This window comes from Procambarus clarkii, chromosome 2 (assembly GCF_040958095.1).
Source record: "Procambarus clarkii isolate CNS0578487 chromosome 2, FALCON_Pclarkii_2.0, whole genome shotgun sequence".
In the NCBI taxonomy this organism is placed as follows: Eukaryota; Metazoa; Arthropoda; class Malacostraca; order Decapoda; family Cambaridae; genus Procambarus; species Procambarus clarkii.
This window is the reverse complement of record NC_091151.1, coordinates 52659996-52732084: the sequence shown is the minus strand read 5'-3', so window position 1 is coordinate 52732084 and position 72089 is coordinate 52659996. Positions and strand designations below refer to the sequence as shown.

The 72089-nt window shown below is 43.0% G+C and overlaps 1 protein-coding gene across 1 annotated transcript; it reads right to left on the bottom strand.

Annotated features, from left to right (window-relative positions):
* Positions 1-21791: 21791 nt before the first annotated feature.
* Positions 21792-23615, bottom strand: LOC138366631 (trichohyalin-like). Its single transcript, XM_069327805.1, has one exon. The coding sequence runs from the start codon at positions 23613-23615 to the stop codon at positions 21792-21794; it is 1824 nt and encodes a 607-aa protein (XP_069183906.1).
* Positions 23616-72089: the final 48474 nt, after the last annotated feature.

The following is a 72089-nucleotide window of genomic DNA, read 5'->3' as shown; positions in this document are numbered from 1 at the left end:
TATAGTTCAATGCCACACGTTTAGAATCACTTCTTCACTATCCTATTCACTATTTGTTATGATCTTCACTATCACATCTAGTTGTGTACACTCTGACCATGCAGTGGCCCACGTGCTTGTCCTGGCACTGATGTCGTACCTCTGATCTTGTCTAATATGCACAATCGGACACTATCCATAAGTTTTCTAGTTTCAAATTGGTGTGTTGCACTTTGTATTATCACTGAACACCGAATTTCCCGTGTATCCCTCTGATGTCCCGAGATATAAAGCCTTATTGACGAGCGCGGCGCAACGTGACCACCTCCCTTGACCCTTGACTCGAGACCCTTCACTCGGATCTCGAGACCCTGTGTGTGTGTGTGTGTGTGTGTGTGTGTGTACTCACCTAATTGTGCTTGCGGGGGTTGAGCTTTGGCTCTTTGGTCCCGCCTCTCAACTGTCAATCAACTGTGTGAAGTGTGTGTGTGTGTGTGTGTGTGTGTGTGTGTGTGTGTGTGTGTGTGTGTCTCCAGCTCTCTTTTTACAGCCACGAGCCGGAGACACTAGAGTTTGGACACTCGTGCAAATCAGTCCGTCCTCTCGAGTTGTGGCAACGGGTTGAAAATGGAGGACAAAATGTTTGAAGGTAACCGACGGCCCACACACGCTCAGAGAACGTGAATGTGTGCGAGTTGCTATGACTTGTAGTATATCATATATATTACATTGGAGAATTTACGTCAAAATGCTATGCATTACTCAAAACGACAGGTTGAGCAGACTAACATGTATGCTGCAAGTTTATAGACATAACAGAGGGAGATGGTTACCTTGAAGGCAGATAGGGCCCTGATCACCGAGTATTTGACATATCAACAAAAACTTTATTTTATTGCATTCTAATCAGAACATCATTGAGCCAGTCAGTTTCATTTTAGCGTTGAAGTTTAAATGGATTATTCCATACATGTTTATATTAATCATGGTTTATTAATTTATTAAAGATGGTTAGAAAATAAATCCCAAAATCTCTTTCATAAATAGGAACGTCAGCGAACACGCTTCGGAAACAATGGTGGGATTAAACCAATCATCGCCAAGCCCCATTATTTTTCTCTGCCTGTTATGACCAAAGCTGCCAATCAGCATCGACAAGTTTCTGGAATGGCTCTATGAACATTTTCAATAAAGATCTCCAGTGAGCCGTCAAACGAATCGGAGCGAGAGAAAGATTTGGTGGTGTATATAATGACTAAACCACACGTCAGAAAAGGAAGAAATGACGTTTTGGTCCTTCTGGACCATTATCAAGTCGGGTAATGGAAAGAGAGTGGAAGAAATGGACAATATAAAGGAACAGAGGGAGATGAAAGGTGTGAAGAATGAAAGAGTAAGAATTTTAAGAATAAGATGAAAGAAAACTAAGATGCAAGAAAAATATGCTGAAGGAGTAAGAATAAGGAAGAAAAGAAATAATACGATATAGGGTAAAAAAAAAGGGATAAAGAGAATCGAATAAAGAAAAGATTAAGATTTTCTATATAAAAATAAAGAAAAGGGTAGAAGTAAGGTAAGGAAAAAATAGAGATAAATTGGAAAACATTGCTATAAATAAGAAAAAGTTAGAAAATAGAAAGAAAAGCTACAAGAAACCAAAAGCGAAGGAAGAATCTAGTGACGAAGAGACAGACAGGAAAGAGAGCTTAGAGAGTGCAATGCTTAAGTCAGATCACGTTCTTTAAGAAGGCTGGCGCATTTAAGTAGGTACTTAAATTAATTTAAGTATGAAAGGGATGAGTCAACAGCAACAAAGCCAGGACTCAGGTTCATGTTGGGTAGGTTGTGTATCAGAGCCGAGTCGACATGATAACGTCTGTGAAGAAAAGAGGCAGGCAAGATTATTTTAGAAGACAATCAATAGGATAATTAGAAGACTTAACCGGTCGGGAGCCGGTCGGCCGAGCGGACAGCACGCTGGACTTGTGATCCTGTGGTCCTGGGTTCGATCCCAGGCGCCGGCGAGAAACAATGGGCAGAGTTTCTTTCACCCTATGCTCCTGTTACCTAGCAGTAAAATAGGTACCTGGGTGTTAGGCAGCTGTCACGGGCTGCTTCCTGGGGGAGGAGGCCTGGTCGAGGACAGGACCGCGGGAACACTAAAGCCCCGAAATCATCTCAAGATAACCTGAAGATAACCACACACCAGAAGATATGGAGACGACGACGTTTCGGTCAGTCGAGGACCATTATCAATTATTAAGATAGGGTGATTAGAGTCCCTAACATGACAGAAGAGAGCATTGTTTGTGTCTGCAGACTTACCACTATTTTTGTGCTTGTGGCTAGATACTAATGAAGACGTTATCATTGAACATTTTACCTATTTTATTCCCATTTCAAAAAGGATTATCCATATATATATATATATATATATATATATATATATATATATATATATATATATATATATATATATATATATATGTCGTACCTAGTAGCCAGAATGCACTTCTCAGCCTACTGTGCAAGGCCCGATTTGCCTAATAAGCCTAGTTTTCCTGAATTAATATATTTTCTCAATTTTTTTTCTTATAAAATGATAAAGCTACCCATTTCATTATGTATGAGGTCAATTTTATTTTATTGGAGTTAAAATTAACGTAGATATATGACCGAACCTAACCAACCCTACCTAACCTAACCTAACCTATCTTTATAGGTTAGGTTAGGTAGCCGAAAAAGTTAGGTTAGGTTAGGGTAGGTAGGTTAGGTAGTCGAAAAACCATTAATTCATGAAAACTTGGCTTATTAGGCAAATCGGGCCATGCATAGTAGGCTGAGAAGTGCGTTCTGGCTACTAGGTACGACATATATATATATATATATATATATATATATATATATATATATATATATATATGTCGTACCTAGTAGCCAGAACTCACTTTTTGGCCTACTATTCAAGGCCCGATTTGCCTAATAAGCCAAGTTTTCCTGAATTAATATATTTTTTCTAATTTTTTTCTTATGAAATGATAAAGCTACCCATTTCATTATGTATGAGGTCAATTTTTTTTATTGGTGTTAAAATAAACGTAGATATATGACCGAACCTAACCAACCCTACCTAACCTAACCTAACCTATCTTTATAGGTTAGGTTTGGTTAGGTAGCCGAAAAAGTTAGGTTAGGTTAGGTTAGGTAGGTTAGGTAGTCGAAAAACAATTAATTCATGAAAACTTGGCTTATTAGGCAAATCGGGCCTTGAATAGTAGGCCAAAAAGTGAGTTCTGGCTACTAGGTACGACATATATATATATATATATATATATATATATACATATATATATATATATATATATATGTCGTACCTAGTAGCCAGAACACACTTCTCGGCCTACTATGCAAGACCCAATTTGCCTAATAGGCCGAGTGATATTCTTTATTTGCAATAAATTGTTTCCTATTAGTGTAATTTAATTATTATTATTATATTTAGAACATAAATTATTGACTTAATTGTGTTAGTTTAGGTTAGGTTAAGATAGTTAGGTTAGGTAGGGTTGTTTAGATTCGGTCATATATCTACGTTAGTCTTAACTCAAATTTCTTAAAAATTAACTCATACATAATGAAATGAACAGCTTTATCATTTCATAAGAAAAAAACATTGACAAATATATTTATTCAGGATAACTTGGCTTATTAGGCAAATGGGGCCTTGGCCGAGTACGACGTTCTGGCTACTAGGTACAACATATATATATATATATATATATATATATATATATATATATATATATATATATATATATATATATATATATATATATTATTAAATATGACCGAAAAAGTAAGATTAATAATTCTAACACGAATTTTCTCAATCTTTCGTACATTACGCTTCACTGTTGGAGGTAAATCAAAAATCACTTCTCCAAAATTCATTTTTATTTCTAGTCTGACGCGACACGGGCGCGTTTCGTAAAACTTATTACATTTTCAAAGACTTCACAAATACACAACTGATTAGAACTTACGTCTCTCTGATATTATATCTACATTTGAGTGAGGTGGGAAGGATGATGTGGCATTAACACAAGACAGAACAGGGGATATTAATAGGGTATTAAAAGTATCAACACAAGACAGAACAGAAACAATGGGTATTGAATAGAAGTGTTTGTAGAAAGCCTATTGGTCCATATTTCTTGATGCTTCTATATTGGAGCGGAGTCTTGAGGTGGGTAGAATATAGTTGTGCAATAATTGGCTGTTGATTGCTGGTGTTGACTTCTTGATGTGTAGTGCCTCGCAAACGTCAAGCCGCCTGCTATCGCTGTATCTATCGATGATTTCTGTGTTGTTTACTAGGATTTCTCTGGCGATGGTTTGGTTATGGGAAGAGATTATATGTTCCTTAATGGAGCCCTGTTGCTTATGCATCGTTAAACGCCTAGAAAGAGATGTTGTTGTCTTGCCTATATACTGAGTTTTTTGGAGCTTACAGTCCCCAAGTGGGCATTTGAAGGCATAGACGACGTTAGTCTCTTTTAAAGCGTTCTGTTTTGTGTCTGGAGAGTTTCTCATGAGTAGGCTGGCCGTTTTTCTGGTTTTATAATAAATCGTCAGTTGTATCCTCTGATTTTTGTCTGTAGGGATAACGTTTCTATTAACAATATCTTTCAGGACCCTTTCCTCCGTTTTATGAGCTGTGGAAAAGAAGTTCCTGTAAAATAGTCTAATAGGGGGTATAGGTGTTGTGTTAGTTGTCTCTTCAGAGGTTGCATGGCTTTTCACTTTCCTTCTTATGATGTCTTCGATGAAACCATTGGAGAAGCCGTTATTGACTAGAACCTGCCTTACCCTACAGAGTTCTTCGTCGACTTGCTTCCATTCTGAGCTGTGGCTGAGAGCACGGTCGACGTATGCGTTAACAACACTCCTCTTGTACCTGTCGGGGCAGTCGCTGTTGGCATTTAGGCACATTCCTATGTTTGTTTCCTTAGTGTAGACTGCAGTGTGGAAACCTCCGCCCTTTTCCATGACTGTTACATCTAGAAAAGGCAGCTTCCCATCCTTTTCCGTCTCGTAAGTGAAACGCAGCACGGAACTCTGCTCAAATGCCTCCTTCAGCTCCTGCAGATGTCTGACATCAGGTACCTGTGTAAAAATGTCGTCAACATACCTGCAGTATATGGCCGGTTTCAAGTTCATGTCGACTAAGACTTTTTGCTCGATGGTACCCATGTAGAAGTTTGCAAACAGGACACCTAGGGGAGAACCCATGGCGACCCCATCTACTTGCTTATACATGTGCCCATCCGGGCTCAAGAAGGGTGCCTCTTTAGTACAAGCTTGGAGTAGTTTCCTCAGAATACTCGGACCAATAGGCTTTCTACAATCACTTCTATTCAATACCCATTGTTTCGTGTTCTGTCTTGTGTTGATGAAATTAATACCTTATTAAATACCACCTCACCCCATCCACCTCACTCAAATGTAGATATAAACAAATCGGAGATGTGTAAGTTCTATTCAGTTGTGTATGTTTAAACTAAAGTCTTTGAAAATGTAATAAGTTTTACCAAACGCGCTCAAGTGTCGTGTCAGACTAGAAATAAAAATTAATTTTGGAGAATTGATTTTTGAATTACCACCAACAGTGAAAAGAAATGTACGAAAGATTAAGAAAATTCGTGTTAGAATTATTAATATTACTTTTTCGGTCATATTTAATAATATATATATATATATATATATATATATATATATATATATATATATATATATATATATATATATATATATATATATATATTATATATATATTACATATAATATTGTTAAATATGACCGAAAAAGTAAGATTAATTATTCTAACACGAATTTCAATATTTCTTTTGTTTCTTTTTATTGTGGATGGGTAATTGAAAAATCAATTCTCCAAAATTCATTTTTATTTCTAGTCTGACGCGACGCTTGAGCGAGTTTCGTAATAACTTATTATATTTTCATAGACTTTACACACACACAACTGTAACCTGAAAACACTAAACAGGGTTTTACTTAATACTAACATTGAACAGCTTGTCTTATATACTCGCATTTGGGTGAGGTCATATGTTGCAACAGTTTTGAATGAGGTGAACAAACTTTTGACCAACACAAGACAGAACACGGTACAATGGGTATAAATTTGATAAATGAGAGGGAAGAATGGAAGTAACTGCTGTTATGGTGCCCTCTCCTATTTCTTTCGTTTGCCTGCTTTCAGAGTCATATCAGCTCTCCCTACTGATTCTCTGAGGTTCAGGGAGTCTATTGATATATGTGGCGACCAGACCGGCTGCCAGTTAAGGGAGAAAGTTACATTATAAGTTGTAAGTAAGGGGAAATTGGCGCCCTGATATAAAATGAAAGAGTATCCCCTACTGCAGATGTGACCTTTTGGAAGGGACACTAGCTGATCGCGGATTGGCCGACTTGGGTCGCGGGCAACCAATCAGGGCCCGCCGTGACGTCACCGAGTGCCCCGGGCGGCGCCAACGTTAGAGTTGACCTGACCGTGAAGGCGAGAGGATGTACCTCGGTCAGCTCTCAAGGATTTGAGGCTCTACAAGCCTTTCTTAGTGGATTAGAGCTGGCTATCGCAGCCCATCTTACGTATTGGAGACCCCGCGCTTCTGGGAAGCAAACAGGAACCAAGTTTATTGAGCAAAAGAGTGCCAAACTTGGAAAATATTCGGCGACGACGCAGGGCGGCGACACTGGACGTTGAGGGCCTGGAAAGGTGTGGCGGGCAAGCATAGCTGTGACCGGGTCACATCCACTGAGGGTTTTGGAAGGACGACACCGTTCCTAGGACAAGGAGCAACGCCTTGTGGACGGGGCGAGTGTGGGAAAATAGTGATTAGCTCAGTGCCAATCGATGAACCAGGATTGGGGTAGCTGAATCTCAGGGATTGGAACGGCGACGACGCGAAGGCTCCCCGACACTTGAGGACCTGTGGAACGTTCCTGGATCGTCAAGGATCGACTCAGGAAGCGTGGGACCCTCACACCATCGAGGGACAGGCGTCGTGAGCCAGGAATGTAAGGTAGATCATTTTCCCTCCCATTACCCCTTGTGTGAGTAGGCTAGTTAGGCCACAATATTTACTTATGTATGTGGCAATTGGACATTAGTACTTTAGTAGTAGAATAGGCTGCAAGGCAGCTTGTGTCCAAGACTGTCAGAGGGGACAGTGTGTATGGATGGCAGGACAGTGAAGAAGAGGGGCCGACGTGGTGAAGAGGCCCTCCAGTGAGAGAGTGTGGGACTCCTGTCTTTCTGCCCAGTTGAAGGAGTGTTGGAGGTCGTGGAAGAAGAGGCTGACGATCTCCAGACTTATTATCCTTATTTTCATATTCATGTATTACTTGTGATTGTACGTGTGTTCATGTAATTTGCGTCAGTAAATTCACACATTTTATTATTGTGTTTAAGTGTGCCTCCATTTATAATATTTCTCTATGAGCATACACGAAGGTTATCATAGTACCACCTAGGGAACACTACGTTCTCTATAGAGGTTATTATTGCCTGGAGAGTAGTAAAGACAGTACAGACTTATATAAAAGTGTACCCTTAGCCATCCGATCAGTATCAGTGCCTGAATGGTGGCAATTAGTAACGTAGTGGCTAGAGAGAGGTAAAGCCACACAGACCTTCCTGGGAGAGTACCCTGGGCCGACAGTCCAATAGCAGATGTATTGGAGTAGCAACCTTCTGGCAACAAACAATACATAATACACCCACTGAACTGCATTGCTGGAGTGCAGATATAATAACTCAGCAGGCGACCTTGTTAAGAAGAAGATAGAGAAGACAGGCGGGAAAGGAGTTCCTGCAACCTTTTTGTCTGGCAGGCAAGACTCAGGGAGGTTATGGTTATAAGGTAAGCCTGAGTCTTCCTTCACGGGTCTAAGCCGGAACTGTTAACAGTAGTTTCCCCGTGTTTGACTGAAGGGCTTCCATGGTGAATCAGTGGCACCCCCTTTTGTGGTGGAAGCAAAGACCTGCGGAGGTGGGCATTGTTGGTCCTCTCCTGTGTGACCAAGGAGACTCCGGTGAATCCCGGGAGTCAGAGGGGCTGAGTATTCGGCCTTTTGAGCCCTTAGCAGCTGAGTGCTAGCAGAGCCCCGGCCCCCCCCCCCCCCCCCGTGACACTGCAAAAGACCTATTGGCCCATATATCCTCTTGATGCTTCTATACTGGTACGGAGTCTTGAAATGGGTAGATTATAATTGTGCATTAATTGCCTGTTGATTGATGGTGATGACTTTTTGATGTATTTTGATGTACATCAAAATACAACACCAGCAATGAACAACTATAACCACACACAGAGATCACACTAACGTGATGCATCAAATGAACAAATCCACAAGGGCCGTGACGAGGATTCGAACCTGCGTCCGGGAGCATCCCAGACACTGCCTTAATCGACTGAGCTACGACAGGGTAAAAGGGTTGAAACCGAAGTTCTACTGAACTTATTGTTCAGTAGAATTTTTATTCTTTTGTACTTTTATACCTTTTACCCTGTCGTAGCTCAGTCGATTAAGGCAGTGTCTGGGATTCTCCCGGATGCAGGTTCGAATCCTCGTCACGGCCCTTGTGGATTTGTTCAAGCTATAACTATATACAATTAAGCTATACCTGTTTCTGGTTAATTCTTTCCCTAGAGATGGGTTGGTCAGGTCCAGGTGTTGGCCTGTACCCTTTCTCTCTCTTCTCTAGTCAGTTTGGTGTTGACAACGGCTTTAATCAGGCCGTAACGTTCACTTCCTTTCACATTTCTCTGTGGATTTTCCGCATAAAAATGATAAGTGTTTTGTGATCGTCAGTATATATATATATGTAATTACCTCACAAGGTATATATATATATATATTACCTCATAAATTACCTCACAAGATGCCTCACTCTCCCTAAGTTGACTTACTTTCTGAGGTGTTCTCCCTCCTACAACAGCCCTAAACTAATGGGTATGACATCCTTCTGAGGTCTATTCTGGTGAAAGTCCTGAACCTTCCATTGAACGACTCTCAATGGGAGTACGCAACCTTCCCTGTGAGACTCGGCGGCATTGATGTCTGCACAGCCTCCCAGATTGCTCTACCATCCTTCCTTTCCTAGTCCCATGCATTGTACGACATCGTAAGAGATATCCTACCTGAACCCCCTGAGTGATTCAGCAGGAATACAAGATCCTACTTTCACTAAATGTTCAAATCAGTGGGATGTTTTTGCAGCCCCAGTACCCTTCATAGATCCATATGGTTTATACTCTGGGTTTGTTACGGCCCTATTGGGTCGCAACCGGGTTCTTCACTGATGTTATTTGAGTTTGGGTATCCGGCTGTTATGATCTCAGCCTACAGGAGAAACGAGTCTCCCTCCTTGAGAGTTATTCAGCAAGCCTGACCTGATTAGAAGGTCTAGCAAATATTGAGGTGATAACCCATATGAAAAATAGTATGGTGGATTCAATGAACAGTTTAAGATTATGGGCAGTAAGTAAGGAAATAGATAAATGACTGGCTAGGAGATGTGGACATTTTGCTGGAGGCGTGAGGCTCGCTTCTGGAGGGGCTTTGACCTCACTTGAGTGCCAGACATCGCAGGAGAAAGCCGCGCTCCGTTGAGCTCCCGTCAGAAAGGAACCCCTAGTGATATATCTCCAAGAGAAGAGAAGTGTGCAGACGTGCCAGCTGTGGAATCGAGCTGAGAACGTTGTGGTCTCAAGTCTTGGACGGCGAGGAGAGTTTAATAAGCTGCTCAGAGGCATTTTCGTGGGCGGTGTGGAACGCCCTGACCAGACGCCGTCAGAGGGAGAGCGCCCTCGACCAGACGATCTGTGGTTTGTTCTTTGGGGAAGAAGTTGCTGAGAACTTCGACGCCAGCACAGATGAAGTAGTTGATGAGACTCCAAGGTAGTGGAGCAGAGGACCTCGAGCTGTGAGGAGAAGCAGTGAAGAGGAGTGTCACGTGCTTCTGTAGAGGTGGTGAAGCACCACAGTTGCTCAAGGAAACTTCATGATAGCAGCCTGGAGGAGCTGCAGAGGATCCTAGTAGTTAAGCCCGGAAGAACCTGAAGATATCAGGGTAGTGAACTTCCAGAGGTGGAAGGGAAGTTCTGGTGGATTACTTGTAGGGAGTTGATAGTGTTTGGTTGTCATTAGCGTGCGAGACGCAGTGAGAGGTGAGTGACTGTGCATTCTTATGTCAAGGAGTGTTTTATACTGAAGTTTAGTTACAGTCGTAGGCTGGATTACCTACAGATGTATGTGTTCTAGGACTGATAGAGTGATCGATTGATCATTGTTGCGTGTCAAGGAACATTTATACTGATATATGTTATTGCATTCACATGCTGATTTTCTTTGTACACATTTATAGATACATATATATATATTCTCTTGCTGATGGTGCAACAGTGTATGTAGACTTGATCAACTTGAGGAGGTTGATAGTATCAGGTGGTGAACCAGGAGATAGGATACCACTTGATAAGCTGATGATAGAGTTCCGGTGGTGTTGGAGTGCAACCTGATTGTAATATTATAGAGTATAGGATTCATTATTATTATATGTGTATATGTATCATGTATGTGTTTTGTCCAGTAAATGTATCCCAATTTGCTGGTGTTTGCCCTTGTCCTAGTGAGGCTTCCCAGGAGGTAGTAAAGAAGGAGAGAGAGAGAGAAAGAACTAAGAACCACTGCTGTGGACAGGGTAGAAGATAATACTAGTAAGTCATAGGGGATTGAGGAGATCACATCTGATAAGGAGAGAGTGGGGAGTCACAGCGGCTCGAGTGGGTGTGTGCACGTGACAACGAGGTTAAGTGTTGGAGCCGTATCCCCTAAACGTGTGATGTTGAGCCACTCTCCAAGAGCCAGAAGCGCCAAGGGTGATCTCCTAGTATAAGCACTCTACCGAGTTGTGGGTTGGGTTGTCCATAGAGAAGGATCAACGACGACAACACCAACCAACCCACAGACTATAATAAATTGGGGGCCTGTCCGGGAGAGTGAACTGACACACCCACACCCTGTCCAAGAGTGGATTTGTACACCCTTGCTGAAATAGATAAACTGTGTGACCGCAGGTGTATACTCTCTCTTGGGAAGACTCACAGGACAAGATGGAGAAGGTGCAAGCGTTTGTGGAGTCAGGCAAACCTGAGGACTTGGAAGGTTGCACGAGGGACCAATTAAAGCAAATAGCAGAAAAATGTGGCATTAGGTTGATAGCATCTAAAGTAGCTGGGATGAAGGATGAGATCCTGAGGCAGTTAAGAGCTAAAAATGAAGCGGCAGAGCAAGGAGCCCAGAAAGGAGCTGAAAGTGGAAAGGAGGATGATGGGCAGGATGAAGTGAGATCCCAGGGATCGAGTAGGAGCAGCAAGAGTAGCCACAGTAGCAGGAGTAGCCGAAATAGGAGCTTGGAGAGATTCCAGTTAGAGCTCCAGATGCAGCGTGAGGACAGGGAGAGACAGTTCCAGCTGGAAAAGATGAAACTAGAACTCCAGATGAAAAATGAAGCTGAGAAGGAAAAAGAAAAAACCAGACTGGAAGTAGAAAAAGAGAAAACCAGAGTAAGAGAACTGGAGTTGGAACAAGAGAAAGAAAAAGAGAAAGCAAGACTAGAGGTCGAAAAAGAAAAAGCCCAGGTCGAAAAAGAAAGAGAGAGAACAAAACAAATGCAGATAGAAGCGAACAGAACCTTGGCTGAGCAAAGGATTGAACATGGGTTGCCAGAGAGCACCACCCAGGTATCACACTCACCAGATGTTAGGGTTAGGGAGAAGGACATTCCCTTGTTTGTGCCCGAAGAGGCAGAGAGCTTCTTCGAGCATTTTGAAAAAGTAGCCAGTATCAAGGAGTGGCCACAGGAGGAATGGGCCCAGCTGGTCCAGTTAAGATTGACCGGTGCAGCCAGGGAGGCATACACCCAATTGTCACTGGAAGAGTGCCAGGATTATGCCACCGTAAAGAGCAGCATATTGCGCTCGTTTCAGTTAACCCCAGAAGCTTATAGGAAGCGCTTCAGAGAGATGACCAAAGTTGGAGTGTGTACTTTTGCTGAGACAGCAGGAGATCTGGAAAGACGATTCCAGAAGTGGATTGAGGCTGCTGGAGTGGGATCTTACGCTGACCTGAAGCAACTGATGGTCATGGAGAAGTTCTTGGAGATGATGCATCCCAAAACAAAGTTCAAGATCCAAGAAGCAAGGATAAAGGAGGTGAAAGATGCCGCAGATAGGGCGGATATGATTACCGAAGCGTACAAGAGCTTGAGGGAGAACAGAGTGAGAAGCGAGGCGAGACGCAGCAATGGCAGACCCAATGGAGTCTGGGGAGGAAGAAATTATGAGAGACCCAGAGGAGTCTGGGGTGAGAAGAATTTTGATAAATGGGCAGATAAAAGTAAGTACCCTAAAACTCAGACGAGTAGGTCGCGCACTTCGTCTGAAAGTGAGGATGGAGGAGCCAAACGAGAAACTAATCGTTATCCAGGGAATCAAGAGTCCAGGAAAGCTCCACAGAGTACGAGTAGTACGTCTGGCCCGAGGAACTCCAATACGAGTGGGCAGAGTCAGAGCTACTCTGGTACATATAGAAGAGACTTTTCCCAGGTGAGGTGTTACAATTGTAACTGATTAGGTCACGTGATGCGAGATTGTCGGCAGGGCAAGAGAGTTGTGACCCTGGCCATGTGTGACCCCCGAGGTAAATGTGCCAATGTGTTCCAAGACAAACCACAGAGACCAAACTTAGTGAACGAAAGGTATAGGCTGTTCATGAGCAAAGGTTGGGTCAGAATAGGAAGCCAACCTGAAGTAGAAGTTGGTATTTTAAGGGATACCGGAGCTAATCAGAGCTTGATGGCAAGAAGCCTGATTGGGAATGATCGATGATTAGCTGGCAGTGGTAAGATGAGAGTATGTGGGTTATTGTCTGAGAGTGACATGCCCGTTTGTACTGTCCAGCTAAGGTCGGAATATGTGTCGGCAGAGGTGATGTTGGGAGTTTGCCCCGACATACCTATCCCAGGAGTCCAAGTGATCCTGGGGAATGACTTGTGCGGGACAAAGGTGTTGCCAAGAATCATAGCGGAGACTGTGCCAGAGGAGTGCCCAGAAGGCCATGGCACGGGTGGGACACCTGAGAGTGTGAACCTGACTGACATCCGAGGAGATGAGTCAGGAGACCGCCAAGCCATTGAAAACCCTGTCTCGGTAGTGATGAAGGCAGAGGTGGCCGACAAGGAAGACGCTGGAGAAGATGAGACAGTGTCGATTAAACCAGTAGAGGATATCGACGTTGATATAGCGTGGTTATTTGATAAAGGTCCAGCCCAGGAAAATGAAGTCTCGGTGAGGTCAAAAGTGAAGATGGCCCAGCCGAAGAAGAATCATGTGAAGAGAGTCGACCTGAGTAGAGCCCAGACTGCTGAAATTAAGAGTCGGAAGGCGAATGCAACTGTGCTGAGTAGGAATGAGGAAAGATGTGGACAGACTGAGGACGGGAGTAGAGCGTCAAGTGGTCCACGAGCACTGAGGCATATGGATAGTGGAGTTAAGTTGTGGGAGATGTCAAGAGTTGACATGTTTCACAGACAACGTGGAGGAGAGATAGTGAAGAAGAGTAATTGCCGAGAAAATGGAAGGAGAAGAGACAGCATGTGTGGAGAGATGCTTACGAGCACTCTAGGAGAGGTAAAGCGACATGTACGGTCGAGTGCTGTTGAGTATAGTACAGTGCTCGAGGAAACTTTTAGGGAACGAAGAAGAGTTGAAGGAGAAGAAAGGGAATTGTATAAAGGTGAGAGATGTGGGAAGAGGATGATGATGCAAGCATGGATGAATAGTAGAAAGCCGAGGACTCAATGGAAGTCAAACAGGATGATGTCTCGGATAAATGAGGAGACGAAAGGGAGGATCGTCAGTGAAGACGAGGGAGTGAAGTATGATGACAGGAGACGGAAGTATAATGGCAGTAGATGGAAGTGTGAAGACGACAGAGGAGGTACAGACAGTAGATGTCTGACTCTGGACGTGAAGAGAAGAAGACGAGGAAACGGAGGGTGGAGACAGTAAGTAGAGTGGACCAATGGATTGCAGGCATCCAAGGAGGACAGCCTAGCCAAGAGGTGCCAGAGAAGTCAGATCGTTTGTGAGAAGATCATGTTTCTGGCGAGTTGTGAGCCAGATGTTGCAAGGTGCAACGAACTAATTGTAGACTCCTAAGGGAGTATATGAGGTGAAGAACGAGACAGTGTGGAGGCGGATGTATTATCCCGAGCTTTGCCACTGGAATAACTCTCAAAAATAAGGGGAGGGGAGTGTTATGATCTCAGCCTGCAGGAGAAACGAGTCTCCCTCCTTGAGAGTTATTCAGCAAGCCTGACCTGATTAGAAGGTCTAGCAAATATTGAGGTGATAACCCATATGAAAAATAGTATGGTGGATTCAATGAACAGTTTAAGATTATGGGCAGTAAGTAAGGAAATAGATAAATGACTGGCTAGGAGATGTGGACATTTTGCTGGAGGTGTGAGGCTCGCTTCTGGAGGGGCTTTGACCTCACTTGAGTGCCAGACATCGCAGGAGAAAGCCGCGCTCCGTTGAGCACCCGTCAGAAAGGAACCCCTAGTGATATATCTCCAAGAGAAGAGAAGTGTGCAGACGTGCCAGCTGTGGAATCGAGCTGAGAACGTTGTGGTCTCAAGTCTTGGACGGCGAGGACAGTTTAATAAGCTGCTCAGAGGCATTTTCGTGGGGAGTGTGGAACGCCCTGACCAGACGCCGTCAGAGGGAGAGTGCCCTCGACCAGACGATCTGTGGTTTGTTCTTTGGGGAAGAAGTTGCCGAGAACTTCGAAGCCAGCACAGATGAAGTAGTTGATGAGACTCCAAGGTAGTGGAGCAGAGGACCTCGAGCTGTGAGGAGAAACAGTGAAGAGGAGTGTCACGTGCTTCTGTAGAGGTGGTGAAGCACCACAGTTGCTCAAGGAAACTTCATGATAGCAGCCTGGAGGAGCTGCAGAGGATCCTGGTAGTTAAGCCCGGAAGAACCTGAAGATATCAGGGTAGTGAACTTCCAGAGGTGGAAGGGAAGTTCTGGTGGATTACTTGCAGGGAGTTGATAGTGTTTGGTTGTCATTAGCGTGCAAGACGCAGTGAGAGGTGAGTGACTGTACATTCTTATGTCAAGGAGTATTTTATACTGAAGTTTAGTTACAGTCGTAGGCTGGATTACCTACAGATGTATGTGTTCTAGGACTGATAGAGTGATCGATTGATCATTGTTGCGTATCAAGGAACATTTATACTGATATATGTTATTGCATTCACATGCTGATTTTCTTTGTACACATTTATAGATACATATATATATTCTCTTGCTGATGGTGCAACAGTGTATGTAGACTTGATCAACTTGAGGAGGTTGATAGTATCAGGTGGTGAACCAGGAGATAGGATACCACTTGATAAGCTGATGATAGAGTTCTGGTGGTGTTGGAGTGCAACCTGATTGTAATATTATAGAGTATAGGATTCATTATTATTATATGTGTGTATGTATCGTGTATGTGTTTTGTCCAGTAAATGTATCCCAATTTGCTAGTGTTTGCCCTTGTCCTAGTGAGGCTTCCCAGGAGGTAGTAAAGAAGGAGAGAGAGAGAGAAAGAACTAAGAACCACTGCTGTGGACAGGGTAGAAGATAATACTAGTAAGTCATAGGGGATTGAGGAGATCACATCTGATAAGGAGAGAGTGGGGAGTCACAGCGGCTCGAGTGGGTGTGTGCACGTGACAACGAGGTTAAGTGTTGGAGCCGTATCCCCTAAACGTGTGATGTTGAGCCACTCTCCAAGAGCCAGAAGCGCCAAGGGTGATCTAGTATAAGCACTCTACCGAGTTGTGGGTTGGGTTGTCCATAGAGAAGGATCAACGACGACAACACCAACCAACCCACAGACTATAATACCGGCCCCAAGTTAGTAGTGGCTTTCAAGGGGTGTGTTCCGTAACACAAGTTAAATCAAAGGGGAAGGGACACAAATGCACTGCTTTATATATATATTTCTACCACCAGCATAAATAAATATCTCACAGTCACACGCGGGGGCTATAACTACACTTATGTACAATAACTTGTCTTCCTCCGAAGACTCAGGATGTTCCACGGTGCTCACGATGAGTAGCCCTGGTTCTCTTCTTTGTGGCCCACGATGAACCTTCTGATTCTCTCGGCGAATCTACCCTGGCCACAGGCCAGCCAAATCACAGTCCCACTGGGTGCACCGTCGAGGAGGCCTTCAACCACAAATCCAGCCTGTAGGTGGCAGGTTCCGATCAGCTCCGCTGTGTAGGCCAATCCACGACCGATACTAGGGTTGCGAGCCCTAGGCAGGAGCCTCGTGTGATTACGCTGATCACTCTCCTCTCTCAGCACCACAGTCTCTTCCAGCAGCCAGCCCCGGATAGGACGATTCCTGGTACTGCCACGTCACAGGCAGGCTAACACTCTCAACAGTGTTCGTCCGGGGGTGACTCACAGCTTCTGCAGAGCAAACTCATGAAGAGACCTTGGCTCCCTTGGGTAGACTGCTCCATCGTCCAATACAGCAGTCCCAGGTCGACTCTGTAATCAGACACGTCATTAGTACTAGGGACACTCTAGGGCACCTCACTTACAGGCTTAGACACAAACGTCCACCTATCCACTCCATAGATGGCGTTGCTGTCTAAGTGCCACCTCACCAGAGGTCAGCAGCGGCTACGTTACAAGCTGATTAAGACAGGAATCCAGCCCCTGTGGCCGGTATATCCCGTCCTCGCTAGATGGCTTCATCCATTTGGAGGGGGTTTCGGGAACGGACTCACAGATGGCGTTGTCGTCACTGCTCCGTGCTACGACGCTGGACTCGGGTCCGTAACAGGGTTTATACTCGAACCCAAAGAGCACAGTTGTTCACATAACTGGCATAACTAGTACGCACTAACCGACTACACCACCTCAGACCCCTCAAAAGGAATGGAAATTTTGGAGTATTTCCCCAACATCTCCACTCCCCAAGGGCACCAGAGAGGTGTACGGTCACATTACGTTTTTCATAAAGCCACTGCTTTATCAGGGAGAACCCTGCAGGATGGTGTCCGAGTTGTGTGTGTGTGTGTGTGTGTGTGTGTGTACTCACCTAATTGTGCTTGCGGGGGTTGAGCTTTGGCTCTTTGGTCCCGCCTCGGAAAGTTTTCTTCCAAAGTTTTTAAGAGCCAATATTACTATTAATTATTTATTGTTGGAATTATTAAGTATAATTATCTTTATTGCATTTAGAGACAGAGTGAAAAGGAAAGAAATGGAGAGAGAGAATTTTTTTCTCAAAAATAGAGAAACCAAGGGAGAGATACAAAAGGAGATAGGAAAGAAACAAAGAGAGAGAGAGAGAGACAGAGGGAGAGAGATAGAAGGAGAGAAAAAGACAGAGAAGGAGGGAGAAAAAACACAAATACCGAGAGAAAAAGACACAAAAATGTGTGTGTGTGTGTGTGTATATGTGTATAATATATATATATATATATATATATATATATATATATATATATATATATATATATATATATATATATATAATATATATAATATTACATTTAATATGATTTTGTTTTATTTTATTTTGATTAAAAACTAGCGTTAAAATATGAGCAACCCTCTCCCAACTCAGTAATTCTAGTTTTTAATATAATATAATTAATATAATATATTAGAATGATTAAAAAAAATATTATAATGGTTAATATTAAATATTATAATGATTAATATTAAATCTTATACTATCACCACTCTCCCTGGTTGACATATATATATCATTTTGAGGCAATGAAGTGACTCAAACCTGCGTTCTGGTGAATCCTTGACACCTGTATTAACCGACTTGGCCATGATGGTAAAAAATCCAATCAGTCTCCCAGCAAACATTTTTTCGTTTTTCGTTTGTCGAGTTCCTCCAGCTCCTCAGATGGCGGGCAGGAACCCTGGATGCAGTGCGCATTTCCCCTCTGTATCGCCACACTGAGGCGCTAGAAAAGAAAGCTTGCAGCTCTTGGGTCCCTTGTTGTTTCAATGAGCCTAGAACCCAGTTCCTTCAAAAAACTGGTAGCACTTTTACCCCAGGCGCCGAGTGTCTCAGAAGCAATGGGGACAAAATTGTAGTGGTGATCCAGTTCTCTATACTTACGGGATTTGGGTGCTTCCCTGTGGGTGGCAGCGCCACCTGGTTGTGCAACACTGAGGTTAATGTAGGTGTTAGCCAGGGTTGATACGCACGTGTAGTCCCATACCAACTGCTTGCCATTCTTCCAGGGGTTCACTGTGATACCATCCGGGCGACCAATAAAAGCATCAGAGTTACGGGGCATTAGGTAACGGGGCTCTCTTTCAGCTGGGCATCCAGCTGTGGTGAGGCTCCTCTTGATGATGTCGTTAACTTCACTGTGCCTCGAGTGCCATCCCCCTGTGCTTTGACAGAGTAGGCCATGGTGGCCGTACCTGTCAGCCACCACCTCGCCGCCAATACACCTATATCTGGTGTGGATTGGGGCAGCAAGGCGGAGGGCCACAGCAATTCGGAGGGCGTGTGGTGTGAGACGCGTGCCAGTTGCCGACATTGGGGTTGCTAACAGGAAATCCCCTGCATGTGGTGCTGCTTCTGCTGTGAGGCGAGCAATGTCGTGTTGTGTTGTTGCAGCACCCAGGCACTCTGCAGCAACTTGGTCTACAATGGGGCCATCCCAGCTGGATTGCTTGTGGGCTTTTGGGGATGGTGGTTGAGGTGATTGGCCTGCACGAGAGGCCCACTCTGTGGCACAGCGTGTAAAATTGGGATCATGTACACCTGCCAGCTGGTGTAAGTGGGCAGGTAGAATTTCCTTCACAAGGTCGTCGGATGCTGATAAGGAGGACAGGAAGGCTGGAACAGCGATTTGCGTTGCTGTTCGAACTCCGAGGCCCCCAAGTCTTACGGGAAGAGAGGCTTGTTTCCACTGTAGGTCATCGAGAGAGAGGTTAAGGGCTTTTTCTAGCATTGATTTCAGTAACCGGGTATACTCACTTAGTTTTTGGCTACTGTAAGATGGTGAACACCTCAGAAAGTAGGTTAACCTGGGTATTGACAGACATCTGGTGATGAGGTAGAGTGCATCATGAGCATCAATATCCTCAATCCTCCCATCCATCCTCTTAAGGTCGGCGATTTTCTTATCAAGGACCTCATCGATGGCTTTCAACCCCAGGGGAGCGCCTAGGAGTGTGCTGTCTTCAGGTTTAGTTATATGGATATTTGGCAATAGATCCTCTATTCTCTCTACGATGCCCTGGTTGGAACATATTATTTCACATTTAGAAGGGTTCAGGGTGAGGCCTAAAACTGCACCTTGCTCCTGGATTTTTCTGATGTCCTCCAGGAGGGAGTCTTGGGAACCAGCTAGGATACCATCATCCAAGAACCAGATGTTAAGCTCGCTGGACAGGACCTCTGTGACTTGTTTGATGACTAAGCAGAAAAGGAGAGGAGCAAGGGGGTCACCCTGTTGGACGCCTTCTCGCGAGTCAATTTCATGTTCGCCAAAAAGTAGCTTAAGATCCATACTGTAGCATGAATGTACAAAAGGGTAGAGGGAAGGGAAATGACTATGAACCGCACGGAGTACAGCATCCCTCCGCACCAAATTGAAGGCATTTTTGAAATCTAGCTTGATAAGGGCCTTTTCGTCTGTGATGTTGGCGATGAAGGCTCGAGCTGCATGGGCTGCCGCCTCACACCCTTGTGGAATGCCAAACCCGAGCTGTTTTGGCTTCAGCATGTTGGCCGCTGCATCACTAACTGTTCTTGCAGCTGCCTTTGCGACGAGACGCCGGAGAGAATTGCCCACAGCTATTGGCCTGATCCCTCCATCCTTTTTCTTTAGAGCACAGAGAGATGCTCCAAAAAAGATAGGTCTTATGGACGCTGGTATGTTGCCAGCTAGACATGTGTTGGTGAATCTGGTTAGTTCCACCAAGAGGTTCTTTGCAATGTCACCCAGTGCAGGGTTGAGCATTTGCTTGAGGTGGTTAGGTTTTAGTCCTGTGAACCCACCTGCTGATCCTGTAGGGAAGGACATGGCTGCTTTATAAACCACAGATTCGGCCACCCAGAGAGGTTCTCTCTCTGTATATCTGTTCTCTGTATCTGTTCTCTCTCTTCTTCTCTCTCTCTCTCTCTCTCTCTCTCGCTCTCTCGCTCTCTCTCTCGCTCTCTCTCTCTCTCTCTCTCTCTCTCTCTCTCTCTCTCTCTCTCTCTCTCTCTCTCTCTCTCTCTCTCTCTCTCTATATATATATATATATATATATATATATATATATATATAACAATAATAATAATAAAAAAACTTTCCGAATTATTTCTATCAAGTGTTACAGAGTAAAGAATTTTCACATCAAATGAAATAGTTCCCAGTATTCAAAAGAATAGAGCCTCTCGTATTGTTATGTATATTTTGTTGCTACACGGCTCTTCATAAACTCTTTCTTCTTTATATTTGCATAATAGATTATGCCTTTTTCTATAATGATATGGTTACAGCATAACATATATATTTTCATTACAAGTAGCTTTAAAAGTTCTATAATTTTCAGCCCAGCTACATCACTAAATTTCTTGTTAGTAATATTACGCTCAAAAAATTATCTTGACCAAAAATTCCTCAACATTTCATGAATTAATTTTCATTACCTCTTCGAGTTTTAGGAAAATTCATTCCACGCTATAATTATAACTAATAGAGCAACTGTTCCATAGCATTTGCCTCTTCTTCTTTCTTCAATTCTATTTATCTAAATTATTCACGTTTTATGTTTGTTTGTTTTTACTTTACATCTGGAGATGATACAAAGTTTCTCCTTAAAGGCAACAAGCTTCTGGCTACAGCCTCCCCAAGTCTCTAGCTAGTTCTCATTCCTGGCTCCTCTCTGCCTCCTGGCTCCTCTCTGCCTCCTGGCTCCTCTCGGCCTTCTGGCTTCTCTCTGCCTCCTGGCTCCTCTCTGCCTCCTGGCTCCTCTCTGCCTCCTGGCTCCTCTCTGCCTTCTGGCTCCTCTCTGTCTCCTGGCTCATCTCTGCCTCCTGGCTTCTCTCTGCCTCCTGGCTTCTCTCTGCCTCCTGGCTTCTCTCTGCTTCCTGGCTTCTCTCTGTCTCCTGGCTCCTCTCTGCCTCCTGGCTCCTCTCTGCCTCCTGGCTCCTCTCTGCCTCCTGGCTCCTCTCTGCCTCCTGGCTCCTCTCTGCCTCCTGGCTCCTCTCTGCCTCCTGGCTCCTCTCTGCCTCCTGGCTCCTCTCTGCCTCCTGGCTCCTCTCTGCCTCCTGGCTCCTCTCTGCCCCCTGGCTCCTCTCTGCCCCCTGGCTCCTCTCTGCCTCCTGGCTCCTCTCTGCCTCCTGGCTCCTCTCTGCCTCCTGGCTCCTCTCTGCCTCCTGGCTCCTCTCTGCCTAATGGCTTCTCTCTGCCTCCTGGCTCTTCTCTGTCTCCTGGCTCCTCTCTGCCTCCTGGCTCCTCTCTACTTCCTGGCTCCTCTCTGCTTCCTGGCTCCTCTCTGCTTCCTGGCTCCTCTCTGCCTCCTGGCTCCTCTCTGCCTCCTGGCTCCTCTCTGCTTCCTGGCTCCTCTCTGCCTCCTGGCTCCTCTCTGCCTCCTGGCTCCTCTCTACTTCCTGGCTCCTCTCTACTTCTCTGTCTCCTGGCTCCTCTCTGCCTTCTGGCTTCTCTCTGCCTCCTGGCTCCTCTCTGCCTCCTGGCTCCTCTCTGCCTCCTGGCTCCTCTCTGCCTCCTGGCTCCTCTCTGCCTGCTTGCTCCTCTCTACTTCCTGGCTCCTCTCTGCCTCCTGGCTCCTCTCTACTTCCTGGCTCCTCTCTGCTTCCTGGCTCCTCTCTGCCTCCTGGCTCCTCTCTACTACCTGGCTCTTCTTTGCTTCCTGGCTCCTCTCTGCCTCCTGGCTCCTCTCTACTTCCTGGCTCATCTCTGCTTCCTGGCTCCTCTCTGCTTCCTGGCTCCTCTCTGCTTCCTGGCTCCTCTCTGCTTCCTGGCTCCTCTCTGCCTCCTGGCTCCTCTCTGCTTCCTGGCTCCTCTCTCCTTCCTGGCTCTTCTCTGCTTCCTGGCTCCTCTCTGCTTCCTGGCTCCTCTCTGCTTCCTGGCTCCTCTCTGCTTCCTGGCTCCTCTCTGCTTCCTGGCTCCTCTCTGCCTCCTGGCTCCTCTCTGCTTCCTGGCTCCTCTCTACTTCCTGGCTCTTCTCTGCTTCCTGGCTCCTCTCTGCTTCCTGGCTCCTCTCTGCTTCCTGGCTCCTCTCTGCTTCCTGGCTCCTCTCTGCCTTCTGGCTTCTCTCTGCCTCCTGGCTCCTCTCTGCCTCCTGGCTCCTCTCTGCTTCCTGGCTCCTCTCTTCTTCCTGGCTCTTCTCTGCGTCCTGGCTCCTCTCTGCTTCCTGGCTCCTCTCTGCTTCCTGGCTCCTCTCTGCTTCCTGGCTCCTCTCTGCTTCCTGGCTCCTCTCTGCTTCCTGGCTCCTCTCTGCCTCCTGGCTCCTCTCTGCCTCCTGGCTCCTCTCTGCCTCCTGGCTCCTCTCTGCCTCCTGGCTCCTCTCTGCCTCCAGGCTCCTCTCTGCCTCCTGGCTCCTCTCTGCTTCCTGGCTCCTCTCTGCCTCCTGGCTCCTCTCTGCCTCCTGGCTCCTCTCTGCCTCCTGGCTCCCCTCTGCCTCCTGGCTCCCCTCTGCCTCCTGGCTCCCCTCTGCCTCCTGGCTCCTCTCTGCCTCCTGGCTCCTCTCTGCCTCCTGGCTCCTCTCTGCCTCCTGGCTCCTCTCTGCTTCCTGGCTCCTCTCTGCCTCCTGGCTCCTCTCTGCCTCCTGGCTCCTCTCTGCCTCCTGGCTCCTCTCTGCCTCCTGGCTCCTCTCTGCCTCCTGGCTCCTCTCTGCCTCCTGGCTCCTCTCTGCCTCCTGGCTCCTCTCTGCCTCCTGGCTCCTCTCTGCCTCCTGGCTCCCCTCTGCCTCCTGGCTCCCCTCTGCCTCCTGCCTCCCCTCTGCCTCCTGCCTCCCCTCTGCCTCCTGGCTCCTCTCTGCCTCCTGGCTGCTCTCTGCCTCCTGGCTGCTCTCTGCCTCCTGGCTCCTCTCTGCCTCCTGGCTCCTCTCTGCATCCTGGCTCCTCTCTGCCTCCTGGCTCCTCTCTGCCTTCTGGCTCCCCTCTGCCTCCTGGCTCCTCTCTGCCTCCTGGCTCCTCTCTGCCTCCTGGCTCCTCTCTGCCTCCTGGCTCCTCTCTGCCTCCTGGCTCCTCTCTGCCTCCTGGCTCCTCTCTGCCTCCTGGCTCCTCTCTGCCTCCTGGCTCCTCTCTGCCTCCTGGCTCCTCTCTGCCTCCAGGCTCCTCTCTGCCTCCTGGCTCCTCTCTGCCTCCTGGCTCCTCTCTGCTTCCTGGCTCCTCTCTGCTTCCTGGCTCATCTCTGCCTCCTGGGTCCTCTCTGCCTCCTGGCTCCTCTCTGCCTCCTGGCTCCTCTCTGCCTCCTGGCTCATCTCTGCCTCCTGGCTCCCCTCTGCCTCCTGGCTCCCCTCTGCCTCCTGGCTCCCCTCTGCCTCCTGCCTCCTGGCTCTGCCTCTCTGGTTCTGTATCAAGGATCTCAGTATCAGCGAGAGAAGCAAGGTGCTGGCTACAGCTTCACAAGTCTGAGACTGGTGCCCCTCTCAGCCTTAATGCTCGGGTGAGTACTACGCCAGCCGTCGCCTCGCTGCTTCATATTTTTGCTAAAATGCATCTTCCATTTTCCTTGCACGCTCGAGACTGCCGGTGCTGCATCTCCTCTTGTCGCTCTCAACTGAGGCAAATCTTAACTTTCAGAAAGTTCTTTTCCGCTTCACTTGTATTTCTTTTCATAGTATATTAACTTAAAATGTCTGTACCTGTTACCTGTCCTGAAGCTCGTAGCTATTGGGCAAAAAGTATTTGTTGAAAGTTTTATTTCCACATCGATTCTAAACTAACGTTTTCACGTAATACAGTTTGGTGAAAACTACATAATAAAATTTCTTTTTGATCACAGTTCGATTACGAGTAGTAATTATCGCTGTTATTGTTTTACTTGCTCGACCACAGCCCAACACAACTGCAATGGTTGTATTCATGTATGCAAAGCTGCATGTAAGTTCGAGTTGGAGAAATATATGTATACAAACATATTACGCTATTGGATGGAAAATACACACACACACACACACACACACACACACACACACACACACACACACACACACACACACACACACACACACACACACACACATTGTGCAGAGCAGAGAAAGATACCAGAATGCCAGGAATGAATATGTCAGGATGAGAAGAGAGGCAGAAAGACAATACGAAAATGACATCGCAAGCAAGGCAAAGACTCAGCCTAAATTGTTGCATAGCCACATTAGGAGAAAAACAACAGTAAAGGAACAGGTTATGAGATTAAGGATAGGGGCGGAAGGATTCACTACAAATGACAAGGAAGTGTGTGAGGAATTGAATAAGAAATTCCAGGAGGTCTTCACCTTAGAACAAGGAGAAATTCCAGAGGTAAGTGAGGGAATAGCTAACCAGGAACCACTGGAAGAGTTTGAGATTACCAGTGGGGAAGTAAGGAAGTGTTTACTAGAGTTGGACGTGACGAAGGCTATAGGCCCAGATGGAATCTCCCCTTGGGTTCTAAAGGAAGGAGCAAGAGAACTGAGCCTACCACTCTCCATAGTGTATAACAAATCACTGGCAACAGGGGAACTGCCAGATACTTGGAAAGCAGCTAACGTAGTCCCGATATACAAGAAAGGGGATAGACAGGAGGCACTGAACTACAGGCCAGTGTCCCTAACCTGCATACCATGCAAGCTGATGGAGAAGATTGTGCGAAAAAAACTAGTGGAGCATCTGGAGCGAAGGAACTTTGTAACACAGCATCAACATGGGTTCAGGGATGGCAGGTCCTGCCTCACAGGGTTACTTGAATTCTACGACCAGGCAACAAAAATAAGGCAAGAAAGAGAAGGGTGGGCAGACTGCATATTTTTGGATTGTCAGAAAGCCTTTGATACAGTGCCACACAAGAGGCTAGTGCGAAAGTTGGAGATGCAGGCTGGAGTGAGAGGGAAGGTACTCCGGTGGATAGAGGAATACCTAAGCAACAGGAGACAACGAGTCTGTGTGAGGGGTGAGGTCTCAGATTGGCGAGACGTCACAAGTGGAGTCCCGCAGGGGTCAGTCCTTGGACCTATACTGTTTCTGGTATATGTAAATGATCTCCCAGAGGGTATAGATTCGTTCCTCTCAATGTTTGCCGACGATGCAAAAATTATGAGGAGGATTGAAACAGAGGATGATAGTAGGAGGCTACAAGATGACCTGGATAGACTGAGTGAATGGTCCAACAAATGGCTGTTGAAGTTCAACCCGAGTAAATGCAAAGTAATGAAACTAGGCAGTGGAAACAGGAGGCCAGGCACAGGATACAGAATAGGAGATGAAGTACTTAATGAAACAGACAGAGAGAAAGATCTAGGAGTTGATATCACACCAAACCTGTCTCCTGAAGCCCACATAAAGAGAATAACGTCTGCGGCATATGCGAGGCTGGCTAACATCAGAACGGCGTTCAGGAACCTGTGTAAGGAATCATTCAGAATCTTGTACACCACATATGTAAGACCAATCCTGGAGTATGCGGCCCCAGCATGGAGCCCGTACCTTGTCAAGCACAAGACGAAGCTGGAAAAAGTCCAAAGGTATGCTACTAGACTAGTCCCAGAACTAAGAGGCATGAGTTATGAGGAAAGGCTGCGGGAAATGCATCTCACGACACTGGAAGACAGAAGAGTAAGGGGGGACATGATCACAACCTACAAAATCCTCAGGTGAATCGACCGGGTAAACAAGGATGAACTTTTCAACACTGGTGGGACGCGAACAAGGGGACACAGGTGGAAGCTGAGTACCCAAATGAGCCACAGAGACGTTAGAAAGAACTTTTTCAGTGTCAGAGTAGTTAGCAAATGGAATGCATTAGGAAGTGATGTGGTGGAGGCTGACTCCATTCACAGTTTCAAATGTAGATATGATAGAGCCCAATAGGCTCAGGAATCTGTACACCAGTTGATTGACGGTTGAGAGGCGGGACCAAAGAGCCAGAGCTCAACCCCCGCAAGCACAATTAGGTGAGTACAATTAGGTGAGTACACACACACACACACACACACGCGGCTGAGTGGATATCGCTTAGGGGTTGTAGTCCTAATGGCTCGGGCTCGATTCCCGCAGGAGGCGGAAATAAATGGGCCAAATGTTCTTTCACCCTGATGCACCTATTCACCTAGCAATAAATTGGTACCTGGTAGTTAGACAGCTGCTACGGGCTGCTTCCTTGGGATGTGTGTGTTAAATATAATTATATGAAGTAGATGTAATATAGGAAAAATAGATTGTTTAGGAAGGCGGGGTCCAAGAGCAAATAGCTCGATTCTGCAACCACAAAGAGTAAATACACACACACACACACACACACACACACACACACACACACACACACACACACAATATATATTTGGAAAAAATATAAATGACTACGGGAATTAAACCTCACTTCGCTGGAAGACAGAAGAGTTAGGGGGGACATGATCACCACATTCAAGATTCTCAATGGAATTGATAGGGTGGATAAAGACAGGCCATTTAACACAAGGGGCACACGCACTAGGGGACACAGGTGGAAACTGAGTGCCCAAATGAGCCACAGAGATATTAGAAAGAACTTTTTTAGTGTCAGAGTGGTTGACAAATGGAATGCATTAGGAAGTGATGTGGTGGAGGCAGACTCCATACACAGTTTCAAGTGTAGATATGATAGAGCCCAATAGGCTCAGGAACCTGTACATTAGTTGATTGACAGTTGAGAGGCGGGACCAAAGAGCCTGAGCTCAACCCCCGCAAACACAATTAGGCAATAGGTAAGTACACACACACTCGTACGTTTCTTGGCAGGTATGAAGTATGAAGAGAAAACACTTAAATTAGAAGTTCAAAATGGAGCTCTCAGGAGTGAGTTTCGCATTTTAAAAGGAAGTATTCTTCAGCAAGGAAAGAAAATTATCGCCTTTAACGTAGAAGGTAAAGGTTCAGGAGGAACAAATAAAGGAACTAGTGAAAAAATGAGGTATGAAAAGTGAAGAGTGATGAATTTAAAGAAATTAGCAAGAAAATACTCATATGATGAACAACTCCAAGGAACCCTAAATACCAACAGGGAGACGGGCAAGGTTGGATAAAGACAAACTTCATTGACTTCTCAGAGAGTTAATAAGTAACAATTAATAAAGAAGAAGATAAGTATATAGAGGAAATAAAAGAAACATGCGCCAATTGTAAAAGAGGAAGAGGAAGTGGATGTCTGGAATCCACGACCAAGGAAGTGTGTGTGGATGACATAACCAGAAAGGAACCACAAGAACCAGACATTAGACAGCCAATTAGGAAAGAACTTCTTACTAACAGTAAATTAATACAAAACACTGCAGATAGACACAGAAATAACAATAACGTGATGCATCAAATTAACAAATCCACAAGGGCCGTGATGAGGGTTCGAACTTACATCCGGGTTGATCCCAGACGCTGCCTGAGTCGACTAGGCTACGACATGGTATAAGAATTGTAACCGGGTGTTCCAGTGACCTCATACGGATCCTGCAGCCTCTCCGAGACAAACAAAAGACATTCTTTTACCATGTCGTGGCATAGTTGACTAAGGCAGCGTCTGGGATCAGCCCGGACGAAAGTTCGAACCCTCATCACGGTACTTGTGGATTGGTTCACTGCAGAATGAATTAAGACCATAATAATTTCTGGGTGTTTAGAGAATGAAATATCTAAAAGGGTTGACAGAGCAGCCGAACAGATGAACATCACTGAGAGAATTGTAGTTTAGGAGGCCTCAATTCAAAGCAAAATGTCAGTGATTTTTAGGATTATCGAAAAATATGAGAAAGACCAAAATGCCCCTGAAGGGTGACATATAATGGAATGAGACGAAGGATGTAAGTGTTTAGAAATGCCAGGAAATTGCAGAGTGATGAGGAAGGCAAACTTTGGTCAATAAGACAAGACCTCTCAAAGGAAGACAGAGAAAAACTGAAAACAAACCTCGATGAAGCGAAGCGTCTAAATGTGAATAGAAATAAAGAAAAAAATAATTTTTTTCTACAGTGTGTTAGGGACTGGAACGCTAATGAAATAGTACATATAAACCAAAGCAACAAAATCGTTAAAGGAAGGGTGAGTAAAGGACAAAGGAAATGGGAACAAGTTCCTGAAAATTGTATATACCAACATTTGTAAATATTATTCTGGAGACATTCATGTATCAACACGTCAAGCAGGCCACAAGAATGAGTTAAGGGAATGTTCCATCATTACTGGATCTAATATTCACCCAGGAAAGAAGAAGAAGAGATATTTGATATCCAGTACCTTCCTCCCTTGGGGAAGAGTGATCATGTCCTATTGGAAATTATATATGATTTGCGATATAATCTAAAGAAGAATGGTGACATTGAAACAGTTGATAAACTCGATTTAGAGAGCGTACCTTATGGGCGAATGCCCATCAAATTCATGTAAATAAAATAAATGCCCGGAGCATCAAGTGGCAAATAGAATTCAATTTGAATAAATGCCATGCCATAGAATGTGGAATCGGAGAAATAAACCAAACACAAAACTTACAAATTATGTGAAAAGGAATTACAGAACTGTAATCACGAACGAGACTGAAGAGTTATTTTGGATAGTAAGCTGTCGCTGGGGGAAAAAAGAAGGATTTATTATTTTATGATTATCATCATTATAAGTAAGGAATATAATTATTGATGCCTATTGTTTACTCCTGCAACTGGCACACCGCAAAGCACTTTATCAGTTTTATTTACTTTTACTTTAATTTTATTAACGTGTGTATGGCAAACTAATGCTGCCAGGTATTTGCTGTGCTACATACACACACACATTATATTATATAATATGTGCGTAAATCACGAAAATTAACACAAATTAAAATAAAAATTAAACAAATTAAAAGTTATGAAAAATGTGAGTGTCAGACCACGGAGGAAGAATTGAAACAGGAATTCCTTAAGTACTTTCGAATTTAATAATACATCTTCAGAAGGACGCTTCTGGACAGCGAAATCATGCCTAATAAACCTTTCGAAGTCTACGATAAAATAACAAGAATAAGGCAGGACAGAGAAGGTTGGGCAGACTGCGTATTTCTAGACTGCCAAAAGGATTTTGATACAGTACCGCACATGAGACTGCTATTCAAACTTGAGAGGCAGGCAGGAGTAAGCGGAAAGGCTCTAGCATGGGTGAAGAGCTACCTAATAGGAATTAGCCAGAGGGTAATGGTAAGGGGCGAGAAGTCGAACTGGCGAGCAGTAACGAGTGGTGTACCTCAAGGATCGGTGCTGGGACCAGTTCTATTTCTAATTTACGTAAATGATATGTTTACAGGAGTAGAATCCTACATGTCGATGTTCGCGGATGACGCCAAATTAATGAGAAGAGTTGTGACAGATGAGGATTGTAGGATCCTCTAAGAGGATCTCGACAAGTTGCAGAGATGGTCAGAGAATTGGCTACTAGAGGTCAACACGAGTAAATGTAAAGTTATGGAAATGGGATTAGGTAATAGGAAACCAAAGGGACAGTACACAATGAAGGGGAATTGCCTACCTGTAATGATTCGAGAAAGAGACCTGGGAGTGGACGTAACACCTTACTCCTGAAGCACATATAAATAGGATAAAGACAGCAGCGTTCTTTACACTGGCAAAAGATAGAACATCATTCAGAAACCTAAGTAAGGAAGCTTTTAGGGCGCTTTATATTGCCTACGTGAGGCCAGTCTTAGAGTATGTCGTGTCATCATGGCGTCCCCACCTGAAGAAACACAAAAGGAAACTGGAAAAGGTTCAGAAGTTTGCGACGAGGTTGGTCCCAGAGTTACGAGGGATGGGATATGAAGAGCGCTTGAAGGAACTGAACCTTACGACACTAGAAAAAAAGAAGGGAGAGGGGGGGATATGATAGGGACGTATGAAATACTCAGGAGAATTGACAAAATGGAAATAGATGAAATGTTCACACATAATAGTGTGTGAACAGTAACAGAACGAGGGGACATGGGGTGGAAGCTGGAAACTCAGATGAGTCACAGAGATGTTAGGAAGTATTCTATTAGCGTGAGATTAGTGGAAAAATGGAATGCACATAGGGAGCAGGTTGAGGAAGCAAACTCAATTCATAATTTAAAACTATATATGATAGGGAAATGGGACAGGAGTCATTGCTATTAACAACCAATGGCTAGAAAGGCGGGATCCAAGAGCCGATGCTCGATCCTGCAAGCAAAAATAGGTGAGTGTACACACACACATTTCCACACCTAGGTGGAAACTGAGTGCCCAAATGAGCCATAGAGACGTTAGAAAGAATTTTTTCCGTGTTAGAGTAGTAGACAAATGGAATGCATTAGGAAGTGATGTGGTGGAGGCTGACTCCATACACAGCTTCAAGTGTAGATATGATAGAGCCCAATAGGCTCAGGAACCTGTACACCTGTTGATTGACGGTTGAGAGGCGGGACCAAAGAGCCGGAGCTCAACCCCCGCAAGCACAATTAGGTAAGTACACACACACGTGTGTGTGTGTGTGTACTATATAAATAATATATATATATATATAATATATATATATATATATATATATATATATATATATATATATATATAATTATATATATTTATTTATAACATAGTGAAGATACATGAGTTATATAAAATTGTGCAATTGAAAACATATAAGAAAAGTCTGACGGAACCACTTACAGTCTAAAAACACACGCTAGGAACTGCCTTTTCATTGTTCCACAGAGTTGGCTTCGCCTTTGAGGGAGAAGAGGCCCAGCATAAAAAGCTAGACCCGCCCTGATGAACTTCAACCTTGGACAGAAAAATGACGCTCAACAGAGGACGACCACATGTCGACAATATAATTCTCGATCTTGTGAAAATGGGAGTTTAAAAAGAATAACTGCTCAGACTGAGTGGTGTGAATACAAAGAAATACGGACATCCAAGTGATAAACTATCCTTGTTTGTTCAGAATACGATGATTTGTTCCAATTGTATGTAAATTTATATGCTAAATATAACATAATATCTTTCCGTGCACTGGCTTTATTCTGTATGAGAGTTTGATCACATTGAGAAAATTTATCACAATGCGACTGTTTATTTGTTTAAAGTAATGTGTTCATTGTTTTATCACCATAAAACAAGTGAAATTTGTGGACGAACATCCTTCATTAGCCTCAACAACAGTATTTTGTTTTATGTTATTCCCACTAATTTCATTTCTCTTTGAATATTTAGAGGTGAAATGCCTTTTTAGTTTATGTTCGATTTAACTTAATAATTTAAACAACGGATGAAGGGCGGAATTAGCAGTGAAGTGGAAATATTATATAATTATTCAAATCTACAATGATTGTGTGTGAACTGGCGTAGCACTTGTGTGGGTAAAGTTCTCAAACCCAGTACGGACACGCGGGAGCTGAGAATAAAATAAAATGAGGTGAGAGTTTTGGAATATATATCTTGGTATATATTTTTTTTATCTAGTGAGCAGTTTTTATCCTCATTACCCTATGCAAGTGTGGCTGAAACACAACCTTAATACAGTGCTGACACTTCGTAATAATTGGTACATTATTACAAAAAATAGTATGTCAAGAGCTGGCACAGTTCTCGCAGTACATCATAAAAGTAATGTTCCGATTTCGAGAATGCATATTGCATGTACTGGATATGTCAGTTGTGAACTGTTTTCAGCAGCTTCTGGATATCTGTCAATGGTTAACTGTATTCAACAACAACTGCATAGGTCAAATGTAAACTGCATTCAACAGCTTCTGGATATCTGTGAATGGTAAACTACATTCAGCCGCTACTCATGCATGTCTTCTTAAATTTATCACAGTACGATTTATTCGTATCACCACTTCATCTTCCTTACATATTATACTTTAAGATCGTAAATATGTCCATGCATTTTTAAATAACCATATATAATACATCATTCTCGTTTAGTAACGTCAACCAGGTATCTAGTGGGAAATTTTAAGTGTAACAGTTGTGGTTTGTTAGCACTTTATTCACAATATTATTTAAAGCGTTAGTAGTTTAGTAAAGAAATTTAGTATCAATTTAAACAAAAATTGTTATATCTTTGTCCATAACTCTGTTGCCCTACTGATTTTTTTAATATATTCTGATAGTTATTTACATTATTTTCTGATATATTTTCACAATGATGACTTTTCCTTAAATTTCTGTTAAGAGTAAATAGTTATCCTAGTGCCCTAATGATATGTTCTAACAATCTATGTACTTATTTTGCAATTAAAATTTTTGGCTCGTTAGTTGAATGTAAGAATAGATTCAACTAATGTTCTCTCGGCGAATCATTACATATCACAGCATATATGATAAGTAAAGCATGCAGGGAAAACAACTTCTGTTGAGTTGATGTAAAGGGAAAACCATCTCTGTAGATGCCGAGAAGACATTGTGTTAGGGTGTAGAGGGCGAACCAAGGCATGTGGTCACCGATTGATGCAAGCAATATTGTGATAAAACAGATTCCAATTGATCAATTGGTAAAGTATCTCCTATCATCTATCTTTGTATTGTCTTGCTTTCGTGGATGTGTAAAACAAGACAAAAATAAGTGTGGCCAGTTGCGTTTCGTTGACCACTGTCAACATTGTCAGAGGTAGAGCAGAAGTTATTATACAGTTTGGCTGAAGCAGCCGAATAAGCTTACCTCTGCTTACCAGTCTCCCAAGTTTCAGTGGTGACAAGGGCAATGTTGTTGGATGTTGTTGGTCTTGAGCTCACAGAGTATAGCAGTGTGTTGACTGGCTGTTGATGGTTGGTTAAATATGCTTGATACACTTTGCTTCACCGATGTTCATTCGAGGTACTACACACCAAGCACATTTAGCAAACAATCAACAATTGGTTATTGTTGGTCAACAATTGATCAACAACAATATGTCAAAATACAATGCATGTAGCCAGAGAAGATTGTGTCACACTCTGCCATATAAGAGACGAAGACGGAACTTCCAACATAAAGCCCAGCAATCACTGAAACACAGGAGATAGATAAACTGCACTCAGTTTTGCTGAGTCGAATTTTCAACTTTTTTCTCAAAGGACGAATATAAGAAATATAGAGAAGATTCGTGCTAGAATAATTGATCTCACCCTTTCTGTCATATTCAGTAATATGTCGACAAGAAAGACTGCTACTAATATATATATATATAATATATATATATATATATATATATATATATATATATATATATATATATATATATATATATATATATATTGTGACGGTAACGCGTTGGTGTTCGGCTGTTTAAGGCTAGGGGTATGGCCTCGTCACATAGTTATAAAAAAAAAGAAAAAACTGGAACTTCGTCTGTGGTAAGGTAAGGAGAAGACACACAAAACACAAGTAAACTTTAACAATGAAATTTTAATTACGTTAATTAATCAAAACATGAAAAAATGGACAAACAAATTTGTATAATAAAATCAATCAATCAAAATAATAAGAATAATTAAATGACACAATGAAAAGTTACGTTAAGATAAAATAACAAGAAGTGCAACACAGAAATAATTGGGAGTTGCTGGAATATTGGCTTTAAGCTATCACCTCTCTCAGTACACGCTAACGTCTAGCTGGGAGGAGTGATACCCACAAAAGCACTGAACATTCTGAGGTCTGAGGTCGTGGCGACCCCAGACATCAAGTAGTATGGGGGGGGCGAGTGCAGGTGCAGCCAGACCGACGACCAATCAGCGGGGCCGGTAGCGATCAACGAGTAGTTTGGCGGTTTGAGTCTGAACAGGTGTCTCAGGCTGCAACGTTTTGCGCTCTGGCAAGCCTTGCTGGTGTTGTTGTCGTTGTTGGACATTTCTTCCATAGTAGTTTTATATAACCACAACGACGTAATTGTGGAGGGAAGAGCAGGCTCAATCTCTTGAAGGAGATTATCGTCACAATATATATATATATATATATATATATATATATATATATATATATATATATATATATATATATCACGAAAATAAACACGTGATTAAGAATGTGACAATGTCAGACCACGGAGGAAAATGAAACAGGAAATTTCCTTAAGTACTTTCGTATATTAAATACATCTTCAGAAGGAATCCTTCTGAAGATGTATTTAATATACGAAAGTACTTAAGGAAATTTCCTGTTTCATTTTCCTCCGTGGTCTGACATTGTCATATATATATATATATATATATATATATATATATATATATATATATATATATATATATATATATATATATATATATATAATCTGTACCCGGCCATACGTGGCTGTGGCTCAGGAATGCATGCACGTTGCTGAGCCACAGCAACCCTCCCCAGCCCCCCCCCCCCTGTCCTCCCAACCATTCCCCATTCCCCCGTCCCCTCGTCCTCCCCCACCATTCCCCACTCCCTCATCCGATGCATTCCCAAATGATATGATGTTTCCATCAGAAAAAGGGGAACATCAAATTATCTGATGTTCCCATCACTGAAATATAAGAACAGTTAAAAAATAACATGAAAAACAATGAAAAAAATATACTCGTGAAATGAACGGTAAAGTAAAACATACAGCTAATTGCAATGCAATATCTCACAAAACAATTAAATCACTACGAAAATAAATCGAAATCTATTAAAATTCTATTTATCAATGCAATTGGAAACACTGAAGTGGAATCGTAACATATTTAGTATAGTGTGTGTGCTTTTACGTACAACAGATTGCGCTGTTTAAAAATTTTACCTGTCACAGGCGTGCCATCTAAATAGTAGACATATAAAAACATGTGCGTATTCGAATGGAACGTTGTGTCAAAATTTGAAAGCAATCAATGAAGAAGCTCTTACCTCCTACAGATGGCGCTGTTTTTTTAAACATGTTTATACCTGTCACAGCGGTGACATCTATATAGTATGTATATAAAATCTCGCTCGGATGAAAATGGAACGTTGTGTCAAAATTTCAAAGCAATCAATGAAGAACTTTCGGAGATTAGCGATTTTGAACAAGCGAATAATTAAATTTTTATTATATAGATATATGTTTTACCTAATAGCCAGAACGCACTACTCGGCCTACTATGCATTGCCTAATTTGCCTAATGAGCCAAGGTTTCCTGATATTATATATTTTTCAAATTATTTTCTTATGAAATTATAAAGCTATCCATTTCCTTGTGTATGAGTTCATATTTCTTTTAATTTGTCTTAAAACTAACCAAGATATATGACCGAACATAACCTACCCTACCCTACCTTACCTAACCTACCCTACCCTACCTTACCTAACCTATCTTAACCTAACTTATCTTATGAACAAATCCACAAGGGCCGCGACGAGGGTTCAAACCTACGTCCGAGAAGATCCCAGACGGTGCCTAATCGACTGAGCTATGACATTGTGAAAAGAATTGCAACCAGAAGTTCTACTGAACTTCCTTGGATCCTACAACCTCTCCGAGACTCAAACCAGGATTTGGATTTGTTCATTTGGTGCATCACGCTATTCTGATTTCTGTTTGTAATGAAATAAGGGCGAAGAGGTAGAACAGCTTATTGATACAACTCGAGTGAAAAGGGGAATTGTGTAAAACCAAAAAGCAATCTTGTGTCTCGGAGAGGCTGCAGGATCCAAGTAAGTTCAGTAGAACTTCTAGTTGCAATTCTTTTGACCATGTCGTAACTCAGTCGATTAAGGCAGCGTCTGGGGTCCTCTCGGACGTAGGTTCGAATCCTCGTCACGGCCCTTGTGGATTTGTTCATTTGATGCATCACACTATTGTGATTTCTGTGTGTAACCAATCATAACCTAACCTAAACTAACATAAGTCAATAATTTATGTTCTTAATGCAATACAATAATAATAATTCAAATAATCCAATTGGATTTTTTTCGAAAATAAAGAAAATCACTTAGACTATTATGCAAATCTGGCCTTGCATTGTAGGCCGTGAAGTGCGTTTTGGCTACTAGGTACGACATACACACACACTCTATATATATATATATATATATATATATATATATATATATATATATATATATATATATATATATATATATATATATATATATAATATTATTAGTATATTTTGGTAGCAGTCTTTCTTGTAAACATATGTTGTTAAATATGACCGAAAAAGTGAGATTAATAATTCTAACACGAATTTTCTCATTATTTCTTATGTTTGTTTTTACTGTCGATGGTAATTGAAAAATCAATTCTCCAAAGTTCATTTTTATTTCTAGTCTGAAGCAACGCTTGAACGCATTTCGTAATAACTTATTACATTTTCAAAGACTTTAGTTTACACACACAACTGTAACCTGAAAACACTAAACAGTCTCACTTATACTAACACTAAAGATTGATAAAGATTAAGCCTCCCAAGAGGTGGCACGGGCATGAATAGCCCGTAAGCTAACACTAAACAGCTTATCCGTCTTATATACTCGCATTTGGGTGAGGTGATATGGTGCAACAGTTTTGGATGAGGTGAACAAACTTGTGACAAATTCAAGACAGAACACGAAACCATGAGTATTAGTTGGATATGAGAGCATAAGAATTGGAAGTAACTGCCGAGGGCCTATTGGCCCATACTTCCTCTTGATGCTTCTATATTGGTTCGGAGTCTTGAAGTGGGTAGAATATAGTTGTGCATTAATTGGCTGTTGATTGCTGGTGATGACTTTTTGATGTGTAGTGCCTCGCAGATGTCGAGTCGCCTGCTATCGCTGCCCCTATCGATGATTTCTTTGTTGTTTGTTAAGAATTCTCTGGTGATGGTCTGGTTGTGAGAGGAGATTATGTGTTCCTTTATGGAACTCTATTGCTTATGAATTGTTAATCGCGTGGAAAGAGACGTTGTTATCTTGCCTATATACTGAGTTCTTTGAGGCTTACAGTCCCCAAGTGGGCATTTGAAGGCATAGACTCTTTCAAGGCATTTTGCTTTGTGTCTGGAAAGTTTTTCATGAGTAGATTGCCCGTTCTTTTGGTTTTATAGTAAATCGTCAATCGTATTTTTCAGTTTTTTGTCTGTAGGGATAACGTTCCTATCAATAATATCTTTCAGGACCCTTTCCTCTGTTTTATGAGCTGTCGAGAATAGTCTAATACGGGGTACATGTGTTGTGTTAGTTGACTCTTCAGAGGTTGCATGGCGTTTTACCTTTCTTCTTATGTCTTCAACAAAACCATTAGAGAAGCCGGTGTTGACTAGGACCTGTCTTACCCTACAGAGTTCTTTATCGACTTGCTTCCATCCTGAGCTGTGGCTGAGAGCACGGTCGACGTAAGCATTGACAACACTCCTCTTGTACCTGTCTGGGCAGTCGCTGTTGGCATTGAGGCACATTCCTATGTGTGTTTCCTTAGTGTAGACTGCAGTGTGGAAGCCTCCGCCCCTTTCGTTGACTGGTACATCTAAAAAGGGCAGCTTCCCATCCTTCTCCATCTCGTAAGTGAAACTCAACACAGAATTCCGCTTGAATGCCTCCTTCAGCTCTTGCAGATGTCTGACCTCAGGTACCTGAGTAAAAATGTCATCAACATACCTGCAGTATATGGCGGGTTTCAAGTCCATGTCAACTAAGACCTTCTGCTCGATGGTACCCATGTAGAAGTTCGCAAACAGGACACCTAGGGGAGAACCCATGGCGACCCCATCTACTTGCTTATACATGTGCCCATCTGGGCTCAAGAAGGGTGCCTCTTTAGTGCAGGCTTGGAGTAGTTTCCTCAGTATGCTTTCTGGCTTGTCAGGAGTGCAAGCCGGGTCACGATACACTCTGTCCGCTATCATCCCGATTGTTTCATCCACAGGTACGTTGCTAAACAGTGATTCTACTTCTAACGAGGCTCTTATCCCTGTGGTCCGTGTTCCCCCGCAGTAAGTCAACAAATTCCTTTAGAGACTTCAGGGGGAAAGCACAAGGTACATAAGGAGTCAGCAAGCCGTTGAGTCGTTTCACCAGTCTGTACGTGGGTGTGGGTATCTGGCTGATAATTGGCCGAAGTAGGGTTTCCAGGCTTGTGTGTCTTGACATTTCCATACACATACCCAGGTATGTATTCCCCAATAATCTTTGGCCGGTGGAGTCCGGATTTCTTGGCGTTCACAGTTTCGATCAATCTGTTTACCTTTGTTTTCAATTCGGCTGTAGTGTCCTTCGTTACCCTTTGGAATTTAGTTTGGTCGGAGGGGTTCATTTTTGTCAGAACGCACGACCCAGCAGCAACAAGAATAACTTGCCAGAGTTATTCAGAGAATAACACTAGGGGTCTGGTAGCTGAGTGGACAGCGCGCGTGACTCGTAATCCTGTGGCACGGGTTTGATTCCTGGCGCTGGCAGAAACAAATGTGCAGAGTTTCTTTCACCCAGATGCCCCTGTTACCTAGTCTGACAGCTAGGTGGACAGCGCTTCAGATTCGTAGTCCTGAGGTTCCGGGTTCGATCCTCGGTGGAGGCGGAGACAAATAGACAAAATGTTTCACCCTGATGCCCTTGTTACCTAGCAGTAAATAGATACCTGAGAGTTAGACACCTAATACGGGCTGCTTCCTGTGGGGTGTGTGTAACAAAAAGGAGGCCTGGTCGAGGACCGGGCTGCGGGGACGCTAAGCCCCGAATTTATCTCAAGATAACCTCAAGAAGATAGCAGTAAATAGGTACCTCGGAGTTAGACAGCTGTTACGGCCTGCTTTCTGTGTGTGTGTGTGTGCGTGTGTGTTTACTAGTTGTGTTTTTACGGGGGTTGAGCTTTGCTCTTTCGGCCCGCCTCTCAACTGTCAATCAACTGTTTACTAACTACTATTTTTTTCCACACCACACACACACACACACACACACCAGGAAGCAGCCCGTGACAGCTGACTAACTCCCAGGTACCTATTTACTGCTAGGTAACAGGGGCATTCAGGGTGAAAGAAACTTTGCCCATTTGTTTCTGCCTCGTGCGGGAATCGAACCCGCGCCACAGAATTACGACTCCTGTGCGCTATCCACCAGGCTACGAGGCCCCTAAATGTGTGTGTGTGTGCGTTTGTGTGTGTGTGTGTGTGTGTGTGTGTGATAGAAGATAGTACCAGTTGAACGATTGACAGTTGAGAGGCGGGCCGAAAGAGCAGAGCTCAACCCCCGCAAGCACAACTAGGTGCATACACTAGCCAGTAGTAAACATTGCATTACTTCACTAAGTAGTCATTTATAGTTTTTGTTCGGCCAACGATCGATGGTTCAATTACAACGCTTCGCAGCCACCATTTTCAATTAGAGGAATTGTATAATAAGACATTTAAATGTAATGCTTTCTCCACATAAAAGTGACCGAGTAATTAGTTGCCGGTCCTTTGTTCTCTGTGTGCTCGCCTCACTGTGCCACAAAGGTCGAGCTCCAGCTGTCGGTCACCTGACGCAATGATACCGGAGTGTGATATCTACCAGTGGGATTTGATAGTTGTTTATTTGACTTGATTTTTATTGGTTAAATTATTTGTGTAAATTTTAATATTAAATTATTTCTTTCAGGTGAACTGTATGGAAGATATTTTCTCCCACTGTCAAACCCCTCACAAACATGGGGAGGTTGGGATTAAATTTAGTTACACCGTTATTGAGCGAGTAACACATTTAATTCCATTAAGCAATAACTAAATGATAAATGGGGGAAATTCATATAAAACTAAATGTTATTAATTAAAAATGGCGAGTAAAATTTAATTTTAGTCAGCTTATCTGACTTGAAGGCTTCGACCGTTAAATTAATCAGGTGATCAATGTTACACAGGTGTGTTGAGCCTCGTGTTAAACAGTGGCGTCGTCTGACAGGTGTCGCCTCACCACGAATGACCAGTTGTTCACTACTCGTGTAGTCCCCACTCCGGCCGGCCCGAACGTTACAATGTTTACAGTGCATTACATTATGCAATACATTACAATACAATGCATACAATTTATATTATTATAATATGTTAGAATAACTCGGTCAATTCGAGTTATAATCAACACTCACCTTGAGGGTTATGAGTCGTGCTCTCTGACCACCTGAACCTTAACATGCACTTACAACCTGACCAGCCAAGTACACAAAGGTAAAGATGGATAAATAAAGCACTTACCTGATTGATGTCATGGTCGAAGTGCTCTGATTTGATAGGTAGTTACAAATTTAAATATTAGCAGTGCGCTTCATATGTCACGACCAGGGAGCGTGTGTGTCACGACCAGGGAGCGTGTGTGTCACGACCAGGGACCATGTGTGTCACGACCAGGGACCATGTGTGTCACGACCACGGACCATGTGTGTCACGACCACGGACCATGTGTGTCACGACCAGGGAGCGTGTGTGTCACGACCAGGGAGCGTGTGTGTCACGACCAGGGAGCGTGTGTGTCACGATCAGGGACCATGTGTCACGACCAGGGAGCGTGTGTGTCACGACCAGAGAGCGTGTGTGTCACGACGAGGGACCATGTGTGTCACGACCAGGGACCATGTGTGTCACGACCAGGGACCATGTGTCACGACCAGGGCCCGTGTGTGTCACGATCAGGGACCATGTGTCACGACCAGGGAGCGTGTGTGTCACGACCAGGGAGCGTGTGTGTTACGACCAGGGACCATGTGTGTCACGACCACGGACCATGTGTGTCACGACCAGGGAGCGTGTGTGTCACGACCAGGGAGCGTGTGTGTCACGACCAGGGACCATGTGTGTCACGACCAGGTATAACATGTGTTAGAGAATGGCGTCTCCCCCTCCTCCGGCTATACCCAGTACCAGACAGCTCTCGGTGGCCAGAGATCACAGATCATTTTCTTTATATATATATATATATATATATATATATATATATATATATATATATATATATATATATATATATATATATATATAAACACACATTAAGCGAAGTGGGTTTCCGGCGTTTCCAGGGTTTGTTTTGCCTTCCATCTATCCATCTATTCATCTATTTTTTATACGTCCATCTTTCCATTTATGTCTATCCAACGATCACTCCATCAATGTGTGCATCTATATGTCATCATACTATTCATCTATCAATCCATCTACCTATCTGTCCATTAACAGATAAATTTAATCATCCATCTATCCATTGATCTTCCCATCCATCTATACATGGTATCTGTCCAAATATCCGTACAACTATCAATCATTCTATCTTTTCATCTGGCTTTCTATCCATCTATTCCTCATCCTATCTATTTATCTCTTTTTCTATTTATCTATTCGTTTATCTAGCTATCCACATATCCATTAGAGATAAGAATTCTAATTTGGAATAGAATTATGGAAATGTTCACTAGATATTCAAGGTTGTTAATCTTATTTTGAACAAATTGCTTCCCTGGCCTTGAAGAATAAGAATATTCACCTAGCAGCGTGTTATTGAATGTTCACAACACAATGAACATAAATAGGTTCGTTGAACATTGAAGGTTAAGAATGTTTACTTGAAATTGAAAGATGAGAATGTTCACACGGCACTTAAGAATATTAGTTATACCAGAACATTAGTGATGATTATGTTCACTAGGCATTGGAGATAAGAATGGTCCCTTGACACTTAAAAACATGAATCTTCAACTGATAATGACAGCTAAGAATGTTCAACTGATAGTAACAGCTAAGAATGTTCAACTGATAGTAACAGCTAAGAATGTTCAACTGATAGTAACAGCTAAGAATGTTCAACTGATAGTAACAGCTAAGAATGTTCAACTGATAGTAACAGCTATGAATGTTCAACTGATAGTAACAGCTAAGAATGTTCAACTGATAGTAACAGCTAAGAATGTTCAACTGATAGTAACAGCTAAGAATGTTCAACTGATAGTAACAGCTATGAATGTTCAACTGATAGTAACAGCTAAGAATGTTCAAATGACAATTACAACTAAGAATGCTCATCTGACATTTTAAACTGCTGGGAATAAAACTTTGAATGGTTCACATATATTAACACAGAACGCACAACTAAGACCCAGGAGACCACTAGGCAATAAATGCAAGCAATTGGTGCAATCGACTCACTAGACTCTCAACCTTAAAGTGTTTGGCTATTTATATAGAAGTCCTTGTAGCGACTGGCTTTTCAGACTTTGGAACATTAGGCTATTTGAACACAGGTCCTTAGAGTACTCGGCTAGTTCAAACACGAACCATGAAACACTGGACTATTCAGACACAGGACTTTGGACCTCTGGGCAGTTTGTACAAGAAAACGTGAAGTGTTCAGGAATTTATTGACAACGTCTGGGGTGCAAAGTACTGTGAATTACAGTGGAAGTAACGACTAGAAATAATAATAATAATAATATTAAAACAGTACTGAGTACTAATTAGAACACTAAGAAACTCTATGGGATGGGGTCGCCTCGATTCAACTACTTAGCACTTCATCGTTACGATTATTGAAGCAAACACAAAGAACTGTTTGAACAGTATTTATGAGAAATGAAAAGAAATTGTTCATTAGACAGCGAATTAACCAGCAGCATGAGTTGGAACACTACTTGTTACTGCAGTAAGTGTTGTGACCTTTCATCTAAACAGTAATTGCTGTAGAAGTTCATTTAGAGATGTTTTTACTGTCAGAGATGAATATGTGAAAAGAAAAGTAGCTATTACTGTGCAAGTAGTACCTTGAAATATTATGTGGTGGTATTTGTGATAAATGTAGTAAACACCAAGATCAACATTTTAGACATGCATCTCATTTATAAAATGCATTGATAATCATTGATCATTCAACCTCACTTCAAGCAAGAATATGTGTTTTCCAGATCACTAACTTTATCATAATTACAGTGACCAGAAAACACGCATCTCCTAAACTCAATAATGTTATAACGTCACATTGTCTGAAGCAAACGTTCTTTTCCTTCTGTGCTCGTTCATGCTAACGCAGATTATATTGATGCATTTGCCATTTGTTTTCGAACACTGTAATCAAAACTGTATTCTCCAAGAAAAAAATTATCACAAAATAAAATTACATAAAATATCATAAAAATAAAATCAAAATTTATAAAAAAATAATAACAAACTTTTCTCGTCAGTTTGACCTTGGATTGACTTAGTGCATGTGTTCTATTCACAGTCATTTGTATTGACAGAATATGGGTGAGCACTAGAAGGGGTTTGCTTCCAAAATAGGAAGTGAGTGAAGCTCCTTTCAAAAAAAAAAAAGTTGAACCTTATCAGTTGTGAATAATGTAGAAATACTTTCCCATTCAACAGTAAGGTGGAAGCGGTTTCATACAAGATGCTGTTATCTTAACAATATATTGAGATAGCTGCGGCTGTCAGTCACCAATACATGTTGCCAGTGTCATCATATGCCCAATCGGAGCCTGTCAGACGCAACGATTTCAATATATAGGTTGTGAAACATCTCTTTAGGACAGTATATCTTCTTCTTAGCAATAAAGTACAAAACTGAGTGAATAACACCCACTCAACATTTTCTCATTGTGTGTAATTATATAAAATAAATAAATGAAAAAGAATAGGTGTAGTAGGAGAAGAAAAGATTAAAGTGTTCAGGGAGAACCCACAAGGTCTTGTCTGAATACCCTTCATTTTCTTCTTTGAGGCTGTGGGTCCCAACAATTGCATCAGGGACTAAATATCTATAAATATTTATTTTAAAAGATATGGAGGCCACGTTCATGGCACCAACTATTGCTTAATGAAAACCTCATCGTTTGTGTCATATAAATATTGCTCTTTATGGCTTGAAGCACAGTACCAAGGGGGCAGTCTGCGCTCGAGGGCCCTCTCGCTCCCACCACCAGCCCTGCCTCTGTGATGCTCCTCCAGGGAGAGATCTTCCGTAAAATTACAATTAAACTACTGATGTTTAAACCACCCCCTCCCCTCTCTTCCCCTCTCCACCTCCAAAATTCTCCCCCCTCCCACCTGTTTATCCGCAGTACCCCTCTGCCCACTCCCCCAACATCCCTAGGCAATAACCCAGCCCCTCCCCCACCGCCCACCCCCGCCCACCAGCCTGGTGACCTGCCCGCATCTGCCCACCGCCGCACACTAACTCGCTCGCGCTCATTAATGAAATGACCATTCTCTTATTTATAGTGGAAAAGTAATTCTCATTTTATAATTTTTGCGATCGTAAACTGGTGAGTAATTCCCCAGTTTTTGTTACTTTGGACTTGTTATTTTTGTGCTCTGGCTGTAAAGGTTGTTATGACCAATATCAGAGTATAACTGGTTACTGTTTGCTTCACTTCAATACCAAACTCTAATGGCTTGTAAACTTATTTAGTTAAGATTGAGATAGCACTGGTCAACATAAGATGTCGGGAGATGAGCAAGATATCGTATATATCTTCCCTCAAGTCATCTATACCAGAAAATACTAATCTATACATGCCATGTTATCTATACTTGTAAATACACATACACCGATGCACCCATGCGCACGGAGTCCTGGTCGTCAAAAGCATCATAACTTAATGCCCTAACATTTTTACGCTATAAACTAACGAATCATAATAAGAGCAATATACTTACACTTCCTCGGGCTGACTTCCTCCGGCCACTAGAGGGTCGGTGGGATGAAGAGGATCATTTGTCTCTTAAGACGTCAAATAATTTTTAACTCTAGTGTCACTCTGCCAATGTGTTCAACAGTGGATGATTCAGCTACAAGAGTTACGTGGGGTCGAGACCCGCCGAACATCCCATGTCGCTGGTTATGTATGGTATATGTAGTATGTGAAGTTGGCTATATATCTGGTATATATATATATATATATATATATATATATATATATATATATATATATATATATATATATATATATGTGTGTGTGTGGTAGGTGTTGTTGGCTCTGAACGATACATGTATTAAGGGTTCCTGTACCTGTATGATACTTGTTGAATGGGTTGCTGACTGTCACGTCTACTTCCCGTTTCTGTGTCACAGTGCCTGATGTGTACTCTGTCATGACCTGGCCCTTAACGACCCCATGACTTAAGGGACAGGCCATGACAGAGACTTAAGGACCCCATGACTTATGTCTCAACAAATAAAGGCCATGGACTTATGTCTCAACAAAGGACAGGCCATGTCTCATGGCCTGTCCTTTAAGTCATGGGGTCCTTAAGCCTCTGTCATGGCCTGTCCCTTAAGTCATGGGGTCCTTAAGCCTCTGTCATGGCCTGTCCCTTAAGTCATGGGGTCCTTAAGCCTCTGTCATGGCCTGTCCTTTAAGTCATGGGGTCCTTAAGCCTCTGTCATGGCCTGTCCCTTAAGTCATGGGGTCCTTAAGCCTCTGTCATGGCCTGTCCCTTAAGTCATGGGGTCCTTAAGCCTCTGTCATGGCCTGTCCCTTAAGTCATGGGGTCCTTAAGCCTCTGTCGTGGCCTGTCCCTTAAGTCATGGGCCAGGCCATTACTGAGGCTTTCATGAATAGCTTATCTTCATACATGCTTATCTTCAACATTCATACATGAATAGCTTATCTTCATCTGAAGAAAAGGTATTCTATTTGTTGTATCCTCATTCACAGACTTGTATACATTCAATTCCTTAAGATTTCATTTCCTGCTCATTCACTAGCATATTGTTTAATATTGAGTAACAATGGGTATAAATTGGAAAATTTCAGATTTAGAAAAGACCTGGGTAAATACTGGTTCGATAACAGGGTAGTTGATTTGTGGAACTAATTACACGCGTAACATAATAGATGTAGGATGCCTTGACTGTTTCAAGCGTTGGTTAGACATAATTATGAATGAAATTGGATATAAAAAGGAGCTGTTTGGTATGGGACCAATAGCCCTACTGCATTTACCATCATTGTTATGTTCTTATGTTGCCAGGGAGCGCCTGCTGTTGTCTGCTTCACTCTTGCCTGAGTCTTGAAAAATTCCTGGATTCTTCAGTTTAACTCCTAACAGGTTTTTCTGTCATTTCCTGTGGTAACATCTGTGTGAAGGTACTCGTCTATATGTACTTTCTTCCTTGTGTTTGCTGGGTTGAGTGTTCCTAAGTCCCGCCACTGCAAATGCAGGTACCACCCACGTGCCCTTGCTCTATCGTGTCTTCTATAGAGTATGTCTTCTCTTTCGGTAGTATGAGGTATCACTGATTCTGTCTCTTCATGTGCGGTGAAGTTTTGCTATCTTAGAATCTCACTATAGTTTAGTCCTTCTAGTTTAAACCTCGTTGTATTATTTTGGACTTTTTCAAGTTGGATGGTTTGTGTAGGTGGTAGCTTAATACTGCATCAGCATACTCTAGATTGGGCCACACGTGTAAAATGTCTTCACGACCTTCCTATCTTAATTCGTATGTTGCATTTATTAAGGCTATTTTTGCAAGAGTTGATAATATTCTGTATTGTGAGCTCTGATAATATACCTGCGGTTACATCAACGTTCAGGTCCTCTTCTCAGGGCGTTTTACATAGTCACGTCCCTTTCATAACATATTGTTCAGATGGTTATCTTGAGCCTTTCCAAATTATCATTTCCCTGGATTTATCAGAGTTCAAGTCGAGAAGCCATTTCTTAGGGCAACCCTGAAGCATATCCAGGTAGCCTTGTTTCTTTTACAATCCATCCATGCTATGAATATCCTTATTAATCCTGCATCTTCCACAAACGTTTGACGAGTGCATCATATTCCTTATTTAGGCCTTTGATTGCCAGGAATAATATGGGTCTTGACTGTGAACATGGGTGCATTGTGATTCTCAACTTCTGACTTGCCTCAACATTGAAGTCTCTCCTGTCAACGAGACTCGGTGATTTCTATATGTTTCATATCTATGTCATTAGATGTTTTGTAAAGGATTATTAATGGGAAGAGGATGGGTGATTGAACTAACTGCAAGAAAGCAGGAATCGGAGCGGTAGGTGTCAGAGGACCGAGTCACGAAGCATTTACGCAAGAACTTACGAACCTGTACATCTGTACTCAATCTTTGGCGGTTTTGTTTACAATTATTAAGCAGTTATTGAGCTCCGGAGCACCAGGAGGCTGTTTATAACAATAACAACAGTTGACTGGGAAGTTTTCATACTTGTAAACTGTTTAATAAATGTAACCAAAGCCGTCAAAGATTGTGGAAAGAGGTACATGTTCGTAAGTACTTGCGTAACTTCTTCGTGAATCTAATCCCTGGTCTGTATGAAAGTAGGTGTAGGGTGGAGTTAGACCGGCGGGGGAGAGGCCAGGATGTTTGGACTGACGGAAGAGTTAGGCTGCAGTAAGCAAGAGATGGAGAAAGATAACAACACAGAAAATGGAGAAGCGACTGTCGGAAAACCCGTCACCATTTACTAATATTAAATACAATAAGCAGATAATTTTGCTACTGGGTTGTAAACACAAGTTAACCCATAGAAAACGTAGCCTATAGTGAAATTTTCCGTCACTAGAAAACGGGATATCATTGCCACGTCGCTACTGCATTCGCCAGCTATTCTGCTGGGAAATATTGTTAATACAGCAGTCTTTAAACAGTCTAAAAACATCTCATTTGGATTAACTTTATTGTCAGTTCCAAAATAGAGTAAATGTGACCTTTCTACAACTTACTGACATCCGGACCAAGAGAGTCAGGGGCGTCAGTAGCAGGGGTAGAGGATCAGCCAGTGTTAAGACCAGAGTAGCTGGAGCATGTTCAGCTCCTATAATACTCCCTTGGACGAAGTGTTATGGAGATCAAATTAATGCTTCTGCCATCTATGACACGCAGTCAACTTCTAAACAAGGGAAGTGTAATACCGAAACCCGTTTCTTATCAAGTCATTTTCTGGCCAGTTAGGTAGATAGGGTGAACTGGTTAGCACGCATGATAAGCGACATCATCCAGGTAATTATTCCTTGGTCCTTATCTTATATAATATACAAATGTTTCCTCTGATATAGCAGTCATATAGATAGGATTCTGGCTTTACAGCGAGTGCTCTTTGTCAGGATCAATAGAAGAGGAAGAAAGAATTAATCTTGGTTCACCAGTACATGGGTGATGATGCTAGTCTCAGCTACGAGGATTATTTGGTGTCGTCATCCTTGATTATACCTGGTGGACTAAGCTTCCCATAAAATAAGATAAGACTTCCTAATTCATTTACTAATATATGTAGTTTAATACTGCAGTTTGATTGGCTGCATATATATACATTTAATATAACCCCCCCTCCCCCTAATGTGCAATGAGTCGATTTGTGAGAATATTGCAGAAATACAGTCCGCTAAACATTATTCAAATTGCTATCGAAATATATAAATAAATGTAAATATAAACATTATATAAATTAATATAAATTAAATATAAATCTCACAGTCGGTTCCCCATAGCGACGACGTTTTGGTCCATCCAGGACCATTACCAAGTCGTGTGAAAGTCGTCTTTTCACATGACTTAGATAATGGTCCATGACGGCCCGAAACGTCGTCGGTTCTCCATCTTCTGATTTGTGGTTTGATCATTATTTCTTCAGCCACGTTATTGTGACTCGAGACGGGAAAATTTTTAAGAGGACTGAAGAACAATTGGTGCATCATTTGTGAGTGTTGTATCTGTTAAGAAATGGGAGGTAAAGGTTAGAGTTAGTGCCCTCATGAAGTGATTGAAGAGGGCAGAAGTGTAGCTTATGACTGGGATGCAAATAAGGGAGGTTGTGTATAGTTAAAATGTGTGTTACTTTTGTACTCAATGATGTTCGTCCGGCTGGTCAAGGATGACCCACTTATTAACTCCGGTTCGTTCCTTATTGCACTGTTCTCTTTAGCTTGTCTTTTCTGAATACTATTTTTTTCCACGCATAGTTAAATGGACGAGTTTAGTGAAGTTTTTCGTTTCAACAATCGTCTGGATGCGATCTCTGGTCCTTAACACTTCATTCAGGCGGAATTGACAGTCGCTTTCTTATTGTTGCAATCGATATAGTTAGCAAATAATCTATTTGGCTGGTGTGTGTGTGTGTGTGTGTGTACTCACCTAGTTGTGTACTCACCTAGTTGTGTCTGCAGGATCGAGCATTGACTCTTGGATCCCGCCTTTCGAGCATCGGTTGTTTACAGCAATGACTCCTGTCCCATTTCCCTATCATACCTGGTTTTAAAATTATGAATAGTATTTGCTTCCACAACCGGTTCCTGAAGTGCATTCCATTTCCCCACTACTCTCACGCTAAAAGAAAACTTCCTAACATCTCTGTGACTCATCTGAGTTTCAAGCTTCCATCCATGTCCTCTCGTTCTGTTACTATTCCGTGTGAACATTTCGTCTATGTCCACTCTGTCAATCCCTCTGAGTATCTTATACGTTCCTATCATGTCCCCCTCTCCCTTCTTCTTTCTAGTGTCGTAAGGCACAGTTCCCTCAGGCGCTCCTCATACCCCATCCCTCGTAGCTCTGGGACGAGTCTCGTTGCAAACCTCTGAACCTTTTCCAGTTTCATTATATGCTTCTTCAGATGGAGACTCCATGATGAGGCGGCATACTCTAAGACTGGCCTTACGTAGGCAGTGTAAAGCGCCCTAAATGCCTCCTTACTTAGGTTTCTGAATGATGTTCTAACTTTTGCCAGTGTAGAGTACGCTGCTGTCGTTATCCTATTAATATGTGCCTCAGGAGATAGATTAGGTGTTACGTCCACCCCCAGGTCTCTTTCACGCGTCGTTACAGGTAGGCTGTTCCCCTTCATTGTGTACTGTCCATTTGGTCTCCTATCTCCTAGTCCCATTTCCATAACTTTACATTTGCTCGTGTTGAATTCTAGTAGCCATTTCTCTGACCATCTCTGCAATCTGTTCAGGTCCTCTTGGAGGATCCTGCAATCCTCATCTGTCACAACTCTTCTCATCAACTTTGCATCATCCGCAAACATCGACATGTAGGATTCTACGCCTGTAAACATGTCGTTAACATATACAAGAAATAGAATTGGTCCCAGCACCGATCCTTGTGGTACTCCACTTGTTACTGTTCGCCAGTCCGACTTCTCGCCCCTTACCGTAACTCTTTGGCTCCTTCCTGTTAGGTAGTTCCTTATCCATGCTAGGACCTTTCCCCCCACCCCCGCCTGCCTCTCGAGCTTGAACAGCAGTCTCATGTGCGGTACTGTATCAAAGGCTTTTTGGCAGTCCAGAAATATGCAGTCTGCCCAACCATCTCTGTCCTGTCTTATCCTCGTTATTTTATCATAGAATTCCAGAAGGTTTGTTAGGCACGATTTCCCTGTCCAGAACCCATGTTGATGGTTGTTCACAAACCTAATTTTCTCCATGTGTGCAACCAGTCGTAGCCTAATTATTCTTTCCAGTATTTTACAGGGGATGCTTGTCAGTGATACAGGTCTATAGTTAAGTGCCTCCTCCCTATCTCCTTTCTTGAAGATCGGCACGACATTTGCCTTCTTCCAGCAACTGGGCAAGTCTCCTGACATAAGTGACTCATTAAAGATCATTGCCAGAGGCACGCTGAGGGCCTGTGCTGCTTCTTTTAGTATCCACGGTGATACTTTGTCTGGTCCAACTGCTTTAGTTGCATCTAGAGTTGTCAACTGTTTCATTACCTCCTCTGCTGTCACCTCTATATCTGATAGTCTTTCATCTAGGGTAACCCCTTCCAACAATGGGAGCTGCTCAGGCTCGGTAGTGAACACTCCATGGAAACTGGCATTCAGTGCCTCGCAGATTTCCTTGTCACTTTCAGTATATGCCCCCTCTGTCTTCCTTAGTCTTGTCACTTGGTCGTTCACCGACATTTTTCTTCTTATATGACTGTGTAGTAACTTAGGTTGTTTTTTCGCTTTGATTGCAATATCGTTCTCATAGTCCCTTTCCGATGTTCGTCTTATGTTAATGTAATCGTTCCTAGCTCTGTTGTATCTGCTTCTGTTGTCCTCTGTTCTTTGTCTTCTGTACTTCCTCCACTCCCGCCTGCTGACCATTTTTGCTTCCTGACACTGTCTATTAAACCATGGGTTATTATATTCCTTCTTATTTTTTCCCTTTACCGTTGGTATAAATCTCTCTTCGGCCTCCTGGCATTTCTGTATGACTAGGTCCATCATATCTTGGACTGTTTTTCCTCTAATTTCTTCCTCCCACTGCACTTCACCCAGATAGTCCCTTATCCTCATATAGTCCCCTTTCCTGTAGTCAGCTCTCCTTTCCCAGATCTCTTGTCCCATGGTCATAAGTTTGAATTCCATTATGTAGTCAAAGACTAGGACACAATGGTCACTGGCCCCTAGAGGTATTTCATGCTCTAAATTCTCGATATCTTCTACGTTCTGGGTGAAAATCAGGTCTAATAGGCTCGGTGCATCTCTTCCTCTTTCCCTTGTGTCTTCCTTCACATGTTGTGTCAGGAAATTCCTGTCTATAACATCTACTAATTTTGCTCCCGACGTTTCGTCCCCTCCATGGGGATTCCTTGATTCCCAATTTATCTCTCCATGATTTAGGTCCCCCATGATCAGCAGCTTCGCTCTCATTCTGTGGGCTAGTGTTGCTGCCTTCTGCAGTTCATCTATACATGCTTTGTTGTTGTCATCATACTCCTGCCTGGGTCTTCTACTGTTTGGTGGGGGATTGTAGATTACCAAGATCACAATCTTCCTCCCATCTACTGTCAGAGTTCCATGTATGAAGCTTGTGCACTCATTGGTAACTCGATTTCCCAGGTCTTCAAACTTCCATTTCCGCTTTATTAGGAGTGCTACTCCCCCTCCCTGTCTCTGTGTCCTCTCTTTTCGTATCACCTGGTACCCTTCAGGAAAGATTGCATCTGAGATCATGTCATTAATTTTAGTTTCCACAATTGCAACTATGTCAGGATCTGCTTCACTCACTCTTTCTTTTATCTCTTCTGCTTTATTAGATACCCCATCAGCATTGGTGTACCAAACCTTGAGATTCTTCATGGAAACTCTTGTACCAGAGTTCTCCCTTTCTCTGGGGGTCTGGGGGGATCTGGGGATGTCTGGGGGGTGACTGGGGGCAGGGGGGATCTGGGGGATCTGGGGGGTGTCTGGGGGATGACTGGGGGCGGGGAGGGTCCGGGGGATGTCCGGGGGGATCCTGGGGGGGTCCGGAGGGTGTATGGGGGGTGAAAGAGTTCAGGAGGGGTGCTTGGGGGGCTACTGGGGGCTGGGCTTCTAGGAAGGTAGGTAGGAGGGTCTGGGGTAGGGCCTGGGTAGGTAGGTCTGGAGTAGGAAGGGCATACTGGGTCTGAAGATTAGGGAGGGCATAGAGGGGTTGGGAGATAGCGTAAGGTTGGGAGACAGATAGAGGTTGAGAGGTTGGGAGGGGGAAGGATAGAGGGGGTGGGGGGGACCTCCCACCTCCCTCGCAAGGGTGGGGGGTCACATGGAAGGAGAGGGGATGAGCAGGGGTGAGGGCTGGATAGGCTTTGGGTGTTGAGGGGATGAGGGCTGGGTGGGTTCTTGGGGTTGAGAGGATGAGGGCTGGATGGGTTTTGGGGGTTGAGGGGATGAGGGCTGGGTGGGTTTTGGGGGTTGAGGGGATGAGGGCTGGATGGGTTTTGGGGGTTGAGGTGATGAGGGGGTCCTTGGAATGTGGGATGAATTTGACTCCAGTGGGGTCAGAAGGGTCAAGGGATGTGTTGGGGAGATAAGCAGGGGCGGCTGATTTGGGGAAGGGGTGACCTGAGAAGCACGTGTGAGCTGGTTAGCATGGGGTGGATTAGCACTGGGGTGTGTAGCTGCGCTCAAATGGGAAGAGTCGTATTGTTGTTTGCTTGCTCTGTGGGCAATCTGTTCCTCCTTCGTCATGAATTTGTCAATATATACGTTGTAGTAATTTTCGCTACCTCTGAGTAAGTGTTTGTGATGCAGTATGTAATCCACTGCCTCTTCGTTAGTGAACTGTACCAGGACAGGTCGTTTCCTGTTACAGTTGTATGGCCCAATGTGTGTGTGTGTCTGTGTGTGTGTGTGTGTGTGTGTGTGTGTGTGTGTGTGTGTGTGTGTGTGTGTGTGTGTCTGTACTCACCTAGTTCTCACCTAGTTGTGTTTGCGGGGGTTGAGCTCTGGCTCTTTGGTCCCGCCTCTCAACCGTCAATCAACAGTTGTACAGATTCCTGAGCCTATCGGGCTCTATCATATCTACACTTGAAATTGTGTATGGAGTCAGCCTTCACCACATCACTTCCTAATGTATTCCATCTATTGACTACTCTGACACTGAAAAAAATTCTTTCTAACGTCCCTGTTAGGGACGCTAGAAAGAATTGGCTCATTTGGGTACATTTGGGCTCATTTGGGTACTCGGTTTCCACCTGTGTCCCCTTGTTCGCGTACCACCCGTGTTAAACAGTTTATCTCTATCTACTCTGTAAATTCATCTGAAAATTTTGTAGGTAGTGATCATGTCTCCCCTTACTTTTCTAGTGTCGTGAGTTGCATTTCCCACAGCATTTCTTCGTAACTCATGCCTCTTAGTTCTGGGACTAGCCTAGTGGCATATATCTCTGAACTTTCTCAAACTTCGTCTTGTGCTTGACCAGGTACGGGCGTGCGCGCGCGCGCGCGCGCGCGTGTGTGTGTGTGTGTGTGTGTGTGTGTGTGTGTGTGTGTGTGTGTGTGTGTGTATGTGTGTGTGTGTGTAGCTGTGCATTCTTTTGTTTAAGATTGCGAATAACATCACAATAAGAAAAGAGGTAGAAACAATTCACATGGGCTGCACAGTCATTGTTCTATCAACCCCACGGTCAGTGGTCACTACACCCCACAGTCAGTGGTCACTACACCCCACGGTCAGTGGTCACTACACCCCACGGTCAGTGGTCACTACACCCCACGGTCAGTGGTCACTACACCCCACGGTCAGTGGTCATTACACCCCATGGTCAGTGGTCACTACACCCCACGGTCAGTGGTCACTACACCCCACGGTCAGTGGTCACTACACCCCACGGTCAGTGGTCACTACACCCCACAGTCAGTGGTCACTACACCCCACGGTCAGTGGTCACTACACCCCACGGTCAGTGGTCACTACACCCCACGGTCAGTGGTCACTACACCCCACGGTCAGTGGTCACTACACCCCACGGTCAGTGGTCACTACACCCCACGGTCAGTGGTCACTACACCCCACGGTCAGTGGTCACTACACCCCATGGTCAGTGGTCACTACACCCCATGGTCAGTTTTCACTACACCCCACGGTCAGTGGTCACTACACCCCACGGTCAGTGGTCACTACACCCCACGGTCAGTGGTCACTACACCCCATGGTCAGTGGTCACTACACCCCACGGTCAGTGGTCACTACACCCCACGGTCAGTGGTCACTACACCCCACGGTCAGTGGTCACTACACCCCACAGTCAGTGGTCACTACACCCCACGGTCAGTGGTCACTACACCCCACGGTCAGTGGTCACTACACCCCACGGTCAGTGGTCACTACACCCCACGGTCAGTGGTCACTACACCCCACGGTCAGTGGTCACTACACCCCACGGTCAGTGGTCACTACACCCCACGGTCAGTGGTCACTACACCCCACGGTCAGTGGTCACTACACCCCACGGTCAGTGGTCACTACACCCCACGGTCAGTGGTCACTACACCCCATGGTCAGTGGTCACTACACCCCATGGTCAGTGGTCACTACACCCCATGGTCAGTGGTCACTACACTCCACGGTCAGTGGTCACTACACCCCACGGTCAGTGGTCACTACACCCCATGGTCAGTGGTCACTACACCCCATGGTCAGTGGTCACTACACCCCATGGTCAGTGGTCACTACACTCCACGGTCAGTGGTCACTACACCCCATGGTCAGTGGTCACTATACCCCATGGTCAGTGGTCACTACACCCCACGGTCAGTGGTCACTACAACCCATGGTCAGTGGTCACTACACTCCACGGTCAGTGGTCACTACACCCCACGGTCAGTGGTCACTACAACCCATGGTCAGTGGTCACTACACTCCACGGTCAGTGGTCACTACACCCCACGGTCAGTGGTCACTACACCCCACGGTCAGTGGTCACTACAACCCATGGTCAGTGGTCACTACACTCCACGGTCAGTGGTCACTACACCCCACGGTCAGTGGTCACTACACCCCATGGTCAGTGGTCACTACACTCCACGGTCAGTGGTCACTACACCCCACGGTCAGTGGTCACTACACCCCATGGTCAGTGGTCACTACACCCCATGGTCAGTGGTCACTACACTCCACGGTCAGTGGTCACTACACCCCATGGTCAGTGGTCACTATACCCCATGGTCAGTGGTCACTACACCCCACGGTCAGTGGTCACTACACCCCACGGTCAGTGGTCACTACACCCCACGGTCAGTGGTCACTACACCCCACGGTCAGTGGTCACTACACCCCACGGTCAGTGGTCACTACACCCCACGGTCAGTGGTCACTACACCCCACGGTCAGTGGTCACTACACCCCATGGTCAGTGGTCACTACACCCCATGGTCAGTGGTCACTACACCCCATGGTCAGTGGTCACTACACCCCACGGTCAGTGGTCACTACACCCCACGGTCAGTGGTCACTACACCCCATGGTCAGTGGTCACTACACCCCACGGTCAGTGGTCACTACACCCCATGGTCAGTGGTCACTACACCCCACGGTCAGTGGTCACTACACCCCATGGTCAGTGGTCACTACACCCCATGGTCAGTGGTCACTACACCCCATGGTCAGTGGTCACTACACCCCATGGTCAGTGGTCACTACACCCCACGGTCAGTGGTCACTACACCCCATGGTCAGTGGTCACTACACCCCACGGTCAGTGGTCACTACACCCCACGGTCAGTGGTCACTACACCCCACGGTCAGTGGTCACTACACCCCATGGTCAGTGGTCACTACACCCCACGGTCAGTGGTCACTACACCCCATGGTCAGTGGTCACTACACCCCACGGTCAGTGGTCACTACACCCCATGGTCAGTGGTCACTACACTCCACGGTCAGTGGTCACTACACCAAATGGTCAGTGGTCACTACACTCCACGGTCAGTGGTCACTACACCCCATGGTCAGTGGTCACTACACCCCACGGTCAGTGGTCACTACACCCCACGGTCAGTGGTCACTACACCCCACGGTCAGTGGTCACTACACCCCACGGTCAGTGGTCACTACACCCCACAGTCAGTGGTCACTACACCCCATGGTCAGTGGTAACTACACTCCACGGTCAGTGGTCACTACACCCCACAGTCAGTGGTCACTACACCCCACGGTCAGTGGTCACTACACCCCACGGTCAGTGGTCACTACACCCCACGGTCAGTGGTCACTACACCCCACAGTCAGTGGTCACTACACCCCACGGTCAGTGGTCACTACACCCCATGGTCAGTGGTCACTACACCCCACGGTCAGTGGTCACTACACCCCATGGTCAGTGGTCACTACACTCCACGGTCAGTGGTCACTACACCCCACGGTCAGTGGTCACTACACCCCACGGTCAGTGGTCACTACACCCCATGGTCAGTGGTCACTACACTCCACGGTCAGTGGTCACTACACCCCACAGTCAGTGGTCACTACACCCCGCGGTCAGTGTTCACTACCCTCAATGGAGCCCGTATCGATACTAGTGGACCATTTTTTTATCTACACAATTTATAGTTTTAAAGTAACGAAGAATAACACAATACTGCGTGAATTCTGATTAGAAAAAAAATCCTTAGTAGTAATAAACCCATTTAGTGATTTTCATTATTGAAATGTTGAAAGGAATTACCAGAGTGCTCAGCTCTCGGGATCCTAAGATTAATTATATATAATTACCTGTTTCCAGCCCAGAGAAAAGAATAAATGTTTTTCCTGCTCACGGAGTTTATATTTTTAACTGGACTGTCCTTGATGTTAAGTGGCTGCATCAGTCAGGTCCCAGATGAGTGCTTGCTTGGGTGAGTGGGCGCACCGACCATTGTGGGGGGAACTCTTCTGTGAAATTTAAGGCCTCATGTTTGCGAGGAATACGGTGGTGGTTTGTTATTGTTTACGGGAGTGTTCGTTTGTTTGTAGGTATGTGTGTGTTTGGCTGTACTTAACGTTGTGTGTGCGCGTATTTAAATGTGTTGTTTGTAAATAACAAATATCGGGAAGGCCGCAACAACACTGGCCAGGCTCACAGAGCGCGTTTGGGGAAATGCCAAACTGACAGTACACACCAAGGCACAAGTCTACAGGGCATGTGTGGTGAGTACACTTCTCTACGGCTCGGAATCCTGGACCCTGCGCTCTCGCCAGGAGAGACGGCTCAATACCTTTCACATGCGGAACCTGAGACGCTTCCTGGACATCACGTGGAAAGACCACGTCACCAACAACACTGTACTCGAGAGAGCAGGAGTCCCTTCAATGTTCACTCTCCTGAAACAGAGACGCATGCGTTGGCTGGGACATGTCACACGCATGGTCGATGGCCGCATACCGAAGGACCTCTTATATGGAGAACTGGCATCAGGAAGGGGACCCACCGGAAGACCTCAGCTGCGTTTCAAAGATGCCTGCAAACACGACCTCAAGCAGATGAACATAGACATCATCACTTGGGAGGCAGCAGCTGCGGACAGATCTGCCTGGAGATGTAAAGTGCAGAAGGGACTCCAGTAATTCAAGGATGAACTGAAGAGGCAGGCGGAGGATAATAGATTTCAGAGGAGGTCTCGACCACTGTCAGACCCGGAATCTGACAGTGGCGTTTACGCTTCGGCGTTTATCTGCGCTCGCTGCGGTCGGAACTGTCATTCTCGGGTTGGTCTTCACAGCCACAGCAGGCGCTGCTTCCAACTGGACTACAACAATTAGACACTCAGGGCACAACTCCATAACCCCACGGGATTGACGGATGCTTACATAGAGGTTTGTAAACAGTTTCTTGAGTGTGAAGGTGTGTGTGTGTGTTTACTATTTATTTTCATTGTGTCTGCAGGCTCAAGCCTTTAGCACTTGGGTCTAGCCTCTCTAACCAACAGTTGTCACATGTACCTATTTACTTTATCAACTCAACCACTTGGACTGGTCGGTAGAGCGACGGTCTTTCTTCATGCAGGTTCAATCCCAGACCGTCCAAGTGGTTGTGTACCATTCTTTCCTCCTCCACCCCCGTCCATATTGTATTGTCTTCATACACCTTCCAAGTGCTATATAGTCGTAATAGCTTTTCGTTTTCTCCTCATAATTACGTTACCCAAGCTACAACATTTCCATTAAGATTTCAACTTAGATTCAACAGAGCAGAAGTAGTTGTTAAACACACATAGCAATATCTTACTGAAGCGACCATACGAGTCATAAATGCTCATACTCCGCCCAAGTAAAACAGAAACAAGCAACACTTAGTGGGCCAGCCAGAGGCTTGGGGCCCGCGCAGGATTATCCCTGAAAAAAAATGCAACATTTCCTTCTCTCTCTCTCACAAACACAAGCGCACACACTATTTATATTGAGCAATCTTCACTCCGTCTCACTCACACTAACGCCACTTTAAGGAGTATCATTATAATTTAACTTCTTAGTTTCAATGATGATTATCACTCGATAGTCAATTGAAATTATTTCATCTGGCAGTGCATTTTCATTTAAAATTTTCATTTTATCGAAAAACGTAAAGAATTGTATGGAACTTGGTAATTTAGGGTACTTAAAAATGTTGAATTGAGAACAACAAGTCAGGTAATGAGTGATTGATAATCCTGTTTCAGCAACAAGCAACAAACGCCGCATCAACACGGGGCACAAAGGCTATACACAACGTTCCATAAATCTGCAATAATGTCACAAACGCCTTTATCCATTGACTGTAAATTAGAAATCAGGTCATGTTAGTCTGGGACACTCTCCCACTCGCCTCCAATCACCGTGCGATTATTGACGGATTACCTCGTCTCCATTAATTGATAATTAATAATTGTGTATGAAGGAAAACATTATGTGAATGATATAATATGATCAACAAAGTAACACCAGCAGCCATGGACATCAGCGCGTCTGCATGGTTCCAGATGTATGAAATATGGTTTCAGAATTTTGAACTCTAATTTATTGTACAAAAATGCAGACCTGCGATAAGTTATGAAAGTAGAATCCGAGTCATTGATCCTGAATGTGGGTAATTCTATTCATATGACAAATAGCCTTGGAGAATTATTAATTATATACTTACAAAAAATTACTTAACATAATAAAAAATGTGTTTTTCATCCAGTACAATAACTGCACCAATCCCAGAGAATTATGCTTCAGTATGGTCCTAAAAGATTAAATGTATATGTCTACCAAACAATTGTTGCTGAACAATTTCTACTCATCTTCGAATGCTTCAAACTACGATGGAATACAGCTGTTCAAATTCAGGTTATAGCGAGAATAGTATTATGATACGAGATCACTTTAAGTAAAGAACGAAAACAACTTTTGGAACATTGACAATGCATATAATAACATTGTTATTATGTGTCGGGAAAAGGCTTTAACCAGATATTGATAAAACATTGCCAGAATGTCTACCGCAGATGCTCTAGGCACCTGTACGGACCGGGGCATCAGTTTAGAGAAAAATATCGTCTTCAAAAGAAAGGAAACAATACCAATAAATGCCGTGATTTCGGAACACATCGGGGAAGCCAGAATGCAGCCACCCAGGAAATTAGATCGGTCCAAAGAGACGTTGGAACACGAACCGAATCTAGAAAGAGATCCCAAGTCAAAGTAGATATATATACCACTTTAAAAAAAAAAAAAAAAAACTTATCTCTTGAGAGTGGGTAGCCTGTAGCCAATACCAAATAATAAAAGTGTCTTTTAAATAATTGTGTAGCATGAACTTACGTGTAAAACATTTTAATAATGTAAGTACTATGCAAATATTATTTATAATGTAAGAGCTGAGAAGGTTTCTTGAATCATAATGACCATATTATTTGAGACAATGATTAAGCTAATTGGCTCACAACCAATATGACCTGAGACTATTTAAGTTGTAGATAGGGGAGCCGGTCGGCTGAGCGGACAGCACGCAGGACTTGTGATCTTGTGGTTCTGGGTTCGATCCCAGGCGCCGGCGAGAAACAATGGGCAGAGTTTCTTTCACCCTATGCCCCTGTTACCTAGCAGTAAAATAGGTACCTGGGTGTTAGTCAGCTGTCACGGGCTGCTTCCTGGGGGCGAAGGTCTGGTCGAGGACCGGGCCGCGGGGACACTAAAGCCCCGAAATCATCTCAAGATAACCTCAAGATAGAGCCTGAAGTGTGGCGAGTTATCTTACACGATCTGTTCATTTGTAGTCTTTGGTTCAACATAATAATAATAGACCTAAAAAGCGTCCTGTCCCCAATAATGGAAACTCTGCACTGTATGAGAGATAACGGATCTGTCCGAAGTTGGAGCCCAGACGCCTAGGCTTGGCCTTATCTAAACTTGTAGGAGAAATGGTCTGGGGTATGGGGCGGACATAGGCCAGTAAGGGTAGGCCTAAGTTAAATGATTTAAGATTTCTTATTATTTACTCACAACCCCGTGCCCCCCCTTCCCTTTTCACCACATAAGATTCTCACAGTTTGCATTCTGGTCAAGTGTGAAATATTGGTGTTGATCGAAGATTTGTTCGTGTGTAATCACAGTAGTGTCCTTGCTCCATAATATTATATTTCATGAAAGGAAAGAAGGCAAACCGGTTTTGGACGAAGTAGTGGGGGAGGGGGAGAGAACGGGAGGTTGAGGGAAAGGGCGAGAGATGAGAAGGACAACGAGGGGAAGGACAGGAGAGGAGAGGGAGGTCGATAGGAATGGTGGGAGAGAGAAAGCACGGGACGGAAGACAAGGATGAGGGGGGTGGGGGTGAATAGACAACGAGAGGTTGGGGACGGGGAGTGGCGAGAGGCACGAGTTACGGAGGACGAGGGTAAGGGGAGAGGAATGGATAGGTAGGTGGACAAATGAATGGATAAATGAATAGATAGATGTGGATAGATTGATGAGTAGAAAGACAGATGGATTGATGGACACATGTTGGATAGATAAATGGAAACAGATGGATAGATAGATAGATCAATAGATGGATAGATAGATGAACACTAAGCTTTATAACAATAGTTTGAAGTGAAACAAATAAAAATACTTCGAGGTAGTGAAAAACGACCCAACAACATAAGGATGTCTTCAACTGGTTCTCTAGCAAAACTACTCTACTACTGAGAACACGGGAACTATGTGGCCAATATGATGATCCGGTAGTTAACCGCAAAACCTGTTAGTACCTTATGCTCCTAGAGAAGCAGCAAATTCCTCTCCTGTGTAGCTAATCATGACTTTGAGCGAAGGAATTTTGGGAAAGAAAACTGGTCAAAAGAACTGGTCAAAGAAATTACAGAAGCACTGGTCAAAGAAATTACAAAAGCACTGGTCAAAGAACTGGTCAAAGAAACTACAAAAGCACAACCTCTAACCAAAACATAATCATCACCATGTAGTACAAAACAAAGAAGACCACTGATCATCTCATTAGAGACAGCTCGAAGCCGACGGAGAACCCTTGACTGCAGTCTAACGAGGTATAAATGTACACCTGCCCCCATGAAGGATGTAGCCTTCAGTCTAAGAACATAGGTATGAGGTCGACCAAGCTAACGAGGCGGTTGACCTGTCATCTTCAATCAGGTGCCCCTTAAAATTACATGAGAGAAGCCCATGGCATCACCCTAACAAGTGAAATGTTGAATAAAAACACCTGCATATTAGATAAAGCTCTAGTTGTAAGATTACAAATTATTTGAGGCCCTTCACATAAAAGACTAACAACCCACCATAAACACTCAAATAACGGAACTCTTCACTCTACCACCATGAGAGTGAGAGCAACACTGGAATGCGACGATGTCAACGATGACGTCACTGGCCAAATTGCCATGCCCCCTATAGTCACCGAAGTTTTAGTCTCCTGACTTGTCACTGAATGTTTAGTTTATTGGCCCATGCACTTAATAAATCCACAAGGGCCGTGATGAGGATTCGAACCTACGTCGTGAGAATCCCAGCGGATGGGGATCGTTTGGGATTCCCAGAGAGGATCCCATGCACTTAACCTTTACTCCTTACTTTCGCCTTTCTCCTCACTTAACTTTGTATGTTCGTGACCTCCCAGTAGTATAAGTCCGTGGTTTCCTCCTATCTCTTCACATGAGAATGATCCCTGAAGGCTCGAAATGCTGTATAAATTGTAATAGGTATAATACATTCTACCTTTAATTGATGTCCTTTTAGTCAACCTTGAACAAACATGACATTTGGAGAAATCAAATTAAACCAAGATGCAAGAGCACTAGTCAGAGGAATAGAAGCTCTGGAAAAAGAAAATAAACACGAAATATGCAGTAATATTTTAATGATACAATTAAATATTTTGACAGCAGTCTTTCTTGTAAACTTATGTTGTTAAATATGACCGAAAAAGAAAGAGTAATAATTCTAACACGATTTTTTTCAATATTTCTTATGTTTTTCTTCACTGTCGGTGGTAATGAAAATAACAATTCTCCAAAATTCATTTTTTATTAATGGTCTGACGCCTGAACGCGTTTCGTAATTCGTATTACATTTTCAAAGACTTAATTTACACACACATTCATCATACTTATATTCTATTGGATGAGGTGATAAGGTATAAAAGTTTTGAGTGAGGTGACAAACACAAGACAGAACACGAAACAATGGGTATAACATAAGAATGGAAGTAATTGCAGAAGGCCTTTTGGCCCATACTTCCTCTTGCTGCTTCCATATTGGTTCGGGGTCTTGAAGTGGGTAGAATATGTTGTGCATTAATTGGCTGTTGATTGCTGGTGTTGACGTTTTTATGTGTAGTGCCTCTTTGATGTCAAGACGCCTGCTATCGCTGTACATATCGATGATTTCTGTGTTGTTTGTTAAGATTTCTCTGGTGATGGTCTGGTTGTGAGAAGAGATTATATGTTCCTTGATGGCGCCCTGTTGCTTATGCATTGTTAGTCGCCTGGAAAGAGACGTTGTTGTCTTGCCTATATACTGAGTTTTTTGGGGCTTACAGTCCTCAAGTAAGCATTTAAAGGCATAGACGACGTTGGTCTCCTTCAAAGCGTTCTGCTTGGTGTCTGGGGAGTTTTTCATGCGTAGATTGGCAGTTTTATAGTTTTATAATAAATTATCAATTGTATTTTCTGATTTTTGTCAGGGATGATGTTCCTATCAACAATATCTTGCAGGACCCTTTCCTCCGTTTTATGAGCCGTCGAAAAGAAGTTCCTGTAAAATAGTCTAATAGGGGGTATAGGTGTTGTGTTGGTTAACTCTTCAGAGGTTGCATGGCGTTTTGCCTTTTTATTATGTCTTCAACGAAACCGTTAGAGAAGCCGTTGTTGACTAGGACCTGCCCTACCCTACAGAGTTCTTCATCGACTTCTTTCCATCCTGAGTTGTCGCTGAGAGCACGGTCGACGTAAGCATTGACAACACTCCTCTTGTACCTGTCAGTCACTATTGGCATTGAGACACATTCCTATGTTTGTTTCCTTGGTGTAGACTGCAGTATGTAAGCCTCCGCTCCTTTCCGTGACTGTTACATCCAGAAAGGGCAGCTTCTCTTTCTTCAGCTTCAACTTTCTGCATAAGCAACAGGGAGCCATCAACGAACATATAGTCTCTTCTCACAACTAGACCATTACCAGAAAAATCATAACAAACATGTCAGAAATCATTGGTAGGTACAGCAATAGCAGGCAGCTTGACATCAGCGAGGCAGTACACATCAAAAAGTCAACACCAGCAATCAACAGCCAATTAATGCACAACATATTCTACCCACTTCAAGACCCCGAACCAATATGGAAGCAGCAAGAGGAAGTATGGGCCAATAGGCCTTCTGCAATTACTTCCATTCGTATATTCACACATCCAAGTTATTCCCATTGTTTCGTGTTCTGTCTTGTGTTTGTCACCTCACCCAAAAATTTTGTACCATATCACCTCACCCAATAGAGTATAAGTACAATGAATTTGTGTGTAAATTAAGGCTTTGAAAATGTAATACGAATTACGCAACGCGTTCTGGCGTCAGACCATTAATAAAAAATGAATTTTGGAGAATTGTTATTTTCATTACCACCGACAGTGAAGAAAAACATAAGAAATATTGAAAAAATTCGTGTTAGAATTATTAATCTTACTTTTCGGTCATATTCAACAACATACATGGATATACAATAACATATTTATATAGATATACAATAACATACATATATATACATATACCGTTGTATATACGTATATTATTCAAAATTACAGAGAATCAGCAAGATCAATGGTTCTTGCATGAATCTAATGTATATCTCTTACGTTCTTTTTCGCTTGAGAAAGAAGTTTAAAAATTAACTCAGCAAAATTAATGTTCCAGCTTTTTTAGACCTTAGGCTAAACGATGCATTTCGTTGAATCAGTCAACATTTTCAAAGAGAGATATGAAGTGAATTTAGGTTAACTTGAGCAACCTAATCTTTTCTCATGATTGATTGGCAGTATACTCGATATTCTGCCATGGACCTGAACATGGTAGAATGTATCTGAGTGTGAGCAGACTATTAATAGCTGGTTGAGATTTGTTGACATATTGTGCATTGCTCATATCTAGTCTTCTGTTGTCGCTGTATCTGTCAATTATTTCGGTGTAGTAGACTAGGATTTCTCAGTTGATGATCTGGCTGAGTTAAGCAAATTATATGTAGTCTGATAGAGCCTTAATCTTTGTGCAATTCCGGGCCCCTAGAAAGAGATGTGGGTGCTTTTCCTATACAGAGATTTGGCTGATAGTCCCCAAATGTGCTTCTTAAGGCACTTTCAAGGCGATTTCTTTGATGTCAGGAGAACTTCTTGAACATGCTGGCAGTCATCTTCTTCCAGTTGGGGATTGTCAACTTTATCTTCTGGTTGGTGTCGATAGGCATCATAATTATATCAATAATGTCTTTCAGAAAATTTTCCACAGTTTTTGAGTTGTGGAAAAGAATTCTCTGTGAAAAAGTTTATTGAGTAGTTCAGAAACATTAGTGCTGGACTTTTGGAGGTTCACATTATTTTTAATAATATCTCTGACATATCCGTTAGCACACCCATTATTAATTAGAAACAGACTTAGACTTCATTGAAGTCCTTGTCAACCTGCTTGCAAATGTACTCTGGCTGCCTAGGCTCGAAACATTGAAGAGTCATTAGAATTTACAATTGTAAAATTGACATGGAGAGTATTCAATCTTTGCACACACACACACACACACACATACACACATACACACACACACACACACACAATGCGAACTGAGTGCGACCCTCGCATGTTCGGGTATTTGGAGAAATAACTGTGCCCGAAATGTGCCGTGTGTGTTGGGTGAACTTGCGGCTCTCTTGATCTCCCACCACTTTTAAGGCGGTCGCTGGTGTATGGTTACTGTGCTACATAGTGGGATACCCTTGGCCGGTTTCTAGGTTTGAATCTTTGAGAGTTCATTAGGGTCTCTACTTATAAGCTTGCTTGTTTGAACATGGAACTTATATGCACATTTAACCGTGGCACCAAATCGTCTCTGATTCTGTTGGCATACACACACGTTGCATTGTCTCATACCCTTGTACTTAGTGATTCTTTGAGTCATCTTCATATGAAAACATGTAGCCCCTGACATCGAATTCATCGTCCCTCCAAGATTGTTGGGCCACTCGATCTGGACGACTATAATTGCTCTCATGTTTGCTTTCTGGGGAACCTTTTGTGCTGAAAACTTATCTTTAGTTGAACATACATCTTAATGTCATTGACTGCCTCATCACTAATCAATCACTAATCATTCCATCTGAGTTTAAAAAGCTGACACCAAAGATTGCACTACAATGCCACATAATCACCCCATGCTCCGTGAAGAGAGGGTCGAAAAGGCGAAGGGCAACACCAATACTAAGGATCACATCGTTCAGGCAGGTGCCGAGGGAGGAATGAAAGGCTGGTAAGAGAAATTCCCCAGTATGTGTTGTAAAACAAGTCAGCATACCTTATTATTTAAAGCTGCTTCCAGCGTTTAAAAAATTCGTGTCTATTCCTAGTGATCAGGATATGCATAATTGCATTATATTGGCTGATAATCAGACCGTTGAAACACCAACAAAATATTAAAAATCTATTTTTCACGCAGATACCAATGCTATTTGAAGTCCAGTGAAGATATATATTTCAGAAACATAAAACGAATCAAATGATTTAACGAACCAAATTAAACACACATGTCTGAACAGCAGACATTTTTTACATAAATAAAATTTTTTTACATAATCACAAAACACATTCTTTAAACGTAATGTTCATGTTTCGAACAGTTATCAGAGAGTAGCACTAAGACTTTTTCCACTATAAAGAATTAAATAATGCACATAAACTCCACAAGAGCCTAAAAACCTGGTAAATGCTTTCATGGAAATGAATTATAAGATTCCTTTTACAGATAACCTTGGTTCACGGCGCAAATATTGACTGAACTTAGACTTAAAAAAGAAAAGAAGACTTTAGATTCACGGAGCAGGGTACACTGGCAGCTGTTCTCTATACTGAGAACTGTGTGAGGCAACAAGAAAATAACTCTAACTAGTTGTTAGGTAATTCTTAAACGCATATAGGGAAATGACTCTTAAACTATGATGACCAAACCACTCATCAGAAGAGGGAGAAACCACTACATTTCTCGTCGTCGTGATCCCACATGACTTGATAATGGTCCAGGATGGACCGAAACGTCGTCGTTTCTTCATCTTCTTATGGAGAAGTTTGGTCATCATATCTTCAGCCACATTGTTGTGACAGATCGTCTGCAACTCTTGAACTAATCATCATTAAACTTCGAAAAAGTCGATTAAGGCAGCGTCTGGGATGATCTGGGACGTAGGTTCGAATCCTCGTCACGGCCCTTGTGGATTTGTTTCTTAATCATCATGAAGCGTAAGTGGCATGATCGTATATGTAAACGCAGCATTTAACACAAAAATATTTACTAGCAAAAAAAAAAAAACTATATCACTAAATAATTGTCTTGGATGCTTCGATCAAGTCTGCAGTCAACGGCCGTTCTCGACCACTATTAATACTAACATTAATGTTTTCATATGTATAGTCTCAATGTATCCAACAACATGAATATATATATATAACTGAAAACTCAGACCCCAGAAGTGACTCGAACCCATACTGCCAGCAGCAACGCAACTGGTATGTACAGGACGCCTTAATCCGCTTGACCATCACGACCGGACTAAGGAAGTGATAGCCGCAACTATTTGAACCACTTCCCCGCCGGCACTCGGATGGTAATCTTGGGCATAGCATTTTCTCAAATCACCTCATTCTTTTGGGCACACGTGAGGAACACAAATGTGAACAAGCCTGAATGGTCTCCAGGACTATGTGCAACGGAAAACTCAAACCCCAGAAGTGACTCAAACCCATACGGACTTCCTTAGTCCGGTTGTGATGGTCAAGTGGATTAAGGCGTCAAGTGGATTAATATATATATATAATATATATATATATATATATATATATATATATATATATATATATATATATATATATATATATATATATATATGTCGTACCTAGTAGCCAGAACTCACTTTTTGGCCTACTATGCAAGGCCCGATTTGCCTAATAAGCCAAGTTTTCATGAATTAATATATTTTCTCTAATTTTTTTCTTATGAAATGATAAAGCTACCCATTTCATTAGGTATGAGGTAAATTTTTTTTTATTGGAGTTAAAATTAACGTAGATATATGACCGAACCTAACCAACCCTACCTAACCTAACCTAACCTATCTTTATAGGTTAGGTTAGGTAGCCAAAAAAGTTAGGTTAGGTTAGGTAGGTTAGGTAGTCGAAAAACAATTAATTCATGAAAACTTGGCTTATTAGGCAAATCGGGCCTTGCATAGTAGGCTGACAAGTGAGTTCTGGCTACTAAGTACGACATATATATATATATGTTGTACCTAATAGCCAGAACGCGCTTCTCAGCCTACTATTCAAGGCCCGATTTGCCTAATAAGCCAAGTTTTCATGAATTAATGTTTTTTCGTCTACCTAACCTACCTAACCTAACCTAACCTAGTTTTTTTTGGCTACCTAACCTAACCTTACCTATAAATATAGGTTAGGTTAGGTTAGGTAGGGTTGGTTAGGTTCTGTCATATATCTACGTTAATTTTAACTGCAATAAAAAAAAATTGACCTCATACATAGAGGAAAGGGTTGCTTTATCATTTCATAAGAAAAAAATTATAGTAAATATATTAATTCAAGAAAACTTGGCTTATTAGGCAAATTGGGCCTTGAATAGTAGGCTGAGAAGTGAGTTCTGGCTACTAGGTACGACATATATATATATTAATATATATAATATATATATATGTCGTACCTAATAGCCAGAGCGCACTTCTCGGCCTACTATGCAAGGCCCGATTTGCCTAATAAGCCAAGTTTTCATGAATTAATTGTTTTTCGACTACCTAACCTACCTAACCAAACCTAACCTAACATTTTCGGCTACTTAACCTAACCTACAGAGATAGGTTAGGTTAGGTTAGGTAGGGTTGGTTAGGTTCGGTCATATATGTACTTTAATTTTAACTCCAATATAAAAAAATTGACTTCATACATAAGGAAATGGGTAACTTTATCATTTCATAAGAAAAAAATCTGAGAAAATATATTAATTCAGGAAAACTTGGCTTATTAGGTAAATCGGGCCTTGCATAGTAGGCCGAGTACGACGTTCTGGCTACTAGGTACAACATATATATATATATATATATATATATATATATATATATATATATAACTGAAAACTCACACCCCAGAAGTGACTCGAACCCATACTCCCACAACTGGTATGTACAGGGACGCCTTAATCCGCTTGACCATCACGACCGGACATAAGGACATAAGTTCCTTATGTCCGGTCGTGATGGTCAAGCGGATTAAGGTGTCCCTGTACATACCAGTTGTGGGAGTATGGGTTCGAGTCACTTCTGGGGTGTGAGTTTTCAGTTGTATATAGTCCTGGGGACCATTCAGGCTTGTTTGCATATATATATATATATATATATATATATATATATATATATATATATATATATATATATATATATATATTTATATAGGGAGTACCACCTCTAGGTGGAAGAAGGGGGACCCATAGCCTCGGAGGAAACCACGCATAACGCATTAGAGGGAATGTTTAGATCCCCTCCAATACAGTTTCTGTGTGCTTTTCTCCTACCACCCCCTTCCTTTTTTATTTTTTGTGCTTTATTATGCATTTGATAGTTACAAGATATACATGGGTTGATACAAAAATAATAATGCAAAAAGGTGCTTAAAGGTTATGGATCTCTTGAAAAACACAACAATGGGAAACATTGATGAATGTCACAGACGGGACATATATATATATATATATATATATATATATATATATATATATATATATATATATATATATATATATATATATATATATTGGTATATTTTGGTAGCAGTCTTTCCTGTTGACATATATTATTAAATATGACCGAAAAAGTAAGATTAATAATTCTAACACGAATTTTCTCAATATTTTTTATGTTTCTTTTCACTGTTGATGGTAATTGAAAAATCAATTCTCCAAAATTCATTTTTATTTCTAGTCCGACGCGACACTTGAACGCGTTTCATAATAACTTATTACATTTTCAAAAGCTTTAGTTTACACACACACACAACTATAACCAGCAAACACTAAACAGAGTTTCACTATGCTATAATTTAAACAGCTTTTATCTTGTAACATATCACCTCACTCAAATGCGAGTATATATACTCGCATTTGGGTGAGGTGTATATATACGGGCAAACGGCCATACTGGCCGTTTGCCCGTATAGCCGAAAGTGGACGCAATATGAAAATGAAAAAATATTAAAATAAATTTTGGATTTTTTTTCGACAAGAGTAAGTTAAGGGTCCTCTGATAGGTTAGGTGGGCAGGAAATTCTCATAAAGTTTCAAAACGTTATGAAAAACGTTAATTGAAAGTGTCCTCTTCTAACCTTAACGCGTAAGCCGGACGATTCAAACAGAAAACGGGACAGTACGTCTCATTTGTTAGTCGATTTCATTTCAAATTACGTCCAAATTTGGCCATAGCGCGCATACAAGTAAAACATGAGGTTATTTTGAAGAGGACGGGTTGTGCAGCAACTTAGACTGCATATTTTTGAATTGCCAGAAAGCCTTTGAAACAGTACTCCACAGACGTCACCAGAGGAGTCCTGCAGGGTTCAGTCCTTGGACCTATACTGTTTCTTATATATGTAAATGATCTACCAGATGGAATATAATCATTCCTCTCATTGTTTGCTGATATTGCAAAAAATATGAGGAGGATTAAGGAGGTATGCCATGCCAGCAAGGAGACCCCACCTGGAGAAACACATAAGGAAACTGAAAAAGGTTCAGAAGTTTGCGACGAGGTTCGTCCCAGAGTTACGAAGGATGGGATGTGAAGAGCGCCTGAAGGAACTGAACCTTATGACACTAGAAAAAAGAAGGGAGAGGGGGGGATATGAAAGGAACGTATAAAATACTCAGGGGAATTGACATAGTAGAAATAGATGAAATGTTCACACGTAATATTAACAGAACGAGGTGACATGGGTGGAAGCTGGAAACTCAGAAGAGTCACAGAGATGTTAGGAAGTTTTTTTTAGCGTGAGAGTAGTGGAAAAATGGAATGCACTTAAGCAGCAGGTTGTGGAAGCAAATTCTATTCATAATTTTTAAAACTAGATAGGATAGGGAAATGGGACCAGAGTAATTGCTGTAAGCAACCGATGGCTAGAAAGTCGAGATCCAAGAGTCAATGCTCGATCCTGCAAGCATATATAGGTGAATACAAATAGATGATAGATGAGTACACACACACACACACACACACACACACACACACACACACACACACACACACACACACACACACACACAGGTCAGGAGGCAGTAAACAGGTTCATCCCGGCCCAAAGGGAAAAATCCGAGAAGCAACAGAAGAATCCATGGTATAATAGGGCATGTATGGAAGCGAAGAAACTGAACAAAAGGGCGTGGAGGAACTTCCGGAATAACAGAACACCAGAAAGCAGAGAGAGATACCAGAGAACCAGGAATGAGTACGTCAGGGTGAGAAGAGAAGCAGAGAAAAGTTTTGAAAATTATATAGCAAACTAAGACAAAACCGAACCAAAGCTACTCCACAGTCACATCAGAAGGAAAACAACAGTGAAAGAACAGGTACAGAAACTTCGAATAGGCGAGGACAGGTATACAGAGAATGACAGAGAGGTATGTGAAGAACTCAACAAGAGGTTCCAGGAGGTCTTCACAATAGAACATGGTGAGGTCACTGTGCTAGGAGAAAGGGAGGTAAACCAGGCGGCCTTGGAAGAGTTCGAAATTACGAGAGAGGAGGTCAAGAGACACCTGCTGGATCTGGATGTTAGCAAGGCTGTTGGTCCAGATGGGATCTCACCATGGGTACTGAAAGAGTGTGCAGAGGCACTTTGCTTGCCACTCTCCATAGTGTATAGTAAGTCACTGGA

Bases quoted from the DNA above. Each gene is read 5' to 3' on its own strand.
- LOC138366631 (XM_069327805.1), bottom strand. From the start codon at position 23,615: ATGAGCCAGGAGGCAGAGAGGAGCCAGGAGGCAGAGAGGAGCCAGGAG.